The sequence below is a fragment of the Bos grunniens genome, chromosome 13 (genome assembly GCF_055505025.1).
Source record: "Bos grunniens cultivar Pamir isolate PY7600 chromosome 13, Bosgru_T2T1.0, whole genome shotgun sequence".
In the NCBI taxonomy this organism is placed as follows: Eukaryota; Metazoa; Chordata; class Mammalia; order Artiodactyla; family Bovidae; genus Bos; species Bos grunniens.
The window spans coordinates 46,503,633-46,575,721 of record NC_141177.1 but is presented as its reverse complement, the minus strand read 5'-3'; the positions used below and the strand labels follow the sequence as shown (position 1 = coordinate 46,575,721).

The following is a 72,089-nucleotide window of genomic DNA, read 5'->3' as shown; positions in this document are numbered from 1 at the left end:
TCATCATCTGTGAGTACCTCCCTGATCTTACCCCTTCCTACAATCTTGAATTTGGGGTTTCGCCTGCCCTTACTTTTCTTTGCCCCTCATCACACTTGCACACAACATGAAGTCATGCCATTCCATAGTAAGTACATAACTTCAAACTAGTCTAGCTGAAATAACATGAAAATAACCTTTTGAGTTTTGCATCTATATGGATCCAAGCAGGTGTCATTCATAAATGTCTATTACTGATTATAAGAATAGACCACAGTTATTTTTAATCTATCTTTTGCAGGAAAACACTTGTTTCTGGACAAACTATCGCCAATTGTCTTTTTAAAAAACAGGTATAGCATCTATGGGGGGCTTCTCTGGTGGCTCAGGGGTAAAAAAAAAATCTGCCTGCCAATGCAGGATACGCAGATTCAATTCCTGGGTTGGGAAGATCACTTGGAGAAAGAAATGCAACCCACTCCAAATTCTTGCCTGGGACATCCCATGGTGGGTTACAGTCCATGGGGTCACAAAAGAGTCAGACATGACTTAGTGACTAAACAATAACAATAAAAACTTCCTTGGCATTTTTGTGCATACGTCCTGGCTCACATGTGTCAGATTTTCTCAAAGGTAGAAACCTAAGAGTGTAATTATGGGGTCAGTGAATATGCACATCTTTAGCTTTACAGAAGGGCAGAAAAATCTTTACTGAAAGTTTTAGTTTTGATTTCTAGCTTAATATATAGTGGTCAGAAAACATGGTCTGTATAATATTCTTAGATTTTGTGTGTATGTTGACTTTATAACCTAGCAAAAAATCAGTTTTATTAAGTGTTTTGCATGTTCCACACATGTCCATCAGATAAAGATTTTTTATTGTGCTGTTCAAATGTTCTCTGTCCTTACTAATTTTTTTGTTGCTCTATCTAACCTTAGAATCAAAGTTTCTTGAAGGTAAGGATTTTTGCTTATTTTATCCACTATTGTATTCTCAGTGCTAGTACATAGTGCGTGCTCAGTCGCTCAGTCATGTCCGATGCTTTGCAACCCCATGGACTGCAGCCTCCCAGGCTCCTCTGCCAGAACATTCAGGCCAGAACACTGGAGTGGGTTGCCATTTCATCCTCCAGGGCTGGTACATAGTAGGTGCTCAATAAATATTTGCTGAAAGAATAAAGACATTTATTGTGAAATATTGAGAAATAAGTGCTCTAATCTCCCACTATGATGCTGGGTTCATACTTCTCAATATATGCTTCACTTATTTTGAGGCTATGGTAATAAGGGCATAGAAGCATAGAGAGTGTCCTATTTCTTAGTTAACCGAATCTTTTAATGTTATGCAGGAACCCTCTTTATTATCAGTAATGAGTTTTGCATTAAAATATTTTGTATCTGGTATAAATATAGCAACACCAGTTTTATCTTAGTGAGTATACCATTTTTTATCTTGAACTTCTAATTTTTCTGAGTTCTTATGCTTTAGGTATATCTTTAAAAATTGAATACAGCTGAATTTTTTTAAAAGTCTCATCTTTCTTTTTTCTAGATAGTACATAGTATCTTTACATTTATTGTTTAAATATATAGCATTTATAGCTATTCCTCCTGTATTATTTTATACATTCCCTTCTCCAGCCTTTTCCATGATTTTCTACCTCTGGTCTTGTCTTTTGGAATGAAACAGTTCTCCTCTCCACTCAGTTAATGTTTATTTTTTTAATCAATCTTTATAGGTTTCTCTAGATATTTTAATAAGCATATTTAACAACTCATTAATATCCTTCCTCTCTTCCTGAGTAATATAAGAACACTGAAACATTACTTTGATCATCTTTTTCTTTCAATTTTGATACTACTTTATTTTTAACACTCAACTTAGACATTATTATTAATGTTCACATTGACTAATGTTTGCTTCTTTACCACCAATTTTTCTGTTTATTTTTTCTTATATTTTAGATCACCCACCTTGGATCATTTTCATTTTTCCTGAAAAACAGGCATTAGAATTTCTTATAGTGGGGGCCCCTCTACTGTTACCCAACAGTTTTATGTTGGTTTGACTGAAAATTCTTTTTTGACCCTTATTTCAAAGATAATTTTTGTAGGTATACAATTCTTAGGTTTTTTTTTTTTTTCTTATTGCATTAAATATATCTTACCACTGCCTTTGGCTTTCGATGTAGCTATTAGGAAGTAGGAAGTCAACTGACAGTTAAGTTGCATTTATTGGTGTTCAGTATGTTATTTCTCTCTGTGTATATTGACCAAGACAGTGGTACTGGAAACAAACAAACAAACCACTAGAACAGATTAAAGTGTCCAGAAATAAATCCGTAGAAACACCAACAACCAATTTTCAATAAAGATGCAGACACAGAGGCTTCCCTGGCAGTCCAGTTGTTAAGACTCCATGCTTCCACTGCAAGGGACCTGGGTTCAATCCCTCGTCAAGGAACTAAGATACCATATGCCATGCAGCGTGGCCAAAAAATAAAAAGATACAGATGCAATTTAGTGGTAAAGGACAGTTCTCAGCAAATGGTGCTAGAACAGTTGGATCCCACATGCAATAGACAAAATCGGCTTTCACCCATGCCTTGAACAATATACAAAAATTAACTCAAAATGGGTCAAAGACCTAAATTTAAAGCCTAAAATGATCAAACTTTTAGAAAAACTACATGAGGAAAGGTACGTGGCCTTAGGATAGGCAGACGTTTCTTAAATATGACACCCAAAACACAGCTGCATAAGTACAAAATGATAAATGGGACTTCATAAAAATTGAAAATACCTGCTCTTCAAAATACACTCTTAGCAAAAAATCACATACTACAGACTGGGAGAAAATATTTGCAGTTTATATATCTGATGAAAAACTTATACCTAGAATACTTAAAGAACTATAAAAACTCAATAATTAAAAAAAAAAAAACCTTGACTGAAAAACATGACATAAGATTTTAATAGACCCCTCAACAAAGACAATATATAGATGGCAAAGATACATGGAAAGATGCTCACTCTCATTAGTTATTAGGCAACTGCCAATTAAAACTACAAGACAACAGTATTCACCTACAAAAATGACTAAAATTAAAAAGATGAATGGGTAAAGGAACTGTGGTAGAACTATACAGTTGAATGCTATCTGCCAATAAAAAGAAATCATGCATGATTCTCTAAACAATTATTCTGAATGCAAGAAGCCAGCCAACAGAAGTCCGTGGTATGATTCCATGCATACAGAACTCCAGAAAACAGAAACAAATCTCTTGGAATAGGAAGCAGAATGGTGGCTTAGGGCGATGGTTAGAATCAAAAGGGAAGGGTCACAAACTTTTATGGATTATAGCTGTGTTAGTTAGCTTGATTGTGGTGATGGTTTCATGGGTGTATAAATATATTGAAACATCAAATTATTTATTTTATACATGTGCAGTTAATTGTATAACCGTTATACCTTAGTGCATTGCTTCCAAAAATTGTATAACAATTATACCTTAGTAAAGCCATTCAAAATACAATAGAAAGCAGTTTACTCTGAATTTTATGAATTAAAATATATCAAATTATTTGCCAGCTGCCTCAGCACCTGCAAATGGATGCATGCCACAGAGGGGGGTTGTCTCAAATGTTTTGCTAGTGAAACTCAGGTGAACACAACTGAATAAATAAAGATTCATGCATTGTCTTTTATTTATTTTATTTCTTTGCTTATGCATTTATCATAATGTTATGAGGAGTCACAAGTGTCTGGTCAGCCGCAGGACTATAACTCTGATCATCTTTCTACCCATTTCTTCCCCTGGCCTTTCAACCCTGCTTCAAATTACCAACCACTCTGAACTTTCTATTTAGCATCCTCTTGATATCTTATAATATTTTTATCTAACATGACTTAAAAAAAAAGATGTTTATTCTAAGTGTGTTTTTGAACTTCAAAAAAGAAAGAGTATTATGCTTATAGCAGTACTATTCACAATAGCCAAGAGGTGAAGTGAAGTGAAGAAAAAGTCAGTCGTGTCCAACTCTTTGTGACTCCATGGACTATATAGTCCATGGAATTCTCCAGGCCAGAATACTGGCATGGGTAGCCTTTCCCTTCTCCAGATCTTCCCAACCCAGTGATCAAACCCAGGTCTCCCACATTGCAGGCAGATTCTTTACCAGCTGAGCCACCAGGGAAGCCCAAGAACCAGGAGAGACTTACCCAAATTCGTCTGCACTCCTCGAGGAGGCAGATGGGCGCAAGGGGCCGCTGCTGGTACCTAAGCTCCAGTTCCTTGTGGAGTCCAGTCGAAGGAAGGAAGTCCACTCTGGGTTGCTTCGTTGGTCACCGTAACTGTTGACTAAAAAAAGATGTACAACTTGAGAGTTGTGAGCCAAGAGGCGAAAGCAGTCCAAGTGTCCACTGATGGGAACGAACCAGCAAAATGTGATACGTAACGCACGTGTGTGCACTCTCAGTCACTTCAGTCATGTCCAACTCTTTGTGCTTCCTTACCATTTGAGCCACCAGGGAAGCCCTTCCAGAGGCTAGAAGTCTGAAAGCAAGGTGCTGGCAGGGCCCTGCCCTCTCCCGGGACTCGGTGGGAGAAAATCAGTTGCCTCTCTCCTGCCTCTGGCGATTGCCAATAAGCCTTAAAGTTCCTGTTTGCAGCTACAACACTCCCATCTGTGCCTCGTTTTCACATGGCCTTCCCCACTGCGTGTTTGCGTCTTTCTGCACCCAAATGTTTCCTTTCTCTCTGTTTATTTTATTTTTATTGTTGTTTTCTAATTTTGCCATACTGCGGGGCTTGGAGGATCTTACTTCCCAGACCAGGCATTGAACCCGGGCCTTTGGCCAGGAAAGTGCAGCATCCTAACCACTGGACCACTAGGAAATTTCCCAAATGTTTTCTTCATAATAAGGACACGAGATACTGGGGCCCATCTGGGGCCCATCCTAATCTAGTGTGATGCTCATCTTAACTGGAGCACACCTGCAAAGACCCTATTTCTGAATAAGGTCACATTCACAGGTAATGTGAATGAGGACTTGAACCACCTTTCTGGGGACAAACTCAGCCCACGACATTCTCCTTCCAAGGTTAGAACTTTGTATATGTATGGCTGAGTCTCTTCACTGTTCACCTGAAACGACCTCAAATTGTTAATTGGCTATACCCCAATACAAAATACAAAGTTTAAAAACTCAAAAAATAATAAATAAATACACACATTTTCAAGTTCCTTCCTTTCCCTACCTGCCTCGTCACCTGGGTCTTGTGATATTTCCTAAAATTTAAATTCTCAGTTGTGATATACACAATTTCTCCCTCATTTCATTTATGTTCACTTTTATTCTGTTTTAATGTATTGTGTTATCTGCATAGTTATTTGATCCTTCTAACTTTCCATATTATTTGTAGCATCTCCTAGATTCATTCCTCCTCATATTTGAAGACTTTCCTGAAGAATGTTTGTGATCTTTGTGTAATGATCCTTTTGAAGTCTTGTATGTCTGAGATTGTTTCATTAAGCTCTGACACCACAAATGGAGATTAGGAAACGAATCCATTTTAGACTTCTAGCACCAGAACAATAAAAGAATAAATTTGTGTTGTTTTAAGCCACCTTCAGTTCAGTTCAGTTCAGTTCAGTAGCTCAGTCGTGTCCGACTCATTGAGACCCCATGGACTGCAGTATTCCAGGATTCCCTGTCCATCACCAACTCCTGGAGCTTGCTCAAACTCATATCCATCGAGTCAGTGATGCCATCCAACCATCTCATCCTCTGTCGTCCCCTTCTCCTCCCACCTTCAGTCTTTCCCAGCATCAGCGTCTTTTCAGATGGGTCAGCTCTTCATATCAGGTGGCCAAAGGATTGGAGTTTCAGCTTCAGTCACCTGGTTTACGGCAGTTTGTTATAGCAGCAATAGGAAACTAATACATCTCAGCTTTCCCTTTTCATGTCAGTGATTCCTGTACACTTGTTATGAGAAGCAGACATCAATTTTTGCAATTATAAAATAAAAAAATAAAAAAGGATTATTTCTGATTACTAAAATGAACTTTGCATCCTGTGAATTAACATGTATATGTATTATATGTTCAAAACTAAAATATTTACATTAAAAATAAGTAGAAGGATGCAGGTTTATGTTGTTATCCATGCCTACATAACAGTCTGACATATACTATGGAGGATTGTGAGTGTCATGGGCCCAGGAACTTTGTCTTCGGCAACTTCATTTCTGTTTTTTTTTTTATATTATTGTTAGTTTATTTGTTTGGTTTCCTTGAACCATGTTCCTGGTGGAAGTATAGCAACTGAGAGGTGCATAAATGGCTTATCAGGGAGACAGGGCTGGGATTTCAGTGTGTCTTTCTGCAGCAGTGTTAACCAGCCATATTGCCAAGAACTTTAATGACGACAAAAAAACAAACAAAAACACCCAAGAAACCTTAGTGAGCATCAGCTTTCTGTGTGATGAGGGTATTCATAGCTTCTCTTCCCTTTCCTAGTTTTGGTACAAAGCTGTGGAAATATCCCCAGATAAATTTGACCCAGTTCCTTCTTTGTTCTTCTTTTTTTTTTTTTATCTTGACAACTCAGCCCCTGAAGACTAGGATATTGCCATTGCTTCAGATCCAGCCCTTACAATGTTGTCCCCCCAATCCCAACCACACCACTGCTTCCAGAATGTCCTTTTTCACTTCCAGAAACACACTACTGCTTTCTCAGAAAAGGAAGAGACCTTTTTTGTGACACTCCCTTCCAAGTGACACTCCCTTCACCTGGTCCAAACTGTAATTTATGCAGCAGGAATTCCACGATTTTTGTACAGGTAGTTGGCATTTTCCTAAATTCAATATTTATCTACTCTTACCGCCCCCCAAACTTTGTTTCTTTAGTCTTTTTTTGAGAGTGGTTTTTGGGTCAAGAATGGGAATCAGTAATATGTAAGTTCACTCTTATATGTTCATATTCCCTGGCTATCTAAATTTTCTAATTTTCCTAAAATGACCTTATATTGTTTGCATAATTAAAAAATAAATTTCATGTAGATTCATTTTAAATGAATGTCATTAAGTTTTATCCTAGTGTTTTCTAACCAATCAATTAATCTTGAAACAAATATTTGAGCTTACAAAATGTTTTAGGATGACATCTGCTAAGTTGAAATTGTTTAAATAGAACCATTTTTGTTCCTGTTACTATTAGTATGACAATTATATGAGCAGATCAGAGTGCACCTCTACTCAGGAGAACATAGGCAAAGATGATACAATTAATGTTTTAATTTTCTTCTGAAGCATTCTTTTTGAGTTTCAATCCTAAACTCTTGTAAACAGGATAAAAACATCAGCATTTAGATTAATAACAGGATTGTTTAAAACATTTCCTTAATTATAATGTATTTACTTTTTTTCTTTTTGCTGTTTAAGGGATTTTTGTTGTTATTGGTTTCCAGAGAAAATCCCTTACTTGTGTTTCTTAAATGATGATTTTGTGTTTTGGGATTCAGAGCTGAAAAATATGGTGGCAGTTATTCTGAAAGAGTTTTTATTTTGCTTTATTAAAAATCTGTACTCAAGCAATAGTTATCTCTTAGGACTAGGTCTTCAAAAATTTAAATCTCTGTGAATCATGAAGAAATAGAAGTTCACAAAACTGGAGGAAAGTCAGTGACTCTTGGAGGAAAAGTTTCAAAAGATAAAAGCAAGTAAATACTGCTAGTTTACTTCCCCTTGAAATGTAGAAAGACCGAAGTCACTTAAGAGCTACATGAACCTAAGATGCTAGTTTTTTCTCACTTTTCTGCTTTTTGAGAGACTGGAGGCACAGCCGTCCTGTCACCATAGCAAGATATCTCAGAAAGCCAAGGTGGAGCTTCATCATTTCAAAAACCATCAATTTTTATCTTAAGATCCCATACATGACTCAGACCAAAAACCTTCAAACTCTTAGAGACTCAAAAAATATCGTGGAATTAGTCCTGTTCTGATAAAAATAATAGCAGCAGTGGCAGGAGAAATTAACCACAGTATCAAGATATGATACCAATAATTAAATTCACATAATATAAATGAAGAAAAGGAAGTGGAAAAAAGGAGCTAGTCACTATGTACTAAAACTGGGCATCCTGGAAAGTTGAGACAGTCATATTTGCAATAACATGTTCACGAGGTGGTTCTGTAGCAAGGTAATAGAAACATTTCTCAGAAAGTGTTTTGAAACTGAGATTATCTTAGATTTTAGAGGTGGAAAGAAGAGAGGAACAACAACATCAAAAACACAAAACTCAAAGCAGTGATGGTGCAAGTAGAAAACAAATCACCAAATGGTAGATATGTGTACAACTGTTTCAATAACTGTTTAATAAGTAAGTGAATGAAAGTTGCTCAGTTGTGTCTGACTCTTGGCGAACCCATTGACTGTGGCCCGCCAGGCTTCTCTGTTCATGGAATTCTCCAGGCAAGAACCCTGGACTGAGTTCCCTTCACCAGGGGATCTTCCCAACCTAGGGATCGAGGATTGGACCTGGGTCACCTGCATTGCAGGCAGATTCTTCACCATCTGAGCCATGAGGGAAGCCCTATACAACATATTCTAACTAAAACTACAGAGATCGTTAGATTTTTTAAAAAAGCCAAATCCAATTATACGCTGCCTACAAGAGAGGCACTTAAATTTGAAGACACTGATAGACTGAAAGTAAAAGGATCAAAACAGTGTTTCATGCTGTAAAAAGCTGCTGTGTCTATGGTATCAATGTAGACTTCAAGAAAAAGAGAATTTTATCATTTTATAGTGATAAAAGAGCTGATTAATTAGGAAGGCAAAATTCTAAGTGTGCATGGACTTAATTTCAAAATAAACATTAATAATTTTATCTCCCTAATTAATCAAAGCAAAAGTTGAGAGAACTGAATGGAGAAATAGAGAAACTCACAATTGAAATTGGGGAAATTAACTGCAGTCTCAGTGACTGAGAGAACAACTAAACAAAAAATCTTAACTAAACTACGCTATTAATCACTTTTACCTCAATAGATATTTACAGAGTTCAATTTCCAATACATGGAATGTTTGCTAAAATAGATCATATGTGCTTGTACATAAAAATGTTCAATAAATTCCAAAGGACTGAAATTTTACACAAAATATTCTGTTCGCAATAGAATTAAATTAGAAATTAATTACAAAAATATATCTAAAATGTCTCCAGATATTTGAAAATTAATAAACATCTGAATAATATATGGAATGTATAAGCACCCTTTTCTCCTCTGTCTGATTGTCACATGGTTCTTCTTTTATGAGATAAGCACTGTTGCCAATTTCTCACATATTCTTCTGGAGACTGTATTTTCAAATAAAATATATATATGTTCTTCATTACACAAATGGCAGCCAGCATACACTACGTTGCGATGTGTTTCCTTCATTTAACAAATGAAGTCTTTCTAAAATGAGGATATTTAAAGATGTCTTTCTATAATTTGTATATTTAAAGATGTCTTATTTGTCGCAATGTATGGTTGAACCATATTTTATTTAAAGAGACTCACAGATTTATAGGGAACAGACTGAGACAGGTCTGGGACCCGGGACCTTTTGCTGCAATGAGGCAAAGCTTGCACCTGGACACATCTCTCCTCCAGCTACAAAATACAAAGGAACTGCATGAGACTAAAAATAACTGTACACGCACAATTGGGGCAAATTCTGGACCAAAAGATACAAAGCCAAAAAAAACCACCACCCAACTGCCGGATTTCTGAAGAGCCGGAAGCAAAAGCAGGATTAAGCCCCCTGCACTCAACGCCACAAAGGGTGAGCAAACCACCTAAGCCACCCCTCCAGCCTGACCCCTGGACACATCCCTACACCACATTTAATGAACAAGCTCCTGTTCCCTCAGAGAGTGGGCAAGGGAGCCTGTTACTTGTTCTTGCTGCCTCCTGCAGCAGGCATAGGAGCCCCAGTAAAGCCTTCTCTGAATTTCTTGTCTGGCCGCTAGTCAGTTTCTGTTGCTTGGGGAAGACCAAGAATTCTGGTCGGTATCAAAACTAGTGGTTACCAGTGAGGAGAGAGGGGGAAGGTCAATACAGGGTTAAGGGATTAAGAGACACAAATTAAAGAAGCTACAAGAACATATTGTATAACAGGGGACATAACCAACACTTTATAATAACTATAAATGGAATATAACCTTTAAAAATTATGAGTCACTGTAATGTACACCTGTAACATATAATATGGTACAGCAACTATACTTTAGGATATGTGAGTATATATCTGTTTTCAAATATGTGGACTCCTGGAAGAGCATCAAAGGAAGAATGTCTCAAAATTCTTCTTTGGAACCCAGGTGATGGAGTAGGTGAACAAGAACAATCAGTGTGTGAAATAAACTAATTTAAAAATTCTACCGCAGATACTTCTAGCCACTTCATCTTTGCAGAATGACTCAGAGCTGTTCCTCTGATGAGTTAATACAGGGATAAGGGAGGACATGGACCTTTCAGCCCAAGATCCTCATCTCTAGACATGGTACCCACCCTGCTTCTACCACTGAATTTGAGCATAAACTCTGTGTTTCTGCCTGAAAGCCCAGGATAGTTAATCCCTTGGTAATGCGACCAGATGTGCATATCTTTTAAACTAATATTCCCTTTTAGCTTGTGAAGAAAATCCCAAATTAAACTCAGCCTTCATCACTGATGGGATGAAAAATTGAGAGCAAGATTGCAGAGTCCTGCTCTTGTTCCTGGGATGCCACACTCATATCTAGAGAAATATTCTGTCAACAAAGGGAGCCAACTCCTGGGTGTGTAAAATAGTGCTCAGTTTGATCTCAAAGGAAATACTGTGGAGTGTCTTTTGCTACTGGAATCAAAACTACTGTAATCAACGGTTAGCATTTTTTGGAAGGAACGTTAGGACACTAGGGCTTCCCTGGTGGCTCTGATGGTAAAGAATTTGCAGCCAATGCAGGAGACCTGGGTTCAGTTCCTGAGTTGGGAAGATCTGCTGGAGGAAGGCATGGCAACCCACTCCAGTATTCTTGCCTGGAGAATCCCATGGACTGAGGAGCCTGGCAGATTTCAGTCCATAGGATTGCAAAGAGTCAGATATGACTGAGCATAGCACACACACTGTACCTTCTATTAAAAAAAAAAAATCTAAAGTCAACAAGCTGTGCATACATATATGCTTAGTCATGGCCGACTCTCTTATGACCCATGGACTGTAGCCTGTCAGGCTCCTCTGTCCATGGGATTTCCCAGGCAAGAATACCAAAATGGGCTGCCAGTTCCTCATCTATGGGATCTTCGTGACCCAGGGATTGAACCTTTGACTCTTTCATCTGCAGCTTTATAGGTGGATTCTTTACTACTGTGCCACCTGGGAAGCCCCAGCAAAGCACACATTAATATTTGCTAAATCTGGTTCTTAAACACATAGATGTTTTGCCGTTGATTTTCTGTTAGAAGTATTTTGTAATTAAAAAAATATTATTTTATAAAATAAAACATTTCATTTTAATCAAGAGCATTGCATTTTAACCAAATATGATTGTGAAATTATGTTTATTTTATTAAATTGTTTATCACACACTGTCTTCTTCAATATGATGAAATTAAAATTTAGCTGGCTGCCATCCAAAATATGTGGCAAATGAGCTAGCTGGGACCTGACACTACTTCCTACCTCTCTGTTCTTTATTGGTCTTTGGCTTGTCTGCCCCTTCTTGGGAGCACAGTGCTGTGGAAAAAACACTGGCCAGATCAACAGGGAAAACACAGTAACAAAGAAACCTGAATAACAAATAACAGTCTGTTTCCAATGCAAAGGAAGAATGGCAACCCCAACGAGTAAGTGTTTGACTCTATCAACAGCTCAGGTTAAAATATATTAACTACAGGCTCTATCCTCAGATTTCACTGGGTCAGAGAGATGCATGTGCTCCACGCACAGAAAAGCAAGCCATCCATTACACATGAAGCCTACACAGGAATCAGTGTGCTGGGGCGGGCCTGCCCCACTCTACAGCCGACCGCAGAGCTCTGCCATGTGGTTCTCATCAAAGCCCTCAAAAGTGCATTTCACATCGTAATCTAAAGAGACGACGCTAGATTAAATGCAGGCCTGACACACATACATTTCAGGGCTTGGTAGAGGTATTTCGATGGTATAACATATGTAGTCATTTCTGGTACATAAATTGGATTTTTACAGGCCCTTACAGAATCCATAAAGAACCCTCCTACATTTTATATTCTGACAATACTCTGTGTAAATCGTTGACATTTATCCTTTGGCTTGTGTTAATTGGGTGGTATGGCTTCTGTGTCCTTGTAGGATGACTTTGAGATTTTAGTGTTGAGGAGCAAGAAGGGGAGAGGAAAGGAATAAGTGGGCTCCATGGGGGCAGTGAAGCAATAGCAGGGTGGGTGAGGGGGGAGTGGGGAAACTGACAGGGAAAGGGCAGAGGCACAATCAGAGGATCCACCCAAACCTAGGAGGCCTCCTCCTCACCTGCTTCAGAGACCATCCCCTGCTCTGCATCAACAGCCTATCTCTATAGGCGCCGAGGATACAGAATGATGGTTCCCCAAAGATGTCCACATTCTAACTCCCAGAACCAGTGAATATGTTCTCTTCTATGGCAAAGAGACTTTGCAGAACCGACTTACTTAAGGATGTTGGGACTGGGAGGTTAGCCTATCACCTGAAGGGGCCCAGTGTAATCACATGGGTCCTTATAGGAGAAACGGAGAAGGATCCAACTCACTGAAGGAGATGTGGTGAGGAAAACAGAGATCAGAGGAAGATTCAGAGACAAACAGGCAGATCAAAGATCCTGGTTCTGAAGATGGAGGAGGGGCCATGAGCCAAGGAGTGGAGGTGCCTCTAAGAGGCCAAGAGCAAAGCCAGGGAATGGATTCTCCCCTACAACCTCCAGAAGGAATCAGGCCCTGTCGACATGGATTTTAAGACTTCTGACTTTTAGTGCTGCGAGATAATGCAACTGTTGTTTAAGCCACCAAATCTGTGACAAGTTGTTGAAGCAACAGTAGGAAACTAGTATGTCTCTCCACTCACCGAAGAGTTGGATAGCTCCACTCTTCCAAATCTTGATCGCCTCTCCAGGCTTCAAAGTTTGTGTCATTACTGACTATGAGGAAAACCTGTTGTGTTTTAATATGCTGCACATACTTTCCTCTAAACAAATTATGAACCTAATGTGAAAGACTCTCACTGGGGCCACAGAAACGGGTACTATTCCACTTATATGTCAACTGACAAGAAACGTGGGAGCCCCATACCCACAGGACAAGGTAGCTACTGGCAGTAAGAAAAACCCACCAGCATGAACATCCGCCTTGTCTTTCTGACACAATCTTGGGAATATTACCTTCCAGGAAAACAAAAGTTCTCAATTTGCTGAAGGAATACTTTTCAGCTAAAAGCACTGAAACAAAAATCTCTCCCCATAAACATAAGGATATTTCCAAGAACCACAGATGCCTGAGAAAACATGAAAAAAGAGCTGACACTTAAGGAAACATGATTTTCATAGTAGACCAGAGGAAAATAGTCATTAGTATCCTTAGAGAGATGAGAGGTTATCCCAACAAGAAAAATAAGGGTATCACAAAGGTGATCAGAGTAGTTGGAAAATAGAAACAATCATTATTCCCCAACTCCACAAACAAATTTCACTACGTGAGACTCATTTGAAAAGATCTGATGCTGGGAAAGATTGAGGGCAGGAGGAGAAGGGGACGACAGAGGATGAGATGGTTGGATGGCATCACCGACTCAGTGGACATGGGTTTGGGTGAACTCCGGGAGTTGGTAATGGACAGGGAGGCCTGGCATGCTGCAGTTCATGGGGTCGCAAAGAGTCAGACACGACTGAGTGACTGAACTGAACTGAAGCTGAATTACATAATGGAAATGTGAAGATTAAATTGAACCTGAAAACAAGGGCTGAGGGATTCTTCAGGAATAGAGTGAAAAATAAACAGTAATGAATTATAAGGAAAAAGAGGCAAGGAAAAATAGGTAAACAGTCCACTGAAAGTCTAGCATGACTTGTTGGGGGAAAGTCATATCAGATACATCTAATTGAAATTCTTGGTAAGGATAGAGTGATTTAGGTGCCAAGGAAGAAAGGAAGGAAGAAAGGGGGAGAAGGAGGGAAGAAATGAGGAATGAAACAAGGAAGAAATGGAGAGAGGGAAGAAACAAAGGAAGGGAGGGAGGGAGGGGACAGGGCAAAGTGCGAAACAGGTTACCTACAAGTTTTTAAGTAGACTAGCATATGGCTCCACATCTGCAAGAAGTGCATAGAGCAATATGTTATATCCATAGCAAAATAATTTTAAGCTTGGGACTCAAATACAGAACCAAAACTTCATATAATTTTAAAGGCAGAAAAAGAAAAGATATTTTCAAATAGGAAGATTCTATAGAAAGTTGACCTCTCCTGGAACCTATTCCTATGGAATTACTAGATGGCGTACTTCACAAAATAACAATAAAGTTGGGGAAAAGCCATCATGAAGTTCAACAAATAATGCAAAGTAATGAAACCAGTAAAATCATGACATTTTTATTCTATATGGCTTTGACGCACAATACAACTTAAGAAACCATTACTTGAAAAGTAGAGGAATCAAGGTCTTAAAATAAAAAAAATCTGCAAATATCAATTCCACATGCTTTTCAGAAAGTCAGTCCAATGGGTAGACAAAAAGAGGGATTGAAGTGCCAAATTGCTGACTGTTCAGCTGTTGAGAGAAGACAGTAAAGAAGATGTTTTTTATAGAAAAACATAAGGTTACCAATTTGGAGAATAATAATAAGATGTATAACTTTCAAACCACAAAAATATTGAAAAAGGAAGGACAGAAGGGATGAAAGGATGAGGGAGAAGGAGGAAAGGAAACAGGAAAAGAAATAAGAACACATTAGTTTAAAATGAAAGTAAAATAAATGGGAAATATAAACCAAGGTAGGAAGTATAATGCTAAATATTTCAATTAATGTAGTAAAAATAAATGGGTTAAATCCAGTGTGTCTGGGAGGGCAGGGGGATTCTTAGACGGAACCCAAATAGAAAGCATAAACAACTTAAGAACACACACATAAATCACTGTCTACAGAATACACACATAAACCAAAATGCTACAAAAGTGGAAAATAATGGGATAGAAATAGATAAACTAAGTAAATGTTAGCACTTTGGCACTATTAACGTCAGCCAAAACATAACCAAAGCAGAAAACATATTTTGTTAAAAAGACACAAATAAGAGAAGTACCTTTCGTGGAACAGGAAGAAAGAGGAATGTAAGAATGGTTAAAAAAGCAAAATTTGATCAATATAATACATACAGCACAGTTACAGAATGAAGGATGAAACCAGTACATTATCTCAATTGATACTGAAAAAGTATTTAATAAAGTTCAACACCCTTTCATGATTAAAAAAACAAAAAAACCAAACACAACATTCAACAGAGTAGGAATAGAGGGAAACTATCTCAACATAATAAAAGCCATATGTGAAAAACTCAGAGTGAACATTATACTCAGTGATAAGACTGAAAGCTCTTCCTCTACAATCAGCAACAAGACAAGAATGTCCATTTTCATCATTTCTATTCTACATAGTAGTAAGTTCTAGCCAGAGAAATTAGGCAAAAATAAATAAATAAAATGCATCCAAACTGGAAAAGAAGAAGTAAAATTATCTCTGTCTGCCGGAGAAGGCAATGGCACCCCACTCCAGTACTCTTGCCTGGAAAATCCCAGGGACGGGAGAGCCTGGTAAGCTGCAGTCCATGGGGTCGCTAAGAGTCGGACACGACTGAGCGTCTTCACTTTCACTTTTCACTTTCATGCATTGGAGAAGGAAATGGCAACCCACTCCAGTGTTCTTGCCTGGAGAATCCCAGGGATGGAGAGCCCGGTGGGCTGCTGTCTATGGGGTCGCACAGATTTGGACATAACTGAAGCGACTTAGCAGCAGCAGCAGCAGCCTATGATATGATCTTCTATGTAGAAAAACATAAAGCTCACACACACACATGCACACACACACACACACACACACTGCTAGAACTAATCAATGAATTGAGCAAGCAGCAGGATATAAAGTCAATACACAAAAATTGGCTGCATTTCAATACACTAGCAATAAACTGAAAAGGAAATTACAAAAACTATTCCATTTACAACAGCATCAAAAAAAAAATAAAATACTTGGAAATTAAGTTAACTAGGAAGGTAAAAGACTTGTACAATGAAAACTAAAAAAAAAATTAGTGAAAGAAATTAAACAAGATATAGTAAATGGAAACACATCCCATATTTATTGACTGAAAACTCAGTATAAGATGACAGTACTCAAAGCAATCTACAGTTTCAACCCAATCCTTATCAAAATCCCAACATCATTGTTTGCAGAAATAGAAAAATTCATTCTAAAATTTCTATACAAAAAAGATCTTCACGACCCAGATAATCACAATGGTGTGATCACTCACCTAGACCTAGACATCCTGGAATGCGAAGTCAAGGGGCCTTAGGAAGCATCATTACAAACAAAAAAAGCTAGTGGAAGTGATGGAATTCCAGCTGAGCTATTTCAAATCTTAAAAGATGATGCTGTGAAAGTGCTGCACTCAATATGCCAGCAAATTTGGAAAATTCAGCAGTGGCCACAGGACTGGAAAAGGTCAGTTTTTATTCCAATCCCAAAGAAAGGCAATGCCAAAGAATGCTCAAATTACCACACAACTGCACTCATCTCACACGCTAGTAAAGTAATGCTCAAAATTCTCCAAGCCAGCCTTCAACAGTACGTGAACAATGAACTTCCAGATGTTCAAGCTGGATTTAGAAAAGGCAGAGGAACCACAGATCAAATTGCCAACATCCGTTGAATCACTGAAAAAGCAAGAGAGTTCCAGAAAAACATCTATTTCTGCTTTATTGACTACACCAAAGCCTTTGACTGTGTGGATCACAATAAACTGTGGAAAATTCTTTAAAAGATGAGAATACCAGACCACCTGACCTGCCTCTTTAGAAATCTATACGCAGTTCAGGAAGCAACAGTTAGAACTGGACATGGAACAACAGACTGGTTCCAAGAAAAGGAGTATGTCAAGGCTGTATATTGTCACCCTGCTTATTTAACTTACATGCAGAGTACATCATGAGAAACGCTGGGCTGGATGAAGCACAAGCTGGAATCAAGATTGCTGGGAAAAATATCAATAACCTCAGATATGCAGATGACACCACCCTTATGGCAGAAAGTGAAGAAGAACTAAAAAGCCTCTTGATGAAAGTGAAAGAGGAGAGTGAAAAAGTTGTTTTAAAACTCAACATTCAGAAAACTAAGATCATGGTATCTAGTCCCATCACTTCATGGGAAATAGATAGGGAAACAGTGGAAACAGTGACAGACTTTATTTTTGGGGGCTCCAAAATCATTGCAGATGGTGACTGAAACCATGAAATTAAAACATGCTTGCTCCTTGAAAGAACAGTTATGAGCAACCTAGACACCATATTCAAAAGCAGAGACACTACTTTGCCAACAAAGGTCCATCTAGTCAAGGCTATGGTTTTTCCAGTAGTCATGTATGAATGTGAGAGTTGGACTTGGAGAAGACTTTGAGAGTCCTTTGGACAGCAAGGAGATCCAATCAGTCCATCCTAAAGGAAATCAGTCCTGAATATTCATTGAAAGGACTGGATGCTGAAGCTGAAACTCCAATACCTTGGCCACCTGATGCAAAAAACTGATTCATTGGAAAAGACCCTGATGCTGGGAAAGATTGAAGGCAGGAGAAGGGGATGTCAGAGGATGAGATGGTTGGATGGTATCACCAACTCTATGGACATGGGTTTGGGTGGACTCCAGGAGTTGGTAATGGACAGGGAGGCCTGGCGTGCTACAGTCCATGGGGTCTCAAAGAGTCATAACTGAGCGACTAAACTGAATTGAACTGAAAGTTTCTATGGAATCTCAAGTAACCTTGTACAGCCAAAACAATTTTTTATAGGAAGAACAATCCTGATTTCAAAACTTACTACAAAGTTACAGTAATCAAAACTCAAAACAGTGTGTTACTGCCACAAGACATAGACAAAGGGAATAGAATAGAGAGCACAGAAATAAACCCTTGTATAAATGATCAAATTATTTTTGACATGGCTGCCTAGACCATTCAATAGGGAAAGGATCAGTTCAGTTCAGTTCAGTTCAGTTGCTCAGTCATGTCCAACTCTTTGCGACCCCATGAATGGCAGCATGCCAGGCCTCCCTGTCCATCACCAACTCCCAGAGTTCACTCAGACTCACGCCCATCAAGTCCGTGATGCCATCCAGCCATCTCATCCTCTGTTGTCCCCTTCTCCTCCTGCCTCTAATCCCTCCCAGCATCAGAGTCTTTTCCAATGAGTCAACTCTTCGCATCGGGTGGCCAAAGTATTGGAGTTTCAGCTTTAGCATCATTCCTTCCAAAGAACACCTAGGACTGATCTCCTTTAGAATGGACTGGTTGGATCTCCTTGCAGTGCAAGGAACTCTCAAGAGTCTTCTCCAACACCACAGTTCAAAAGCATCAGTTCTTTGGCGCTCAGCTTTCTTCACAGTCCAACTCTCACATCCATACATGACCACTGGAAAAACCATATCCTTGACTAGATGGACCTTTGTAGGCAATGTAATGTCTCTGCTTTTGAATGTGCTATCTAGGTTGGTGATAACTTTCCTTCCAAGGAGTAAGCATGTTTTAATTTCATGGCTGCAATCACCATCTGCAGTGATTTTGGAGTCCAGAAAAATATAGTCAGCCACTATTTCCACTGTTTCCCCATCTATTTCCCATAAAGTGATGGGACCGGATGCCACGATCTTAGTTTTCTGAATGTTGAGTTTTAAAACAACTTTTTCACTCTCCTCTTTCACTTTCATTAAGAGGCTTTTTAGTTCTTCTTCACTTTCTGCCATAAGGGTGGTGTCATCTGCATATCTGAGGTTATTGATATTTCTCCCAGCAATCTTGATTCCAGCTTGTGCTTCATCCAGCCCAGCATTTCTCATAATGTACTCTGCATATAAGTTAAATAGCAGTGTGACGATATACAGCCTTGACATACTCCTTTCCCTATTTGGAACCAGTCTGTTGTTCCATGTCCAGTTCTAACTATTGCTTCCTGACCTGCATATAGGTTTCTCAAGAGGCAAGTCAGGTGGTCTGGTATTCCCATCTCTTTCAGAATTTTCCACAGTTTATTGTGATCCACACAGTCAAAGGCTTCAATTCAGTCACTAGATGGGGAAAGGATAGTCTTACCAATAAATTGTGCTGGGAAGACTGGATATCCACATGCAAAAGAATGAAGATAGATCCTTACCTAACAACATATACAAAAATAAAACCTAAATGTAAGATGTAATACTATAAAACTCTTAGGAAAAGGCACAGAACAAAAGTTTCACAAACTAGATTCTGGCATTGATTTCTATGGAATGACATCAATATGATTTCTTGGATATGACATCAAAAGCACAGGCAATAGAATAAAAAATTTTAATTGGATTTTATGAGAAATTAAAAATTTTGTACATCAAAAGACAATCTCAACAGAGTAGAAAGGTAACCCACAGAAAGGAAGTATTTGCAAATCATATATCTGATAAGGGAGTAAAACCCAAAATATAGAGAACAACAGCATAAATTTAAACAGTGTAAAAACAATCTCTTTCAAAACTGGGCAAAGGACTTAGAAGAGACATTTCTCCAAAGATATACAAATGGTCAATAAAAACATGAAAATATGATCAATATCACTCATCATTAGGAAAATGAAATATCAATACTAAAACGAGATACCATTTCACACCCATTTCAAATCAAAAAGTCCAGAAAATAAGAAGTGTTGGCAAGGGAACACTTGTGCATTGTTGGTGGGAACGTCAAGTCATAAAGCTACTGTGAAAAGCATTATGGCAGCTCCTCAAAAATTAAAAATAATATTGCCACATTTTCAGCAATTTGTTCCTGGTATACACACAAAATAATTGAAAGCATGGTCTTGAAGAGGTATTTGCACAGCTCAGTAGCAACATTATTCACAACAACTGAAACTTGGCTTCAACCCAAGTGTCCATCAATGAATGAATGGGGATGTACAATGTGGTATAACCATGAAACATCATGCAGCCTTAAAAAGGGAGGAAATTCTGCAACATGCTCTAATATGGATGAACCCCATGGACATTATGCTAAGTGAAATAATCTCGTCACAAAAAAACAAGAAATACTGAAGAGAGTCAAAATCATAGAGACAGAAGTTAAAATTATGGTTGCCAGGAACTGGCAGGAAATAAATGGAGAGTCACTGTTTAGTGGGTATAGGATTCCAGTCTTACAAGATGAAAAGAGTTATGGAGACGGACAGTTGCACAACATTAAGAATATATATATAATATCACTAAGTTGTATACTTTAAAATGATTAAGATGGTGAATTTTATGTCTATTTTGCCACAATGAAAAAAATTATAAAAAAAGAGATGAACTTCCTTTATAATTAATTAATTAAAAATTAAAACAATAAAAAAGGTAGAGATCAAAAACGCTGCAACAGAAATGAATAATGTCTTGAACGTGCTAGTTAGTAGACTGTATATGGCTGAGAGAAGAATCACTGAGCTTGAGGAGACGTCAATAGAAACTTTCAAGAGAAAAAAGAATAAAAAAATGTAACAGACTGTCCAAAACCTGTGAAACAAATACAAAAGGTATAACATACACATAACAGAAATACCAGAAGGAAAAGAGAGATAGAAAATACAAAATATTTCAATCGATAATGACTAAGGGGACTTCCCTGGTGGTGCAGTGTTTAAGAATCACACCACAGCTACTGAGCCCACACTCCAGAGCCTGCAAGTCACAAGTTCTGAAGCCCATGCTCTGCAACTAGAGTCCAAGTGCTTCAACAAAAGATCCCAGATGATGCTCAGGAAAGATCCCCCATGTTGCAATTAAGACCCAATGCAGCCAAATAAATAATAAATAAACTTAAAAAAATGACTGAGAATTTTCCCCAAATTAAAGTCCAACACCAAACCACAGACCAGGAAGCTCAGAAACACCAAGCAGAATAAATGCAATAAAACAAAGCCCCCCAAACTCTACACCTGGGCATATCATTTTCAAAGTGCACAAAGTCAAAGATAAAGAAAAAATATTAAGGAAGTCTTCAGGGAAAAAAAAAACTTACCTATTAAGAAAGAAAGATATGAATTATATCAAAAAGCTCCTCAGAAACCATGCAAGCAAGAAGAAAGTGGAGTGAAATATTTTAAATATTGAGAGAAAAAAAAAAAAGCGAATACTTTAGAATTCTGTATTCTGCAAAATTATCCTTCAAAAGTGAGAGATAAAGACTTTTTCAGGCAAACAAAAATTGAGGGAATTTATTGCTAGTAGGGGCTTTCCAGGTGGTGCTAGTGGTAAAGAACCCACCTGCCAATCCAGGAGACACAAGAGATGTGGGTTCGATCCCTGGGGAGGCAGATCCCCTGGAAGAGGGCACAGCAACCCAGCCCAGTATTCTTGCCTGGAGAGTCCCATGGACAGAGGAGCCTGGTGGGCTAGAGTCCATAGCATTGCAGAGTCAGACATGACTGAAGTGACTTAGCATGCACACACGTGCATATGTAGGGCAAGGGGTATATGGAAACTCTGCTTTTTGCTCAGTTTTTACTGTGAACTACTATTAAAAAAAATAAAGTCTGTTTCCTTAAGTAGAGGGAAGAATTAATCAAAATTGAAACATTACCAGTAAAAGTATAGACATTATCAATAAAACCAACAGTTTAAAAGTGGCAAGGGTGATCAAGAACATTAACTGAAAAAAGACTTCTGAACCTTCTAAAAATGACTAACATTATAAACATATATTTATACCAAGCATGTCTGCCATTACTCAGTCCAGAAACAGTGCCATTTAAGCAAAGTAAGCAGAGAAAGAGAGGTCCTGCCAGATTCTGATGAAGAATACAATGACAGAATTGTCTTATAATTCAAAACATTTGTAGAAAAATAGCCTATGAGAATTAAGTGCATTCAGTATACTGGAGTCAAAATCATCGAACAATTTAGTTTTAAAAGTTTGGTGGAAAATGAAGTGCAATTTTAAATCCTTTAACTGAGTGTTTCCAGAAAAGTTCTCGGTCCCCACTTTTTGAAGCCTAATATAATCTCCTCTCTGAGCTCTAAAATGATTTAAAATAAAAAAAGTCAATAATTTTAAAGCCTTAAATGAATGCAGTTTCACAGAATATTTGTGGCATCCTCATCTTATCTGGAAAGTCTCTATTCAATCCCCCAAAACTTCTCTTTAAAAAGATATAAAGGCACACGAGAGGAAGGAAGCAGTCCTCTTCCAAAACACTAGTCAATTATGCTTCCATTTTCTCCACCTCCAGCCAAGACAACCGTAAGGACTGTTATAAAGTCTATCCGTTGACTTTGGTATAAGTAGGTCATTTCAGAACAGAAAGCTTCAGGTCTAATAAAAAGGTGATCTGTGCCTGAACTTTGCCAGAAAGGAAAAAGAAAAGAAACAAAAACAAGAGATAGTGACAGCGAGAAAGAGAGAGAAGGCAGGAGACAGGGAGGAGGAAGATGGCAAGGCAAGACAAAACAAATCAAAACAAAGGAAACAAAAACAACCCCACAGGCTGTAAAAATTCTCAAAAATATTGGACAGTGTCACGGCTTTGATTGTGACCGTCACTGCCGGAAATCTCAGATAACTGAAGTGCTGCTGCCCCCTCATGGTAAACTGAAAGATCTCATTTAGAAGCACTGATTCTGCACTCACACATTTATTAATACATCCTGACTTCTCTTTTTCGGGACTTTTTTTTTTTCCCCTAAAGAGCCACAAACATTTTCTATAGAAAACACCCACTATTCTTGACATATAATTAAAAATAACTGATTTAATTTTTGATGACTGTGGTATTATATAGCACATGCATAGTAAAGGAATAAAATATAGAAATTCACCGTAAGTTTTTACTTGGATTAAGATGTTAAACTCTTTTTTCCCAAGCATGACTGTGGGGAGAACAGTCTGATGTTATGTGTTACAATTCTTCCCTGAACACACACTCTACAAATCTAACAGTGAGATTGCAAAGTTTAGCAACTTAGCAGCAGGAGCAGCAGCAGAGAATAGTAAAGTTGAAAGTGATGTTATGGCCTCATATCCACCTTTCCTGAAACCACCTGACTGAAAAATCAAAAATCTTTCCTTCTTGTCTTATGTATTGTCTTTCCAATTTCATGTCTTATGTCAAGCCCTGTGATCCTAGCAATAGAAATGGGCAAGCTCAATAAATTCACTTGCAAGAAATTTTCATATCTTATAGCAAAGCAAAGCTGCATGCCTTTTTCTTTTTCAGGGGAGAATAGTATTCTGTAGTGTGAATTTTGATCCAGGCAAAAAGTGACCTCAAAATCTAATCTTTTAATTGCCTGTCTCATCCTACTAGAATATAAATTCCAGGAAAATAGGGAACTTGTCTATCTCGTTCTAGGTCATAGGCAATTTAAAACACTTCCGTGTCAATGCAAAAATTAACGTTGGTGTTTACACAATGACAATCATCACTTTTTTTCCCACTAGCACCTGTATCTTGGCTGCATTTCTAAGTTTTTTCAAAGCACCTGATGTCATATGGACAGAAATCTATCCACAAAACTAGGTAAGTTTTCTCTTAAGTTAAAATTAAAACAGGAGCCGGCCCCTCGTGCCCATGACACGTGCGGAAGTGACAAAGGTGGGTCTTGTTCAGGGACATCTCGCCAGTCCTGAAGGTCCCCAACTCTTTCCGAGCCTCCATCAGCCTCCTGGTGAATCACCTGAAAAAGGCCCACAGTGGCAGGATCGACTACACCGCCGGGCCTAGACTCCCGCGGATTTCCTTGTTTGGTCTGTCCCTGGCCCAGGAGCTGGGCTCGGACTACGTTCTCATCCAAAAGCAAGGGAAGCTGCCGCCCACCACCGTGCATGCCTCATATGCGCTGGAATACGGGAAGGCTGAACTGGAAATCCAGAGAGATGCCCTGGGATCAGCTGAAGGTGGTGGTTGTGGACTGTTCTGCTCGCCACTGGTGGAACCATGCACGCCGCCTGTGAGCTGCAGGGCCACTTGCGGGCTGAGGTTGCTGGAGTGTGTAAGCCTGGTGGAGCTGAGCTCAATGAAGGGCAGGGAGAAGATGGGGGGGCTGTGCCCTTCTCCCTCCTGCAGTATAAGTGACCCTAGCCCCAAGCCACCTGGAAGAGAGGACCAGCATGGGCAGCTGCAGCAACCCCCACTGGCCAGCAGGGGGCACTGGCTGCCCGCCTGGACTTGCTCTGTGTATGGCTGAGTGACTTTTCTTCAGAATGGGGCTGCCCCTCGGGCCCTTGCTAGGGCTCTGAAAGTCCCATGACAGGAGGCTGCCGGCTGGTTGATAGTGGAATGAAAATAAACAACTGTCTAGGAAAAAAAAATTCAAAGAGGATGAACTTTGAGAAACTACTGAATTTACTTCGATCTCTATTTTCAAATACTAACCTAATGCTTATGCTTTGTAAGTCAAGACTCATTCTTGAAAAAAAGAAAAGCTCCTTGTATCCAGCTTTACTGGAAGCATAATAAATACTGTAGGATATTTAAAGTGCATATCATGATGATTTGATATAAATATGGATATAAATATAAATATGGGGGAAAGCATTCCCCCATCTAGTTAATTGATGCATCTAAGATGCAATTTATACAAATTATATTCATCACTGGAGCTTGAAATGGGGTTCCCAATAGCTGCATCTTAATTCTTAGAAACCAAGTGAGTTTTGGTATTTCCATATCTTCTTTGAATGCTTCAATAAGGACCTCTTCTCCATCAAATCTGTGTAAAAACTAAGACTTTTATAACTTTGTTCACCTACTTTTGACCCTACTTCAGCCCTATTATAACTGTTTTGAGCTCCCACTTAGATATTAACATGATTTGAGAACAAATCTGGATTCCTGTATTTTGAACATTCTTCAAATTTTTCCAAAGTTGGAAGAGAAAATCTAAAGGTAAAAGTCTATTTTTAATTTTATTACCAAGTCTGATTTGTATAGAAATTGAATAAATTTCCCAAAATAAGTTTTATACAGACACATTCACAGCAGGACCTCAATGGGTGTTCATCATATTATTCTTAATAACATATCTACATTATCCATATTCTCTTATAAAGATGAAAAAATTAATGAAATAAAAACAAAATACATGGTTGTTATATTATTAAACAAAATTAAAAATGCAAATAGATTTAACAAGAGGGAGTTTATGTAATGATAAAAGATACAATCATAAAGAATATATATGTTCTGTTTCTTTATGGACTAAATAACATAAAGCTAAATCTTACAGCTCTATAGGAACTTGATAAAATCATCTATCATGCTAATACCCATTAATACAACTCTTTCAGAATTTGATGGCTCAAATACACAAAATAACAATGTATAAAACTTTATTCTCTATAATGATATATATTAAACCTCTGATATCCATGAAACATTTTTTTTAATGAATCAGAATTTCAACTCTATTGGCTGTGTGACCTTGAAAAAGTTACTTAATTTTTCTATTTCCTTTTCTGTAAAATAAAAATTGTCACACCTGCACTTCCCTGGTGGCCCAGTGGTAAAGAATTTGCCTGCCAATGCAGGGGACACAGGTTTGATCCCTCATCCAGGAAGATCCCACATGCCACAGGGCCACTAAGCCAGTGAGCCACAACTGCTGAGCCCACATGCCCTAGAGTGCAGGCTCCACAAAAAGAGAAGCCACTGAAATGAGAAGCCCGCACATGGAAACAAAAAGTAGCCCTTGCTCGCCACAGCTAGAGAAAGCCCAAACACAGCGATGAAGACCCAGCGCAGCCAAAAATTAATAAATAAACCTAAAAAAAATAAAAAAGATTATTATGAACCCAGAAAGTAAAAAACACTAAAGAGATTAGTATTAACAAATTTCAGTAGGATTATAAGAAACATATAAGCTAAATTACAGAGAAAAATAAAAAACACAGTGAGAGTAACAATAAAATGCCTAGGACTACATTATGCTGCGCTGAGCTTAGTTGCTCAGTCATGTCTGACTCTTTGCAATCTCATGGACTATAGCCTGCCAGGCTTCTCTATGGGATTCTCCAGGCAAGAATACTGGAGGGGTTGCCCTGCCCTCCTCCAGGGGATCTTCACAACCCAGGAATTGAACTGGGGTCTCCTGTATTGCAGGTGGATTCTTTACTGTCTGAGCCACCAGGGAAGCCCAGGAATACATTATAGGGGGTGTGTATCAAGAAGATTCTGAAATTTTATTGGAAGACATAAAATAAGAACTCAAGAAATGGAAAGATATGCCATGTTTCTGGATGAAAAGATTTCTTAAAATGTCAGCTTATAAATTAATACACAAATGTAATGAGGCTCCTGTCAGAATTTCAAAGAACTTTATTTTCTAATTGGATAAAATGACTGCCAAGATAAGTTGTTAAAAAAAAAAAAAAGTAGTGACCGGGGGGGGAAAGCTTGCTTTATAAACACACTACAAATCATGGTTCGGCCCAGGATACATTTGCTGAACAGGACAGAATTGAGAACTTATTTAATTGCCTATCTATTGATTGAAAAAACATCCAGGACCAGTTTGGTCCCTTCACTTCCAAATTTTACCCATGTCAGGAATCACACGTTTATAATCATGATTTACTCCCAGAATCTCATTATCAAGCATCTCTCCACTATTGCCTGTCGTTCCAGCTCACTAGCTTTAATATATTGATTCTGAAATATTTGGCCTAAGGGGAACACTCATTTTTCGATTCTACCATTTTCCCCCAATCAATTTCCTATTGACCCCACTAGTTAACAATGACTGTTCACTTATGTGTGGAATTTAATCATACAACTAGTGAATATAACAAAAAAGAAGCAGACTCACAGATACACGGAAGAAACTGGTGGTTACCCTTGGGGCAAGAAACGGGGAGAGGAGCAGTACAGTGGCAGGGGATTACAAAATGCATGCTATACGACTGAGTGACTGAGAATGCATGCACAAGATGTACTTGACAATACAGGGAACATAGCCATTATTTAATAATAACTGTGAGTGCAGTAAAACTTTTTAAAATTGTGATTTATTGTATTGTATAACTGTGTTGTTGTTCAGTCACTAAGTTGTGTCCAACTCTTTGCAACCCCATGAACTGCAAGATGCCAGGCTTCACTGTCCTTCACTATCTCCCAGAGCTTGCTCAAACTCATGTCCATTGAGTCAGTGATGCCTCCAACCATTTCATCCTCTGTGGTCCCCTTCTCCTTCAGCCTTCGATCTTTCCCAGCATCAATGTCTTTTCCAATGAGTCGGCTCTTTTTATTAGGTGGCCAAAGTATTGGAACTTCAGTATCAGTCCTTCCAATGAATATCCAGGGTTGATTTCCTTCTAGGATTGACTGGTTTGATCGCCCTCCTGTCCAAGGGACCCTCAAGACAACTGTAATTATGTAAAAATTGTACAGCAACTATAGTGTGGATAACACATGCATGCTCAGTGGTGTCTGACTCTTTTGCAGCCCCATGAACCATAGCCCACCAGGCTCTTCTGTCCAGTGGATTTCCCTGGCAAGAATATTGGAGTGGATTGCCATTTCCTATTCCAGGGGATCTTTCTGACCCTGGGATTGAACCCAGGTCTCCTCTTCCTGAACTGGCAGGAAGATTCTTGCAACTATGTTGCTGTTCTTAGTCACTAAGTCATGTCCAACTGTTTGGGACCCCAGGGACTGTAGACTGCCAGGCTTCTCTGTAAATAGGATTTCCCAGGCAAGGATACTGCAGTGAATTGCCATTTCCTTCTTAAGGGGATCTTCCCCACCCAGGGATCGAAACTGCGTCTCCTGCTTGGCAAGCAGATTCTTTACCACAGCCAAAATTGAATATAAGCAGGAACAAATGAACTAAGTAATTTGAACAACTTGATGGTATATCCATGGTGAGATAAACACCTTAAGGTCAAAAAAGAATGTAAGTGAATCTTGACATTTTCTTAGCAGGTTCGTGCTTGGTAGTTCCCTTGGTATTACAACTCTGAAGTCATTCTGTAAGAATCGTTTATTTGTACTTCTATTAATGAACAGTGAAATGTGCAAGAGGTACATGTTCAGATCAGATCAGTCGCTCAGTCGTGTCCGACTCTTTGCGACCCCATGAATCACAGCACGCCAGGCCTCCCTGTCCAACACCAATTCCCGGAGTTCACTGAGACTCACATCCATCGAGTCAGTGATGCCATCCAGCCATCTCACCCTCTGTCGTCCCCTTCTCCTCCTGCCCCCAATCCCTCCCAGCATCAGAGTCTTTTCCAATGAGTCAACTCTTTGCATGAGGTGGCCAAAGTACTGGAGTTTCAGCTTTAGCATCATTCCTTCCAAAGGAATCCCAGGGCTGATGTCCTTCAGAATGGACTGGTTACAGGCATGTTTATTAATGTACATGGTTATCGTCTCTACCCAGCACTGCAAGATTTAGTAGTGTTGTTTTAGAGAAAACTTACATGTTGCTTGTGTTTTCTAACTTAAAAAAAGAGGTGGTATGAGTGTGACACACAGGAATATTTAAGTAGCTTAAAATTCCTAGTGAAGAAAATATGGCTGAAGATACATGAATCTCAAAAGGACAACTGCCTCATGGCCAGGAGTCTAGACCACTTCCTGATGTGGTGGCAGGTCTGAATTTCAGAGGCTGGGACACACGAGATGCCTTAGAGCCTGATGTGAGGTTGGCTGACAACATCTGGGACTTCACAATGCAGGGAACCTGGCAGCATTTTCAACAGATCCCTCATTTGCACTTAATGGCTCTCCTTGGAAATCACTCTATCATTCACTTTCAGTTCACTGTTCTACACTACCTTTCCGCTTGTTAAAAAGACCACGGAGAAAAAGCACTTGCTGAAGAAAAAAGGAAAATATACATATACATGTGTGGAATGAGAAACTATAATCTTTTACAAAACTAATTTTCAAATGAGTATATCCACTTTTGTTCCAGAAAAATTTTAAACCTCCAAAGGAAAAATAAAACCAAACAACTTTGTTTCCTCTACATTAACTATAAAAACGGACTCAGGAATAGAAAAACTGAGAAGACCAATAACCACGATATGTTATCATTCAGTTCAGTCACTCAGTTGTGTCTGACTCTGTGATCCCAAGGACTGTAGCACACCAGGCTTCCCTGTCCATCACCAACCATGCTATTATTAATAACAGCTAAACGTACTGTTGTTCAGCTGGTAAAGAATCTGCCTGCAATGTGAGAGACCTGGGTTCGATCCCTGGGTTGGAACGATCCCCTGGAGAAGGGAAAGGCTACCCACTCCAATATTCTGGCCTGGAGAATTCCATGGACTGTATTGGGTCGCAAAGACTCAGACACGACTGAGCGACTTTCACCTTCACGAACATACTGAAGTGTACTGTCGAGCTTTATACTGTCTTAATTCATTTAGTGCTCAGAACAACCCTAGAAAGTGTTGAGACTATTATTATCTCATTTTCAATTTGAACAAACTGAGACCCAAGTCTAGGATACGTACAATAACAACGACCCTATATGCAAGACAGCAAAAGAGACACAGATGTATACAACAGTCTTTTGGACTCTGTGGGAGAAGGCAAGGGTGGGATGATTTGAGAGAATAGCATTGAAACATGTGTATTATCATATGTGAAACAGATTGCTAGTCCAGGTTTGATGCATGAGACAGGGTGCTCAGGGCTGGTGCACTGGGATGACCCAGAGGGATGGGATGGGGAGGGAGGTGGGAGAGGGGTTCAGGATGGGGAACACATGTACACCATGGCTGATTCATGTTGATGTATGGCAAAAACCACTACAATATTGTAAAGTAATTAGCCTCCAATTAAAATAATTTAAAAAAATAGGCAATACCCATTTTTAAAATTAAGTATTCCAGCATGTAGAAAAAGAATCCTCAAGTTTATGAATCTTGCAAGACATGAAGCTAGCATCAATAGAAATGACAGCCCAGTCTATGATTGCATATGTAAAAAGCAGAAAATGGTGGCCCTGAGAGCTTGGCCTGCCTAAGAGCCCTGGCCTGGGAGGGGTCTGGGAGGGCTTACTGAGGAACTGAATGGAAGGTTGCAGACCTTAGCAGCATTTGTGAAACGGGAGGTTTCCTCCACTTTGTCAGAAAACAAATTCAAAATGGTATTAGAAATGAAACAGATGGCTGTAATTTCCTCTAAATAAACATATATGTACATTAAAATTACAATTTTAAGGCAATTTTGAAGGCAAAAGGAGAAGAGAATGGCAGAGGATGAGATGGTTAGAGAGCATCACCAACTCAATGGACATGAACTTGAGCAAACTCCAGGAGATAGTGGAGGGCAGGGAAGCCTGGTGTGCTGCAGTCCATGGGGTTGGAAAGAGTCAGACATGGCTTAGCGACTGAACGATGACAAAATTACAATTACATTTTCTCTCTTTTACCTAGAAAACGAAAGAAATCTTATTTTAAAACAAAGTACCAAATTGATTAGTCAGCTGGATAGAATAGCTTTTCCTTATTAGCATCAACTACATAGATTCCAAAATTAGAAGACCAAATCTATTCACACTAAAAAAAAGTTTTTAGGAATAGTTTTTAAAAAGAAGGTTCAGAACCTATGTAAACAAAAGTATAAATATAAAAATAGCATAAACTCTGAATAGAAAGATATCTTGTTTCCTAATGGCAAGTCTTACCATTAGATTATCAGTTTTCTCACAATTAACACAGAAATATTTATCAAGTGATTTCAATAAGCATTCTAGTTTTTATAATTAAATTTTTACTGAAAATTTTTTTTAACTTTGCACTTTTCAAACAAATTCAAAAGACAAACTGCTATTTTGAGACCAGCAATATACATTAGTGACAAAAGACTAGTACTCATATCACATTTTATAAAGAACTCCTGTGTTAAAAAAAAGAGACCACGAAAAGGAAAAATGGGCAAAGGATAATAAAATGAAGGATCATATGTAAAAAAACAAATTGAAAAAGAATGGGAAAGAACTTGCCTTATCAGTCACGAACATATTATAGAGCCACTACCATGAAAACCTTGGTTTTGTCGGGCCTCTGGAGTTGTCTGATGAAACCTGCAAAGCCCTTCTTAGAATGCTTTTAAAGCATAAATCAAACACACAGGATTAAAGAAATCTAGACACACTAAAATCCATAACCTTCCATGGTGAAGAGACACTAAAATAAAAATAGAAGGCCAGAGTAGACTCCACTACTTACAGGAATTTTATCAAGGGCAAAATGATTACTTCGGCTCAGTGGGCAAGTGCTGGCTCCCATATGAGAAAGAAGATGGTTCCCTACCTTGTGTCATAAACAAAAGTGAACTCTAAGTTATTAAGGGTTTAAAAAGAAAAAACTAAAACAACAGTCTCAGAAGAGGTTAAGGAGATTTGCACATATAGTCTAAGAGCTGAGGAACCCGAAAGTGAAAGTGAAGTCGCTCAGTCGTGTCCAACTCTTTGCGACCCCATGGACTGTAGCCTACCAGGTTCCACCATCCATGGGATTTTCCAGGCAAGAATACTGGAGTGGGTTGCCATTTCCTTCTCCAGGAGATCTTCCTGACCCAGGGATTGAACCTGGGTCTCCCACATGGTAGGCATTGTAGGCAGACGCATTACCGTCTGAGCCACCAGGTATAATAAAATATTTTTTAAAGTTGTAAGAAAAAATACAGCATAAACAAACTGAAAAGCAAACACTGGGGTAGAAACAAATGCTCAAAACTTAAATATATGGGTTAGTATCTGTACTAGGGCTTCCCTGTGGCTCAGAGGTTAAAGCGTCTGCCTCCAATGTGGGAGACCAGGGTTCAATCCCTGGGTGGGAAGATCCCCTGGAGAAAGAAATGGTAACCCACTCCAGTATTCTTGCCTGGAGAATCCCATCTGTACTATATAGAGAGCTCATATAACATCATGAAATCAGAAAAAAAAAAAACTGAATAGAAAAATTGGCAAAGGATGTGAATAATCATTCCAAAAAAGAGCAACTGCAAATAGCCTACAAACATGAAAAAATGCTCTACAGAAAATGCAAACTAACGTAAGCGAACATCTTAGAAATACCGAAGTGGCAAAATTTAAAACTTGAGGACACCTCCTGCTCCTGATGGTGAATGCAGGTGGGGATATCTTTACATACTGCTAGTAGAAATGTAAATTGTTACAGATTTTTGGAAAGCAATTTACAAGACACATCAAAATGAAAAAATAAATTTTCTTTGGCCGATAGATGCAACTCTTTGAAGTTGGATCCCACAGAAACAAAAAGGTATACATACAGGGCTATTTATTGCAGCACCATCTGCAAAGGCAAAAATGGAAACACCATAAATGCCCAATAGTAGAGGAATGGTTAAGTAAACTGTGATAAGCCACAGCATCGAATATTAGTATTGTGAAATCATTGAAACAGATGCTGTGTATGCTCAATTGTGTCTCTTTGCAGCCCCATGGACTGTAGTTCACCAGGCTCCTCTGTCCATGGAATTTCTCAGGCAAGAATATTAGAGTGGATTGTCATGCACTCCTCCAGAGTATCTTTCCAACCCAGGGATCAAACCATGAATCTCTTTGTGTCTCCTGCATTGGCAGATTCTTTACCACTAGTGCTACCTGGGGAGCCAAAATAGATGCTGCTGCTGCTAAGTCGCTTCAGTTGTGTCTGACTGTGCAACCCCATAGATGGCAGCCCACCAGGCTCCACCATTCCTGGGATTCTCCAGGCAAGAACACTGGAATGGGTTGCCATTTCCTTCTCCAATGCATGAAAGTGAAAGTGAAAGTGAAGTCCCTCAGTCGTGTCCAACTCTTAGCGACCCCATGGATTGCAGCCTACCAGGCTCCTCCATCCATGGGATTTTCCAGGCAAGAGTACTGGAGTGGGGTGCCATTGCCTTCTCTGGAAATAGATGCTAGATGCATCCAAATTGGCTTGAAGGGATTTTCAGAATCTACTGTTAGGTAAGAACACCAATATGCAGAGAAGAATATACAGATAATCTCATTTTTGTAAAATAGCAAGAGTAAAATAATGCATATATATAGCAGAAAGGATACACGTGCCAGATTGTAACAATGATTATCTCAGGGAGGAAAGGGGGACAGTGAGTGTTAGGATGACAGAAGAAATTAAACCAAAAAAAAAAAAAACACGAGACCCTATGAAGCAAGCCCTCAAAATTATATTGCTGTTGTTCAGCTGCTGAGTTGTGTCCGACTCTTTGTGATCCCACGGACTGCAGCAAGCCAGGCTTTCCTGTCTTCCACTATCTCCTGGAGTTTGTTCAAGTTCATGTCCATTGAGTCGGTCATGCTCTCTAATCATCTCATCCTCTGCCACCCTCTTCTCCTTTGCCTTAAATAGATACTTGTATATACCCACAAAAAAATATATGAAAGTAACCCCACTAAAATATCAAGTTATTTAAGAATAATGGCTTTTCAAGTGATAGTGATCAATACACTGAACTCCATGTAGGAAGAGTCCCCACGAAGACCACATACACCACAGCAAAGCTTTGATTACAAGAAAAAAAATACAACTCAAACTGGCTTAAACAAAAAGAGAATTTATTGGCTCACGTGAGTGAGAAGTCCAGAAGTAACGCTAACTTCAGGTGCAGTTTGATCCAGACGCTCCAGACTTCATCAAAGCTCCAACTCCGACTCCCTTTCCTTTTCTTAGTACAGCCCTCAAGCTGGCTCCTTTAAATCAGAAAAACTGGCTACAAAAAATTCAGAGTTATCACACCACGTTATCTCCAACGAAGTGTCACCTTCTGCAGTTCCCGAGGGAGGCTTAGCAAACATGCTGTAACTAAGTGGCCTGATCCGGGTCTGTCACCCATCCCTGAACCATGTCCTGGGGGGAGGGGGCCAGTGGCACTGGTTTAAGAGAACCAGGTCAGCTCTGGAGCTGACGGTGTGACAGTCTCATTCAAACTGCGTGTGTGATGGGCCGCCACTATCCAAAGAAAAGGAGGATGGTATTCTGAGAAGGAGGTGGATAGGCGAACACAACATAACATGAAAAAGGAATAAAAGAAAATAATACAAATATCCGATGAAATACTAGAAGTGCTCAACCACACAAGTAATCCAAGAAATATAATAAAACTGCATACTTTTGTTATTTATCAGGTTAGTGAAAGAAAAAGACACTGCTGTGTGTGAGAGAGATGGTGAGGAAGCAGGCCCCACGAAAACTAAAAGCTCAACCACTACTGGAAATGTCTGTGACAAAACAGCTCTAACTCCAAGAGGCAATGAAACGAGCTTATACCATCCCTAGAAACACTACTGATTCATAAATATGAAACAAAAGGCTAGCAACAAATAGGAAAACTTAAAGGCCAGAATGTAACAGAACTTGAGTCATGTTTCCTTTCCTCCAACCTGACAGATGTTACTATTAAAAACAAACAACAACAAAAAAACCCCAGAGATTTCTGGGTAAACCTATATTCCTTATCTCCAAATCTTGACTTGGCTTATTCTTTCCGTTCTGTTCCTTCAACATTTCTAGACAAAATCCAAGATGAAATCTATAGTTGATTACCGTCAGCATAGCTGGGGTCAGAACTAGTATAAAATCATCTAAAACTGATTAAATTATCTTATTCCCATCTCTAACTTGGGAAAATAAATGAAGGACATAAAAATCTCCTAAGTATGACTGGTGAAATGAACCTCAAAATATAGAAGCATAAGGATTGAATACTGCAAAGATCTACAACCTATAGGATCAAGAGGATTATCCCACTTCATTTGAAAATCAGAAAAAAGACACATTAAATTGTATTTAAATATATTATAGATATGAGGTAGGTCTGTGCTATTCCACACTTGGAACAGAATCATGTAATCATGTGTATTTGAGTACACGAGTCACAATGAATCAAAATCAAGACCAATCCCACTGTGTTCAATTAGAAAGCCAAGTGTGAATTTGAACATGGCAGCTGAGTACCTGAAATGAAAACATCCCCTGGATTTTAATTTTGAGCAAAAGGCCATTCCCAGATTTAATAACTTTTCTCATGTCCAATTATAAACAGGAAATTAAGGTGCCATAAGTTCTGACTTTTCTAGGTCAAAGATTTTCATTCCACCATGAGGAGGTAAAAGAACTAGGAGACCACCTACTCTTCTACCTTAACTTTTAGGTAAAATGACTTACACAGTTGGTTTACATCAATGGGATTTACTCTATAACCAAAAAATCTGAAATACACCTATTACACATAACAAAAGAATGATAACCCTGCTATTTTAAAACAGAAAGCTAGTGACTAGCCATAGCAAAGGGAGCAGTGGTTAAGAGCATGGACTCAGGAGTGAAGATGCCTTGACTGGAATCCAACTCTCACTGATTTGCTTTGTGATCTTTGGGAAGTTCCTTAAAATATTTGTATTTTATTATTTTCACCTTTAAAATGGGCCTAATAGCAGTACCAACCAATCTCTCAAGGTTGCTGTGAGGTTTAATGAGATAAACCAGCACTTAGAACAGGGCTTGACATCAAGGAAGCTTCAATAAATGTTAACTATCCCTCTTAATATAAACCGAATTTGTTTGTTTAGCTCTATATGAATATTCCCAGAACTCAGAATGAAGTGAAGTGAAAGCTGCTCAGTCATGTCCAACTCTTTGAAACCTCATGGACTATATATAGTCCATGGAATTCTCCAGGCCAGAATACTGGAGTGGGTAGTCTTTCCCTTCTCCAGGGGATCTTCCCAACCCAGGGATCAAACCCCGGTCTCCCGTATTGCAGGCAGATTCTTTACCAGCTGAATCACAAGGGAAGCCCAAGAATACTGGAGTGGTAGCCTAACTTCTAATCGTTCTAATTTGCTCCATCTGCAAAAGGCACTCAACTTCAAATGATTTCAGAAATGAAGAACTGACAAAATCTTGTTATTTAAGTGACAATTTTTAGCTATTACAACTACTTCATTTAGAAAACCTACACTATGAAACAAGAAGCTTGCAACAAGAATAACTCTTGCAACAAGAGTTATATATATATAATATATATTCTATATTCCTACAGAATATAGGAAGTAGTGTAACATTCAGGACTTCCTCAGCTTATGAGAGCAACAAGGAAATGTATAATACTTCCTGCACAAATGCATCTAGGGAAAGCAGGCTAGATTTATTAAAAAACTATAAAAGGTTACAATATAAATCAAACAAAATTAGTTGTTAAAAGTTAAGTGACTCATATGTATCCAAATTCTGACCAAATAAAGACAATCCAATGCATAGGAAGAATATTCTATGGCTCAAGGAGCAAATAGCAATAAACAGAAATGTCAATACAGAAACCACATATACAAATCTACAGTTTTAATGTAACAACAAATCATAAGTACATGTGTTAGCTATCTTTCTCTAACATTAAAGTAGTAGTATATGTTTCATTTTCTGTAAAAACATACGTAATGCATAAAACCTTTAATCCCATGTAATATAGTCTAAGAAGTGTGAACCATGTAGTATGTTAAGGTTTTCTTATGTGAAGATATACATTTCAGTCTATTATCACAAGCATTGTAAAGGTGACCCACAAAAATGTTTATCGTTTGCAACTGTATATAGAGAACAAACCGCCCAGAAATTAGTATTTCTTATTAATCTTACTGAGTGGTATTAAAGTGGCCTGCCTGAAAGGGCAAATCACTTATCTGCAAGCTTAAAATAGCAGAGATCAATGTATATTAAATAATACATGAGTGAAAAAAATATACAATGTACAATAGCAGGAGGTTACAAAACTGAATACTGTGTAAAAGATTTATTAGTCTGTACAAGTTTGTACCAAGATTTTCACTGCAACAGTATTTTTCCATACACATCGAAATCTGGAAGCAATATGCCTTTTTCAAATTATAGTTTAGTGTTTTTTCCCCCAACCCTCAAAACACAGAAATATGTTTTTGAATATCAACTAGTCATTTATGGAAGTCATAAGATACAGATATTCATTAACATTACACAAGCTATAATTGAAGTACCAGAACAAACACCACCAACATTTATGGGAAAAGGTGTTGGTTTTAAAGGTGATAAGTGCTACATGAGTTACACAAACATACTACTCCTGTCCTTCTGAAACCAAAATGGGGGAATCTTATTGCGATTCTGTCAAATACCACACAACCCAAAACGCTGCACAGAGGCTGATGAAGCCATGTACACATCACAGAATTAAAACTCCAGCTAAGCAATGAGCTGCTCCTCAAGTCAAGGAAGACCAAACTTCTTTAACATATTAATGCTACTTCTGAAGTATCGTCAGAACAAACGGGGATTTAATTATAAATTGGCCTCGACCACATCCTGCAAAGAGGATTTTGCTTAGTACTAAAGAGAATCCGTCAGCGAACATCCTAGGAAAGCTGTGGAATCATGCTCTTTGTTATTCCTGAAGGGAAATCTGCCAGGTTTGATGACATCTGTTTATCTCCCAGTAGTCCTGGGAGTTCTACGATACCAATTAATTCAGTAATTGATAAGTATTTAAGCGAAAAAGAGACCAAAACCAGACCTTGTATCAACATATACTAGAGAGGTGGATTTTTAAAAAATCACATGATGAATGTAAATCATAAAATCAAATGTACTTATAAAGGTACACCTATTTTATGTTACATAAAAAACTGCAGATTGCAAACTTTGCATGCTTACGTTTTACCTGGAAAAGTCAATGAGTGGGCTTTCTCACAGATATTTACTGCCATGATACAAAACAAATATGTGCAAACTGCAAGGTCCCTAAAATAGCAGTTAAGAGAGTTTATATACAGAAAGATGACATTATCTGATCAAATACGCAAGAGATGGCGTTTCCCAGAGTTTATAACACAGAACAGTAACCACCACACGCTCCGCCTCCTTGGCCTTCTTCCCTGTGTGTCAGCTTGACTCCTTTATTCTGGTTCTCACTTTCCCACAGTCCAGGGGTCTGAATGATCTTTTCAACAAGTTCCTCAAAAGCACACTGTACACCATCACAGGTTTTTGCACTTGCCTCTGAAATTCAAGGAAAAACGTCAAGAAGTATATTCTCTTCTAGTCATAGTTCTATGTTTTCCTGGAAAACTATTATAGCAGAAATATCAGCGGACAATATATTTTTATATATATGATTTCTCCCCACAGGTTTAATATAAGTGAATCTCCTGCAACTCTGAAAGTTGAGCTGTTTAAATTCTATCCATAAGACTAGTGGTATGTAAGCTCAACATCTCGTGGTAGAATTGTACATTTTAACGCCCTACTCAAATATCCGTACGTGTGCCAAAGTTCTTAACTTTTTGGTTACTTGTTAAATTAGCCTCTGAAGCAGACATCATTCCCATTTTAGAATAAGGAAATTTAAACTCCAAGTTAAACAATAAATCAGGTTGTTCTGTGCCTGCAATGAACAGCCATAGGTGGCTGGATAAGTGATGTACAAACTGTGAACACTAGTTCCATTTTCAATTTATGCTCAGGAGACCCATGTGGATACGCAGGACTGCTCTCTCATCTTGTGTTTCCCCACTGACTTTTTCCCAGTCTGATGACTATTTTATGTCTTCATCTTAAAGCTCCTCTACCTCAACTGATGATCCAGCTCCACCCTGGGAAAAGCAGAAACAATCTGGCAAGAACTACTGATCACCCCACTAATAGATTGACTAACCCACCTGCATTGTCTTTAGGCTTTGCCTTCACTCCTGTTACAATGGGGGAACCCTCCTGGCTGCCGGCTGGGGCCATCCTTTTGTCTACTTCCCGGGATCCCAACCCTCCTCATTCACTGAAGGACCGTGTACCCGCTCTACTGGATTATACACCAACCAGCTTGAAAGCCCACCAAAATTACTGTCCATCTTATTAATCACTTACCCCCCGACTAACCAACCTGCCCTCCAGCCGACTTATCCTCTAGTAGCCCCCTACTTTCCCCACTCTCTTCCAAAACAAAATGGTGATAAAGAGATATCTATATAAGTTGTTACCACTTTATCTCCAATTTTTCTTCAAACTAATCTGATTCCACCACTCCATGGAAACTGTTCTTTTAAAGGTGACCAACACCCGCTAGCTTGTCAAATCCAATATCCTTTTCTTATTTGACATCTTGCAGCATTTGATACAGCTGGTCACTTTTCTCCTTTAAATACTTTGTCCACTTGACTTCCAAGACAGCTGAACACTCCTGGTGCTCCTCTCTCACTGGCACACCGTTCACAACCTTACTCCCTGGCACCTCCTCTTTCTGCTGACTTCTAACTGTCGGAGTACCTCAGGGTTCAATCTTCGTCCTTTTCTATCCAGCTTTTCTTATAGTGACTGTTCCAATCTCATGACTGTCAATGCCACCTAAATGTCAATGACCATGATGTTTACTCACCGTCTCAAAGACAGTTCATTCTTATGTCTAAGCAGAAACCTTGGGTCCCTGCTCCTCTGCATAAACCTGTTCTTGTCTCGACCTTCCACATCTTACTTACGGCACCACCATTCACCTAGCTGCTCACGGTAAGACTTGAACCCACCCTTGATTGCTCTTTCCTTACCCTGCACACCCCACCTATCCACCTGACAGCTTTACCTTTGAAGTGTCTCCTGGATCTACCAACTTTCCCCCACTACTACTGCCACACTTTTTCTTCTGCTTCTTATGGCCAAATGAATCTTAAAAGAATATCACCACAGCACTACTCCCATGCTTTCTACCACACTTAAAATACAATTCATTTCTTTACCATATCCCAGAAGTCCAACACTAACTTCCATCATCACCAACCTTTCCTCCGACACTCTGTTCCAGCCCACAAGCTTTCTCCTGTTTCTTGGACACAGTACACTGATTCCTGCCTCAGGAATAAGATGCTCTCTATCTAGATCTTCATACCATGAATTCTTGCTCAAATGGTGCTCTCTCAAAGAACTTTTCCTTATTTCCTCCCACCCTCATCATTCTCTCTCCCCTTACAACATTTTATTTCACGCAGAGCACTAGTTATGAATTTGAGTCTGCTTCCCATACTGGAATTGTAAGCTCCCTGAGGGCAGAGAGTTGGACCATTTTGTTCATTGTTCTATTCTGTGTTCAATAAATGTTAATTGAACAAACTAATATATGGAAATGGAAGACACCTAGCAAGTAAGCAGCAGCAGTGCTACTCAAGCCCATTCTAAAATTTCCTATACTTTCCATTTGTACCACCCCACTTCTATCCATATATGATGTTCTCCCATTTCCATTTCCTGATTCCTACTAGGTTCATACAGTAGGGAACAGTGAAAACTGATTCCTAAAGCTGGCCTGACATCACAACCAGCTAGGGTGTTTCTTATAAACTGCTTTCAAGGCTCTGTTTCAGACTTGTCGTAAGTAAAGCCCAGAGAGTTGTAATTTTTTAAAGCTCCCCAAGTGATACTGCCAGTCCACTCTGCCAGACAAAGGGTCAATCAACTTTCTGTGTGAGAGTAAATATTTTGGGTGGTGATGCCATATTGTTTCCATGTAATGACTGAACTCTGGCATGAAGCACAAGGGCAGCCACAGACAATAATGCAGATGGCAGGGCACGGGCACGGTGTGCTTCCTTACAAATGGCGGGGCCAGATCTGGTCCAGGCTGTAGCTTGCTAACCCTTGCTCTACAGTGCTTCTCAAATATTAGCATGATACAAATCACATCTTGTTAGAATGCAGATTTTAATTCAGAACCTATGGCTTGGGCCTCAAATGAAGCATTTCTGACAACGGTGGTGCTGCTCGACACGGCCCAGCAGGCATGCACGCCTACAGCACTGGGTCACGGGAGGAGAGAACGGTGTGCTGCGCTCCATACGGCCTCACAGTGATCCTGTTCTTTTTTACAGTGCGAAAAATAAGGAACCTACTTCTACAGTTAGCTAGTTTTACCGCGCAAACTAAATACATATTTTTTATGGTTCATAAAGAGAAGAATGTAATAGAAACTCCATTTAAAAACTCTTCATTAATAATGAAAAGATAAATATTCACACACTTACCTATAAATAACATGGAATGCTTTCGTGCAAATTTCAGGCCTTCATTTCTATCAACTTCACGATTTTCCTAAAAGATAAATGCAAAGATTAAAAAAAGCTATCAAAATATACAACCAAACTGCCAAGTGTCTGACTTCTCACCTTATCAATTTTATTTCCAACTAGCATGTTTACTATGTCATTTCTCGTGCAGTATGTTTCCAACTCATTTAACCAATTATCCAGTTTAACAAAGGTGTCTCTTCTTGTGACATCATAAACTAAAATAAAAAGAATCATTTATTAAATAAATATCAAAAGCAAGAAGCAATGACATTGTATTTCTGATATGTACTAGGAACTGACATTAATATACAGGCAAGTCTGTTTTTCTAAGCTGTTATGCTTTAAAAATCAATGTCCACTGATCCAGATAGAAGAAACAAGTGTATTTTTTTAAAAAATGCATTTATATACACACTTCAATTTAATTAACATATGCTGTTACAGAAATGAAATAGCTGCCTTCATAACAATAAAAAAAGTGAAAGTGAAAGCTGCACAGTCGTGTCCGACTCTGCAACCCATAGTCCATGGAATTCTCCAGGCCAGAATACTGGAGTGGGTAGCCTTTCCCTGTTCCAGGGGATCTTCCCAACCCAGGGATCAAACCCAGGTCTGCACTCCCACATTGCAGGTGGATTCTTTACCAGCTAAGCCACAAGGGAAGCCCAATAAGAAAAAAGGTTTGTCTAAAAGCTAAAAGGTGTTTAGACCCAAATCTGTGGCAAAATACAAAAAAGTTTTACATAAATTTAAACATTTATGAACCTGTTAACTTATTTCTTACAAGGACCAGAATTTGCAAATTTGAAAACACATGTAAAGTTAAGAGGGTGGGCAATGAGGACCTACTGTATAGCACGGGGAACTCCGCTCAATGTTACGTGGCAGCCTTGGATAGGAGGCACGTTTGGGGGAGAGTGGGTACATGTGCATGTATGGCCGAGCCTTTTGACCACCTGAAACTATTGCAACGTTGTTAACTGACTATACCTCAATACAAAATACAAAAAAAAAAAAAGGTCAGTGGGTGGAACCCTGATTATCTTCCTCTATTTACATATTCATCATTCTGCATTATAGGAAATAATTTGTTAAAGTGTTTTCTAAACTTAGGAGGTACTGAACCAAAACCGAGAGTCACTGTCAAATTAACAGAAATGAAACCAAAGCCTCACAAGTTGTGATATAAAATGAGGTCTCTCCCTACAGTTGAACAGTATTCATTTTAGACAGTTTCCCAGCAATATTAAGAACAAGCACTTTTCAACAAATTATACCGAAAATCCACACTTGGTTTTCAAGTTCTGTGCAATTATAAACCAATAGCATTAAGTGCTTTGTGCTATTTTTCAAGACTAATAAAAAAGATTCCACTAAGCAACCAACACTCCTTCCATTATAATCTGGCAGTAAATATCAGTAAGCTGCTAACTGAAGATCAGTCCCTGGTAATACTCTAAGACAGACCAATGACACAAGGACAGGTCCTCAGTTATGTACTCATCAACACGTGCTTTTAAACCAAGTAAATAATAGAGGGGTTTTAATAAAGGTAAGCAATTTTTAGGCTGTACTTTAAAAAATGTTTTCTATGTATTTTCTTTTGGGAAAATGCATTAAAACCAAACCACTTCTTATTACATGTTTCTGATCTTTATTTTTTAATTGCTAGACAAAGGGCTGAAACAAAATTTTAAAAGTTTAAATATTTCCTAATATTACATAAAGTTAATATAAAGTCACATAAAAGCAGCCGTAAAGAAAAATAAAGCAAAAAATTACTGACCTTCACAAACAGGAAAATCAGAAATTCCAGTAATATAATAACAATATATTTTACACAGTAAAGTAAAACCTTACCTAATATAACACCCTGTGCACCTCTATAATAGCTGGGAGTTAATGTTCTGAACCTTTCTTGACCAGCAGTATCCTAAAAGTGACAATCAATTATTATTAAACAAAACATTGGATAAATAACAGATCTTCAAAATATTAATTTAAGAGTAGAAAGTTAATAGCATGGTTAAAACATCAAGCTTATTTAAAACTTAAAATTTAAATGTGTTCTTTTACTGACAAATGCTACATAAAAATTAAATTAACAAGTACTGCCTCATCTCTAGGAAAAAAATGTAACAAAGTTCAGATTTTCTACCACTTGGACTCAAGATTTTTATCACATATGAAACCCATTCATAGGAAGCCATTGTTCTCAACTCTGGTGGCACAATAAAATTCCCTGGGAAATGAAAAATACAGATACTGAGGTTCAACCCACAAAGATTCTGATTTAATATGGGCATGAGAGAAGCTTTAATAAGCTTCTCAGGTGATTCTAACATAAAGTCAAAGGTTGAGAACTACTGTTAAAGAAAATTACAGGGGTGTTTTATTTCAGACAAGCAGTGTTTAGGTTGTACTTTAAAAAATATTTTCTAGGTCTCTTCTTCCAGAAAAACGCATGAAAACCAAACCACTCCTTATTATGTTTCTGACTCATACCTGGGGTATAATATAAGATGTACCCTAGCTAGGAAATGTAAATTTCATATGGAAGGGAATTTTTCTGCTCAATGACCAGTTTAATCCCAGAGCCTGAGAAATTCTTGCCATAGGACAGTTGCTCAAATTTTGTTGGAAAAAAAAAAAAAGAAAGAAAACTAGTAACAAGTCTCTTCTGGGCCTGGTTCCTTCTGTCTTCCTTCTACCATCCTTGGACTGTGGCTTCAAGTCTACCTAAGATTATGCAAATATGCAGTCTGCAAACTGCTGCCTTAGCCCACCACCTGTTTCATTACATAAGCTTTTATTAAATAAAGTCTGACTGGAACAAGGCCAGGCCCATTCACTTGTGTACTGCCATATGGACTGCCGTATGGTCCACCTTGGGGCTGGACTAAACATTTACTATCTTGCCTTCAAAGAAAAAATTTGCAGTCTGCTAATGTAAAATGACCTGAAGAAAAATAAAGACACATCAAACATCAACAACTACCAGTCCTCTGATTTTGAGTGTGGGTTTAGCTATGGGGCAAGCATAGGCTCAGCTGGGTCAGGACTTATGTCAGAACCATACAATAAATAGTCAGAAGTTAGATCATTGCTTGCCTTCAAAACAGGAATTCGTAGTAAGAGTATAACATCTTTGTAAGATAAAAGAAGCAAAGTTTATTATCTGTGGTTTTATTTTCTGATGGGAGAAGACAGAAGGGATATTAAAGACAGAAATGGACAGAGGAAATGGACAAAGCTGGAAAGGCTAAATAACAGAAACTGGGGAGCGGAAGGGCAGGAGGATTCAGAGAAGGTGGGTACCGCGTAGGTCCTGATGAACACGCTACACCACCAGGGGAGGAGGAGCAGGGTGAGGCCCAGCTATTCTACTTGAGTAATCCCAGGACGTGCATCCAACAGGGAGAGGAATTGATTTTATTTATATATGAATAAAACCACAGAAAAATGAGAGGCAACAACAGATTCATATATTTCTAATACTGACTGAGAAGGCCCTCCTATATACGACATGACACCCAGAAGCATGAAGAAAATGACTAATTCAATCATGTAAAGATTAAAACCTTGGTATGACCTAAGAATCTCTCCCCAACACCACACTCACCCCCCTTTTGCCCCCGACACTCATCCTCAACAAGATTTGAAGGTAAATCACAAACTAGGGGGAAAAAATCTGCAGCATATAACAGAGTGTTACACATACAAGAACATTAACAAATACTCATCTCAAGGTTTTGAAGACAAATGACAGAGTGGAAAAAACGTGGCGTATGACAAAAAGCTAGAAATTTTATTGTATAAAGACTTTAATCATGAAGAAAATGAGCACAATATAAAAAGGCAAAGCATATTAACAAAAATTCATTAAAATACAATCATATATAAGAAAAAAATCTCACTAATCAAAAGAAATGCACATATAAGTGAAAAACTATTAGAGAGAGGCAAAAATGAGAAAGATTAACAATATATAGTACAGAAGACCTTCTTCCTAAATCTTAATGTTAAATCTTCACATTCTTTCAGCCAATAATTCACTTTCTAAGTATACATCATAAAGTAACTGGACAAGTGCACAAAGATGTAAAAATCAGGAGGCTCACCAAGGCACTGATGATCTTTGTGAAAAACTATTAACACTGTAAATATCTTTCACTGAGGGTTGACTAAATTATAGTCATAAGATAATTGGTCATTATACAAATGGTCATTTAAACTGATGGACTTCTGTACTGACACAGAACAATGTATACAATGTGTGCGTGGTGGGGGGGGGGCGGTGGGAGGGACAGCAGGTGAAAGGATTAAAATACAATCCTTTCTTTTGGAAAATTGCATATGAACACATGTGACAATGTGCATGCGTTCAACATATTTTATAGAATGTTCACTAAAATACACACGTTGACTAAAAATGAACTTTCTTCTCTATTATCCTTTGGTTATCCTTTTTTATCAATAGAATGAGACTATTTTTTTATCCTCACAGTCAGGAGAAGCCTCTCATTTAAAAAACAGGGATAAGCTTATGATAAAGATGTCACTACAATAATACTTGCCAGCTAGTATTTTTATTGAGCAGGAACTAGAAAGTAAATTAAAAACAAACAAAAAACCTCCTGTATCAAAGTAAGATCTCACAGCAACCATCAAACCTCAGATCCCACCCTAAACTATTTCTCAAAGCAGGAGCAAGGGCAGAAGAGTTTATAAATCAAGCAAGAAAAACATGGAAAATCAGGTTCCACTTCAGGACAGAAAGAAGGCAGCAATCCTCAACATATATTTTACTATGGTCTAGTCCAACATTTTCCAAATTATTTTCTATTAGGCATTACTGTACTGATTGATAGTATTTATTTAGGGGAATGGTCAAACAAGATACAATCATGTAAAGTATTGTATCTTAGAAAGAAATTAATGGGGGGAAAAAAAAAGCCGTAAGACACACAGTCATTTGGAATAAAATGCGTGTTGGAAATAGAGTGCCATTCAGAGAATGCCATTAACATGAATGACATCATACAATGCATGAACACTTGCTGGTTCAATCTGTAACTGACACCCAGCCAGCATTTACTCTTTAACCATCATGATGAAGTATAATTCAACTTGACTGCAGACCAGTTCTAATGTGATTATCATGTTATAAAAATATACTGAGATATTTAACTATAGCAGATGTGGGGATTTGATGAGTGTATTTTTATACATTTTATATGTAACACATTTACTATATAAGCAATCACATTTAGATTGAGAGACAGGAAGGCCGGAGACAGGAAGGAGCAAACAGATACAGACTGGGCGTCCTGGGGGTTCTGACAGCGAGTGCTGCCACACTCAGCACTGCCATGGAGGGGTCGACTTAGCAGAGAATGTGGACCAGAACAGCTGGGTTCACAGGCAAATGAAAAGAAGCCAGTAAGGAAAAACACTGGACATCAGTATTCAAAAAATCCAAAGTTGGCAAACTCAAGTATTATAGATATTTACACTAACAAACATGAAAAATCATGTTTTCTAAGTATTACTTCATTCCCTTCTCCGCAACAACCGCCTTCAGCACTAGTTCAGGGTAACTTGTCTTTTTTAAAACTTCAAAGAAACACATTCAATAACAATGATTCTCTGCGGCAGATGACTTTTTAAAAAAATACTGCTTTCAAATATTCTGAAGAGACTACATATTTTAAAAATCTGAGCAGGTGAAACAGGTCTCTGCCTAATTACAGAATTATAAAACATAACTACTTATTGTCTATCCAGTAACCAGCATCAAATCTCCCAAGTTATTTAATACAAATTGCTCATTCTCCTGTAGGACACTATACACATCAATCTTTGCGTCTTCAAAAAGTACAAGTTTAATATTTACACAAAATACATTTTAAAAATTCTTACCCATATTGCAAGTTTTGCCTTATTTCCGTCCACTGAAATTGTTTTCACCTTAAAATCAACACCTTGAAAAAATGAAAAATTTTATAAGAATTCCAATAAACTTTAAAAATCAATTATCAAGAAAACCAAGAAAGAAAAAAGCCACTTTATTAAACGCCCAAATTCACATCCAAATTCTTAGTTATGGATGTGAAGATGAAAGGAAAAGTGTCACTAAAGTTTAGCAGCTTAGGATTTAATCAGGGAAATGAAAACCAAATGCTTGTAGAATTCATTCATCCACCAGTACTTCTTGAAAAACTTAAAAAAAAAAAAAAAAAAGAAATTCAGTGTAAGGTGGTGACTGCGCATTAAAAGTCAAGAGCTAGAATTCACAGTGCTAATGCAGAGAAGATCTCTGGATGAGGGCACTTTACCAGAGGTGCTCTAAGCTATCATTAAAGAGTGTTGTCCATAGCTGGCCAACACCCTAAATCAGATTCTGACTGTGGGCATCTTGGAAGATTGGTAAAATTACAAAAGAGCCACTCTCTCCTTGCCTTATGAATTCTTTGTCTTTCTTTTTGTCCTAAAGAAAAGTATTCGCTTTACGTAACTTTATCAATAATCACTTGCTACTGTATGACTGCAAAAAGAGAATTTACACACAAAAACATTTATGCCCAATCCTTCAAGAATATTCGTAAGTGAAGAGGAGTGCTCAAGGAGCAGTGAGACTCTATAAGCACTGATTTATGTAAAGAGAAGACGAATTCCATAAGAAGTCATAAGGGTTTACTACAGCAGCCCTGCAAAACCTCTCCCTTTCCAGAAAAAGGAGCTGACACATGCCATCTGGCTTAAATGAGCAGTGACTGCCCAGTGTCTTAACAGTATCAAAAATAATAAGCAGTCTCTCTCACTGGCCAGAGAAAACATTAACTCCAGACACTTGGAAAGAAACTTGCAAAAGATTTTAGCTTGTTGCAATTAATTCAGGACAGCCACAACTAACATGATATATATACATGCTCATATACTAAATGCTTCCTAGAACATCTATCATCAATATGGAAATATATTAGCAATTCTTGGATGACTTCTGGTAATCCATTATATACACAAATAAGGTAATACAATGCATTTCAAAACATGCATTACACCAGGTCTTTCTGTATGCCAAGGATTTTAAAACAACAGTTTGTGGTGTTTTGGGCTAAGGTGATAAGGAAGTTCATAAAGACATGTTTAGAATGTCAGGCAACCATGAGTTAAAGGACAGTGCTGACTGCAAAAGTCCAAGGATGTAGCCTAAATGTAGTTTCTTGGTAGCCAAACAAAAAAAATTTTATGTTAAAAAATCTTGTGTCCACCAGGCCTATATAAAGAAATATGCCACACCAACTATATTAAAAATATGGAATTTTTACATTCTACTTATATTTGCTTAAAAAAAAAAACTTGAAAAATGCAAATGAGAATGGTTTTGACTTGGTCAAGGTACTAAATGAAGGCAATTGGTAGACATTTCATAGAGACAGCCTGTCATATATACTCTATAGTTAAATTCTCAAGGTTCTTCAGAGAAAATACAAAGAACTTATTTTCCCTTAAACACCTAAGACAACATGCCCAAGGGCAGACTGGCCCTGCTAGCCTCCAGCTACACAGTCTACCCAGGAAAAGAAACTCTATGTTCCAGTGTGCTTTTGTTCTCCTCCCTTCCCACTTCCTCTTTCCCTTTTATACTTTCTTGCGTTTATTTCTTGGCAGTCTAATGACTGTCTCTGAATAACTGTCTCTAAATTACTCTTCTGACAGATTTGAAACCTACAGAAAACACCCTCAGGAAACACTCCCCTTGGAGTCCCACTATCCAAGTTAAGAGACAAGCAGCCTGAAAAGGTACTTCATCTACACTCAGAACCTTCAGTTTCCATTTATCCTCCCTTGGTTCCTCCGCTGAATCTCGTGTGCATTGACCCCTTTAGCTCTTACATGCTCAATCTGCTTCTTCTCCATGTCTGGATCTTCTATTTTGCAAGTGGCTATTAATTTGCCTTTATTGGTGGCAGCAGTGGGAATCTTTCTGATAAATTTGATTTTGCCAACTTCTCACTGTATTTGATTAAACTATCTTTTCAACCTCATGTGGATGACAAACAAGGAGGTCATAAAAGAAGCAGACTATTTAGAAAAAATACCCCTTCCTGTCTCTCCTCCTCTACAGCACTGAACACACTAATAACCAATTCTTTGACTTTCCGGGGACACCAGATGTGTGTCCCACAGTTCAGTTCAGTTCTGACATCATCTTCCTGACATTAAAAGGTAGATCCCACAAGATAAAAGTGCAGTCCCACAAGACTGCCACACCCCACGTCAGATTTCAGTCTCATGTCCAGGTTATTACCTGTGCTTCTGACCAACTGGCTATACACTAGAGGTTCCCACTTAATTTGAGATAGTGGCTCAAAGAACCTAGGAAAACAGTCTACTGACTTACTAGATAATCATTCTATTAGAAAAGGGCACAACCCAGGAACAGCCAGATGGCAGAGATGCACAGGGCACCGTGTGGGGAACTGGCAGAGCTCTCACGCCCTCTCCACGCATGTCATCCTCCCAGTATCTCCATGTGTTCTCCAACACAGAGCTCTCTGAATCCATGGGCTTTCTTATGGAGGCTTAGCTGGTTAAATCTTTTGCCTTTGATGATTAAACAAACAAAATCTCCAGCTCCTTTCCCCACCCTGGGAGTAAGGAAGATAAACTAGAGCTAAAGTTCCAATGCTTTAATCACATGGTTGGTTCTCCTCCAGGCTTAGAGGCTTTCTAGAAGTCACATTAGTAATCTAAATTCAGGTGTAGTTGAAAAAAGCCTGAAAATACAAAAAACATCCTGGGAATTCCCTAGCAGTGCAGAGATTAGGATGCGGTGCTTTCACTACCGGGGCCTGGGTTCACTTCCTGGTTGGGGAACTAAGATCCTATAAGCTGTGCGGTGCAGCCAAAAAAAGGAAAGAAAGAACAGATAAACAAAAGACATCTTTAATGATTCTTATTACTTAAGAAAATCCAAGGGTATAGCAGAAAGCAACACAACATTGTGAATTAATTATTCTCCAATTCGAAATAGATTTAAATTGTAAAAAATGATAATAAAAAAGAAAATCCAGTAGTTTAGGAGTTCTGTGGCAAGAATCAAACATATATTTCTTAACATAAACTATAAAATCACAGAACTGTTGCTTCAGCTTTTCTTTAATTGTTCATTTGGGCTTGCATTTTTGATACAATATTCAATTCTGTTCCTTTGCAGGAATCTTTCCTTAGGCACAGGCCTATTTTATGAAGGTTAAATTGGCTAAAATTAGGTAATATAATCAACAAAGCCTTTGAAATAAGCAACAAGTGAGACATGAAAATTTACCAAAGGCATTATTAACTGCACCATAAAGAAATACCAATGAATGGGAAACCAGGACACAACAATGGAAGCATGTGCCTTATCAAAGATGAAAAAGCGATCAAGAGAAGCTGACTCAGAACTAGCAGAGATGTGAGAACTAGCAAATATTAAAAACAATTCTAGCCATATACCACATGTTCAGAAAGTTAAGCAGACATGAGCTAGATTAAAAAAATCCAAAACAAACATCTAGAGACAAAAATGACAACATCTGAGATTAAAAAGAGAATACACAGGATAAGATTAACAGCAGATTAAGACATGCAGAAAAAAACACAACTGAATATATAAGAAAACCCCATAGCTAACATCATACTCATTGATAAAGAACTGAAAGCTTTCCCTCTCAGATCAGAACAAGATAAGAATGTCTACTCTTACCACTTCTATTATCAAGAGTACTGGAAGTCCTAGCCAGAGCAATCAGGCAAGAAAAGGAAATAAAAGGTATCCAAATTGGGAACGAAGAAGTAAAATTATCTCTGTTCACAGACCACATGTAGACAACATTTCTTATATGTAGAAAATCCTAATGACTCTATTCCACACACATACAAAAATACTGTTAGAACTATTAAGTGAATTTAGCAAAGTTACAGGATATAAAACCAACATGCAAAAATCTACTGCATTTCTATATCCTGCTGCTACTGCTAAGTCACTTCAGTCGTGTCCGACTCTGTGCGACCCCAGAGATGGCAGCCCAACAGGCTCCCCCATCCCTGGGATTCTCCAGGCAAGAACACTGGAGTGGGTTGCCATTTCCTTCCCCAATGCATGAAGTGAAAAGTGAAAGTGAAATCGCTCAGTCGTGTCCGACTCCCAGCGACCCCATGGACTGAAGCCTGCCAGGCTCCTCTGTTTATGGGATTTTCCAGGCAAGAGTACTGGAGTGGGGTGCCACTGCCTTCTCCTTCCGCTAAGTCACTTCAGTCATGTCCAACTCTGTGCGACCCCATAGACAGCAGCCCACCAGGCTCCCCTGTCCCTGGGATTCTCCAGGCAAGAACACTGGAGTGGGTTGCCATTTCCTTCTCCAATGCATGAACGTGAAAAGTGAAAGTGAAGTCACTCAGTCGTATCCAACTCTTTGCAACCCCACAGATTGCAGCCCACCAGGCTCCTCCGCCCATGGGATTTTCCAGGCAAGAGTACTGGAGTGGGGTGCCATTGCCTTCTCGCCTTCTCCTTCTATATCCTAGTAATAAACAATCCAAAAATAAAATTAAAAAAAAATCATTTCATTTACAATAGCATCAAAAAAATAAAATATTTTAAAAATAGATGATGACAATACTACTACTCAGGAATAAACCTAACCAAGGAGCTTAAATATTTATACACTGAAAACTTCCAAACACTGATGAAAGAAATTAAAGAAGACACAAGTAAGTGAAAGACATGTTCTGTTCATGAGTTGGAAGGCTTAATATTGTTAAGATAACAATATTACCCAAAGTAATCTACAGATCCAATGCAATCCAATAAAAATTCTAACAGCATTTTTGCAGAATGGAAAAGCTGACATTCAAATTCATACACAATTACAAGAGGCATTAAATAACATAACAGTACTGAAAAAAATTGAGGACTCGAACTTTACAACTTCAAAACTGACTCAAAACTGCAATAACTAAAATGAACAGTGCCAGCATAAAGGACATTTAAACCAATGGCAGAGGCCAGAAATAAACCATCACATATACAGCCAACTGACTTTGTAAACAAGGAACCCAAGAACATGCAGTAGGGAAAGGACAGTTTTTTCTATAAATGGTGCTCAGAAAATTAGATGTTCACAAACAGAAGAATGAAGTTGGACCCTTACCTTACACCATATACAATTAGCACAAAATGTATCAGACTTAAATGTAACACCTAGATCTTAAAAACTCTTAGAAAACATAGAAAAAACATTTTCATGACATGGGATTTGGTGATGATTTTTTTGGCTATTACACCAGGAACACAGGCAACAAAAGAAAAGTAGATAAACTGGATTTCATCAAAATTAAAAACTTACGTGCATTGAAGGACAACATCAAAGGGGTATGAAAAAAAAATCTCACAAAATGGGAGCGGCCACAACTGGAGAGCCTGTGCTGCAACTCAAGAAGCCAGCGCACCACAACACTGAGCCTGCATCCTCAGAGCCCGTGCTCCACAACAAGAGAGGCCCACACGACGCAACGAAGACCCAGTGCAGCCAAAAATTAAAAAAAGAGAGAGAGAAAAAATATTTGAAAGCTTTCTAATATGAAGAATGACTATAACTCAACAACAGAAAACATGATTTAAAAACGGGTAAAGGATCTGAATAGACAATCCTTCAAATAATAAACACAAATGGCCAACAAGCACATAAGATGCTCAACATCATTATCCATTAAGGAAATGCAAATTAAAACCACACTGAGACACTATCATAATGGATTAAAAACTATTATTAAAGAAAAAACAAAAAATAACAAGCATTGACAAGGACATAATTAGAATGCTTGTGCATTGCTGGTAGGAATGTAAAATGGTTCAGCCACTGTAAAAAATAGCTTGGTGGGTCCTCAGGAAGCTAAAAATATAATTACCATATAACACAGCAATTCTACTCTTAGGTACAGACCCAAAGAACTGACAATAGGAACTCAACAGATACTTGTACAATGTTCACAGCAGTTGTTATTCACAAAAGGCAAAAAGTGGAAGCAATTCAAGTATCCACGGAGAGATGAAAGGATAAACAAAATGTGGTATGTACATACGATGTAATATTATTAGTCATAAAATGAAATGAAATTCTGATATACACAGCTATGAAATGGAATGAAATTCTGATATATGCTACAACACACATGAAATTTAAACACACTATGCTAAGTGAAATAAGCCAATTACAAAAGGACAAATATTGTATGAGTCTACAAATATTGACAAATACTGTATGAGTCTACAAAAATATTATATGAGTCTAATACAAGGATTCTATAGACTAGGCAAGTTCATAGAGACAGAAGGCAGGAAAGGTTCATAGAGACAGAAGGTAGAAATAGCAAACTACAAATAGAAGGACATTTCCTCAACCTTATAAAGATGCTACCAGAAAACTACTAGAGATCATCAGTGAATTCAGTAAAATTCCAGGATACGTACACAGAAATTGCTAGCATTCCTATACACTAACAATGAAAGATAAGAAGGACAGATTGAAGAAACAATCCCATTTACCACCAAAACAAAAAGAAAATAACCTAGGAATAAACCTCCCCAACAAAGGTCTGTCTAGTCAAGGCTATGGTTTCTCCAGTAGTCATGTATGGATGTGAGAGTTGGACTATAAAGAAAGCTGAGTGCCAAAGAATTGATGCTTTTGAACTGTGGTGTTGGAGAAGACTCTTGAGAGTCCCTTGGAGTGCAAGGAGATCCAACCAGTTCATCCAAAAGGAGACCAGTCCTGGGTGTTCACTGGAAGGACTGATGTTAAAGATGAAACTCCAATACTTTGGTCACCTCATGCGAAGAGTTGACTCATTTGAGAAGACCTGATGCTGGGAAAGATTGAGGGCAGGAGGAGAAGGAGACGACAGAGGATGAGATGGTTGGATGGCATCACCAACTCAATGGACATGAGTTTGGGTGAACTCCAGGAGTTGGTGATGGACCGGGAGGCCTGGCGTGCTGCAGTTCATGGGGTCGCAAAGAGTCGGACACGACTGAGTGACTGAACTGAACTGAAACCTCCCCAAGGAGGCAAAAGACCTGCACACAGAAAACTGTAGAAACTGGATGAAAGAAATCAAAGGTGACACAAGTGCAGAGACATACCATGTTCGTGGACTGGGAGAATCAGTGCTGGGGAAATGACTACACCACCCAAAGCAACATACCAAATCCAGAAATACATCAAACAAAGCAAGTAAAGACTTAACTAGGAAAGCAAGGACGTTTCAGTATAAAAAGGTCTATCAACCTTAAGTTGGAGCTGAAAAGCACATGGGAAAAAAAAATCACAACCTTTCCTAATAAAGCCTCTAAGTAGACTGGAAAAAAGAAACAATTTATATATGATGAAGACCATTTGACATTATTTGAAATAATGAAATGTCAGAGCCGTATTTATTGCTTTACTCCATTTAAAATGTTTACCTAAATTAAATTATATGAAATAGAATAGTTCTTTTTTTCTTTAGGTTATATTACATTTCCAAGTATTTTAACAAGTTTATGTTATGACATTAAACAAGATGTATTAGCTGCTTTCTATTTTCATTAAGTCATCTTTCTGTTACGTAAGCTCAAACGATAAAGTAACATGTGGATGGAGATCTTATATCTGCCCTTAGAAGCCAAAATGTGAAAGGGAAGTCGCTCAGTCATGTTGGACTCTTTGCGACCCCATGGACTGTAGCCTACCAGGCTCCTTTGTCCATGGGGTTTTCCAGGCAAGAATACTGCAGTGGGTTGCCATCTCCTTCTCCAGGACATCTTCCCGACCTAGGGATTGAACCTGGGTCTCCCGCATTTAGGCAGACGCTTTACTGAGAAGCCAAAATGGGTATTTTTAAAAACCTACTAAGGAGGTAATAAGAATCACTGACCTAAGTCAACCAACAACAACCAGAATTCGTGTAACTTTAGCTGAAATGCATCAACCCTCACAAAATAATTTAGCATTTGTAACAACTTTAAGTCTTACAAATTAAGAAGTAGTTTGTGAACCTGTCTTAAGTAGAGAACGCGTTCTAAATTTTCTCTTTATTTGAAAGGTTTTATTTAAAGCACTTTTTGTATTCAAAGGTTTCTTTAGGAAGGGTAAATTAAAAAAACAAACAGAATACATAAAGAAAATTGTGGCTACTTACTCAGACTAGATCTAACATCCACGCTTAAATTCAACCAACTGTATCTAATGCAGCTGATTAAGTACTTCAGATAAAGACATGATTAAGCATCATCTTATGGCCTGGCCATGGAAAAAAGAAAAATCTAATGTTTTTTTCCCCCCAAAACATTCCCATGTAACAAAAGCCTGGTCAAATATTCTTACAGTTTTGTCTGTGTGTGTGTTTATTTTTATGTCAGAAATGTTACCTTGGATTATATCATTGAATATTGGCTGTTTCATTATGTTTCTTCTTTAAGATGAAAACAGACTATATAACAATCTTCTTTTGTGATTCCCATGTTTTCTCACTCTAATTTAACATTCTTATTCATTTGGGTAAATTCTACCACTCATCCATTTCTAGCTTATTGTTCTTTACTGTGTTTTCCACAGTCTCTACTGTCCCTTGTGAGCCCTCCAATTTCATCTTCACTTCAGCCATAGTTTTATTTTATCTTATTTTTCTTTCCACTCAGTCAGCTTACACTGCACTTTCTCATGTGGTCACATTGTCTCTTCCCTGACCTCATACCACTGTTTTGTGTTCTCACTGATAAATATTTCCATTAAGGGTCTTAAATTCATGGAAGATGTTGGATCATTATTTTCATCTTCTTTACAGAAATATTTTCCTCTGATGAATATTCTTCACCTGTCCTTTGTTTTTCCATTCCTTTCTCCTTTTTCAATTCTTGAATGGCAGTAGCGGCCTTGAGCTGGATTCTTTCTGCCAACTCATCACTGAAAGTGATGAGGTTTTCCTAGACAAGCTGTCTACAGGAAGCTAATACAGAAGGCCATAGTGGGATGAGTTCTGTACCAGCAAAATTTTGTTTTGATTCAGGGTTTTACATGAGAATCAGTTAGCTATTTACTTCTCAACATCCAGAGCAGACGGAAGGCCTTAACATTAGTCAAAGGCATCACCTCCCCTTGTCTGTGTGACGCCTTGTTTGGTTTCATTTCCCAACTTCTCAAAATCAAACCAGAGACAGGGAAACTCCTGCCGTTGGCTTGAGAAGCCATTCTGCTTTTACAAAGGCTAACAGGTTTTGCACCTCAAGGTGGGCCTCTCAAACTCATGAAGCATCTCCTGCTGGCTCCAAGCTCTGCAGCCATGGCATCGTCCACTTTCTCTCATAGGTGGCCTGCCTGGTCTCCACTGCTTCAGGCAGCCATTCCAGTTTTGTGGCTTAGCAGACCATGTGCTTTGTATTTTAGTTTTTCCCTCTTTGTTGTTAATAGCCAATTCCCAGAAAGCAGAAGAAAATGCCAACTTAATAGTACCATCTTCAAACCCAAAGTCCAACAATTAACCTTAGTATTTTATACATGATAGAAACTTGAATGTCTCACTACATTACTGAAAGATAAAGGTATGCTTTACTTACTATTACATTGTGAGGTAAAATACTAACTTTCCACAAAATACTATTTTTCATATGGCCATTAACAACTAAGATAATTATTTTTATTTCAAAACCTCATGTGTATATTGGTTATAACCTAGAGCAGAAAACTATCTGATGCCAAAATGTTAAAGATTCTTTTCAAGACCCAGGGTCGACTGGGGGAACAAATTATGCATGTTCTTTCAGTATGCTAATCTTAGTATTTGTTTTTAAAGCAGAACCTTTTTAGTAATAAAGACAACAAATCATCTGTCAATCTTTAAGAACCCAATGACATTTGGGTTTGAAACGAAGACAATTTATACTATGGGCTTCCCTGGCAGCGATAAAAAATCTGCCTGCCAATGCAGGAATTGAGGATTCGATCCCTGGAACAGGAACAATCTCTGGAGAAAGAATGGCAACCCACTCCAGTATTCTTGCCTGGGAAATCCCAAGCAGAGGACAGGCTATCGTCCATGGGGTCTCAGAGTCAGACAAGACTTAGAGCTTAAAGAACAAGTTTATATTATATATAGGATCATTCCCTTAGTATTTAACTCTGAAAGTGAAAGTGAAGTTGCTCAGTTGTGTCCGACTCTTTGCGACCCCATGGACTGTAGCCTACCAGGCTCCTCTGTCCATGCGATTTTCCAGGCAATAGTACTGGAGTGGATTGCCATTTCCTTCTCCAGGGGATCTTCCCGACCCAGGGATTGAACCCGGGTCTCCTGCATTGTAGACAGACACTTTACTGTCTGAGCCACCAGGGAAGCCAGTATTTAACTCTAGGTACATTTTTTTCCCTGCCAGTTACTATTCTTCTACTCTTTGCTTATCCAATACCAGGGATGTTCTGAGTAAAATCAAGTTTTACTAATAGCTCATTTTTTAAAGAAGCAAATAATATACCAAAACCAAATTAAACAGATTTTGAACTAGTAGTGTTTTAAATGATTCCATTTTCATACATAACGGTAAATCTGTCAATGCTAATATGTCATACAAAAGAGAAGTAATGCCTGATATAATTTATTAAATTCAGAGGCACCATGAGATCATGTTGATAGAAACGAAGAAGAGCCTTTCCTCTGCTGTTGTTGTTTAGTCACTAAGTCCTGTCCGACTCTTTGTGACCTCGAGGACTGTAGCCCGTCAGGCTTCTCTGTCCTCCACCATCTCTTGGAGTTTGCTCAGACTCACATCCAAAGCTCTTCCTTACAGAATTCTAAGTAAGAAATGTAAATGGAAAGATAGGATTTGAAAAACCACAGTTCAACAACCACCGGAGCTGGAATGACAGTGGACATGAAGAGACATGGTGCACTTCATCCAAGTAACGGAGGCCAGTCACCACTAACGGCACCGATACACGGCACGCTCTGAGAAGCTCCGCTGAGAATTCCTGCCCAAAATGCACAACCTGAATCTAACCATGAGGACACATGGACAGCTGCAGTGGAAGGATATTCTACAGAATGACTGGCCTGCACATGCTCTTCAAAAATGCCAAGGCCACAGAGACAGAGAAAGAATGAAGAACTGTTCAGATTAAAAGAGACTAAGGAAAAATGACAGCAAAGTTCAATGTAGGATCCTGGACTGGACTCTGGACCAGAAACAATTCTTTCCTTTGGTATATACGATATTAGCGGGACAACTGATAAAAATCTATCTGTATACAGGAGAACTGTATCCATGCTCATCAAGGACATATACGTTAAAGTACTTAGAGTTAAAGACACTGAAGATACTGAATGCAATTTTCTCTCAAACAATTCGAAAAAACCAAGAATACTGTGCATGTGTATGTGGAGAGAATGCTAAAGCATATGTTATAAATGTGAACATTTCAGGAATCTGATAAAGACACTTTCCCTAATTGTAATACAAGATCAGATCTTTACTACATTCTACTCATCAGATCATCAAATTTTAGAGCTGGAAGAAAAATGTATTCTCTCGCCCAAATTACTTCCAACTTACAGATGAGGACAAGGAAGTTAATGACTCCCTCAAGATGACAACGTTTGAGGCAGAGCCAAGATGATCATACTGCTCTGACTCAGCTCTTTCTACTACTACAAGTTGTCTCTTGAACCTTTACATTGTCATCTATTCCCTAAACATGTGATACCAAATTATCTAGCTCTATCTTCTCATATATTCTAATAAGCTGGTATGGCAAACCACTTTCAGGCAATCTAAACTTCAGTTTTTAAAAGGTATTTATGCACACAAGTCTTTAATAACTAATATCAATAAATATGTTGCCAGAAACATGTTGGATACTATATGAAATGCTAAAAATACAAAACCAACACACTCTACTGTGAGTGACACTGCTAGGTCCATTATGACAGACACCACGTTTGTATTATTGATGACCATAACCCACCTCTTAGGACAGTGCCTGGCATACAATAAACATTCAAATGACTGTATGCTGCTAAATAAAAGACGTCCCACAGCACAAGAATGTGTATAAAGATAATCATAACATCCTCAGTGTTAACAAAGAACCATAAGACAACAGCAATGGAAGTTACATTTTTGCTTGATTAGATCTACAAAGACTTTGGAAACTGAATGACTACCAAAGGTAACACTAGAAAGACAAGTAAGATTTTGACAGACATGGAAGCAGTGGGGTAGTGAGAGGATGGGTAGGGGGAGTTAGATAAAACAGCCTGAAGGCAACAAAGTATTTGGCATTTCTACTAAAATTTTAAACATGGGCTTACCTATTGTTGCTGCAAGTTCTGGATCAAAAGTATCATCTGTGAACCTCAAGAGCAGGCTAAAAGAGATGTCAAAAAGACAGATTAGTAATTCAACTTTTCTTTCTCAACATTTGATAAATCTTCCTGACTGCTGTATTTTGTCACAAGTTAGACACAACTTCAAAGAGCTAATGTAGTCAGCTTCCAGAAACATGGCCTCATTGCAGGTATATTCAGAGGAATTAAATTATTGGAAAGGCAATTAAAGAATCCCCAAAGCAAAGTAGTTTACTAGAAAACTTATTTCCCATGCTCCATTTCCTAAGTGTGAAAAGAGGTTTTTGTTTTTTTTTTATATAACTACTGGTATGCTCTTCTGAGAAAATGGTATTAGCAAACATGTAATGCTTTAACCGACATGGACAAAAGGGGAAGAGGAAGTCTCTTGGAATGCAACAAATTAAAATTTTAAGAAATCTAATGCTTCATCCACTCCGAATTCAGGTAAAAACAGAAAGGTGTGAAATCGAGCATTTTGAAACAAGTAGTCTGACTATTACCAAGTGGGAAGAAGAGATACAATAAAAGTAAAGGCTGAAGGTCACATGCTGGCTAGAGTAGGTTTCCTCTGGCAATGCTGGGTAAGGCACATGAAAGCAAGTCGGCAATATGCAGCTACCAAAGGCTGTCAAAGAAAGGAATGGCAGGAACTGCTCTATATTTTGAAAAGTTAATGCCAGCAAAAAAAAAAAAAAAACCCTAAGAAAATCAACAGAAGACAACTGCCATGATTATAGTAAGGGATAATGAAGGAGTACACCTAGGAAATGGTAAAGAAAGAAAGGAAGGCATGAAATGAAAGGAAAAGATAATCACAAAAGTATTCCAAGATTTTATCTTCCAGAATTATTTTATTTAATATAAGGCAGAAATGTCAGTTATTAGAAGTTCTTCAAAACTAAAACCTAAGTTTTTATTAAAGCCCTTTCAGTTCAGTTGCTCAGTCGTGTCCGACTCTTTACAACCCCATGAACCGCAGCACGCCAGGCCTCCCTGTCCATCACCAACTCCCAGAGTTCACCCAAACTCACGTCCATCAAATTGGTGATGCCATCCAGCCATCTCATCCTCTGTCGTCCCCTTCTCCTCCTGCCCCCAATCCCTCCCAGCATCAGGGTCTTTTCCAATGAGTCAACTCTTCGCATGTGGTGGCCAAAGTATTGGAGTTTCAGCTTTAGCAACAGTCCTTTCAAAGAACACCCAGGACTGATCTCCTTTAGGATGGACTGGTTTGATCTCCTTGCTTTTAGATTTATAAAATTAATAAATCTCCCCTCACATTATCCCTAAGTAGGATGACACCATTCTATTGACTTAATTGTATTAATAAAATCAAGACAATAACTATCTTATGTCTGAATTTCAGGGGACAAAAAAATGTATGACTATTTCTATAGACTGTAATTACTGCTGCTAAAGATTTTTTTTTTTTTTGTCCACAGGGTATATTGCAAAACATAATGGCCTCTTGGCACTTTCCAAACCCAGTGTCATTAATTCAATTTGAAGGACTAACTCTCCCTTTCCCAGTTTTGCTTTCTGGTGATCACAAAACCAGCACGACAAAAGCAAAGTAAGACAAAAGAATCAAACTGGAGCTTTTTCTACTTAACACTGAACTATAATTTTATTTAATTCCAACATGAATTAGGTGACAGCACTACTAAGAATCTTAAAAGACTACTCATAAAAATTTTCTTCTCTCCCCAACATTAAACTTCAAATTAGGGAAGCCAAAAAATTTCAGTTACTCATAATTTAACAATAGAAAAGTTGTGTATTTATACTCATGTCACCAAAGAAAATATTACAAAAATGTAGACCCTTACCTAGCACTAGTGGTAATGATACCATAACAATAACATAATTGATAAGAACAGTATGGGCTATTATTCATTGAACTTGGACAACGAGCCAGATACTGAGCCAGGGGGTTTTCTTATATAATTACTAATCCTTAAAACATCACTTGTCATTAACGGTATTTTGTCAGGAAAGGCAAGGAGGTAAAACAACAAATTTTAATATAGGCTCTGAGGATAAGGGAGCAGATCTTAGCCATGGCTACACTGTCAGATGAAAATGTATCCTAAATTCTACATGTGCATTTTTCTAGGTAGGGAGTCTACTTCTCTCCTAGATTTTGAAAGGAATCCACAACCCGAAAATGATTAAGCAACACCGTTCTAAAGCATGTATGGTTAAGCCTTCATTTTCAACGGTTAAGGAGCAAAATACTGAGCTGTAGATGGAAGGAATAACTTCTGCCATTCCACTTGGAGGAGACCAAATCTATAATTAATCAGTGTGATTATCACTAAGGTGCATTTCTCAGTTTACAAATGAAACTGGTCAAAAAGGACAGGGATGTAAGAGACACAGAAGGGACAGCAAAGTAAATAACAGCAGGTCTCTATAATCCCTTCCAGTTCTGAAACACCTTGCTACTTCTTTACTTCACTATGCGCTAGCCACGGAATCAAAGAATACTACACATCTAACACTAGATAGGTTTGAGAGATTTCTACTCCAACCTCACTTCTGAAACAAAGAGATGAAGGCCTAGAGTGTCTGAGTGTCACACACAAGGTCACACAAGTGGCAGCACCAGTTTCATCATTCTGATCTCCCGGCTGCTCTCACATGTTTTATTAACTCTAAGTATAAAATAAACTGGAAAAATAACCCACTAGTTTGAATGAGTTAAGATCTCCTTTGTTGTGCAATGATTTCTCAACAACATACGTGATGCCTCACTTTCATTAATTCTAGATTTACAGAGAAATAGAAACTATTGGTTAGAACAATCCTGTAGGATTGTATTGATGTCAAATGTTTTTGTACTAACTCACCTTAAAAAGCATGCTACACTAAATGGCTTCAGTCATGTCCAACTCTTTGCAACCCTATGGACTGTAGCCCACCAGGCTCCTCTGTCCACGGAATTCTTCAGGCAAGAATACTGGAGTAGGGATCTTCCTGACCCAGTGATGGAACCCAAGTCTCCTGTGTCTCCTGCTCTGGCAGGCAGGTTTCTTTACCACTTGCACTACCTGGGAGGCCCCTTAAAAAGCATAGGCTTCTAAGTAGTAGTTCAGTTGCTAAGTCACGTCCGACTCTTGGCGACCCCATGGACTGTAGCCCGCCAGGCTCCCCTGTCTATGGGATTCTCCAGGCAAGAATACTGGAGTGGGTTGCCATTTCCTTCTCCAGGGGATCTTCCTAACCCAGGAATCGAACCTGCGTCTCCTGCGTTGCATGCAGATTCTTTACTGACTGATCTATGAGGGAAGCCCAGGCTTCTAAAGTCACTTATTCTCATTTTATCTAGGAAGATAAGCGTTCCAAGTTTTTTTCCAGAGCATATCATGTCCACCAGTAATGTATATCCAGCTGGAAAGATAAGGTAACTTTCTCCCTAAATGTAATCCTTTCTTCAAGAGGTAAGGGTGTTAAAATTGGAGCAGATAAGCTCCAAATAAATTTGTTTGCCAGGAGGGGACCAAGGAAACCAATAAATCCACTTAACAGATTTTACTCCAGAGAAAGAATATCAACTTTCACTGTGACTTAGCAACTACAGAACAATAACAACAATAGGAGTGTACTTTGGGCTTCCCTGGTGGCTCAGAGGCAAAGAATCCACCTGCAAAGCAGGAGACATGGGTTCAATCCCTCGGTTGGGAAGATCACCTGGAGAAGGGAAGGGCTACCCATTCGTCTTCTGGCCTGGAGAATTCCATGGACTGTATAGTCCATGGGGTTGCAAAGAGTGGGGCATGACAAAGCGAGCTTCACTCAATCATCCCTCCAATACACTTAGAATAGGCACCAACCAATCATGTTTTGGGCTGAACCACACAAAACAACATCCAACCACTCTTGACTTCAAAATCAGCAATTTCATATGCCTTAACCTAAACGGGAGTCACATCTCAAGAAGAAAAAAAGGTCACGTGGCCAGGGAATTCCTAAGACAATGTTCACATATTACTTAACTTTTTAACTCTCACATATACTAGATACTGATAATGAAAATATTACTCAGCCCTTTAAATAAGACATACACACACACATACTATTTTTTTTTAGTCTGCAGTGTTTCATTTCTTTATTCCTTGTTACATACAAATTCCTCATTCCAATACACAAAGTACATCAAAAGAGGGAAACTATGAAAATATACTGTCATGCTTTAAAAGTACATAAAGCTGCAGAACACATTACAGATTTCAAATGCTTAAATATCTTAAAAAAAATAAGATCTCACGAAGTAATTTGAAAGATAAGCTTATAAGGAGGCATAGCTAAAATATGAAATTGTTTACAGCTTCTGGAATTTGGATCTCATTTAAAGATCAAAGCAGCCTGGGACACACCCTACTCACCCTACTCATAATCGGATGACAAGGATAACATCACCTGGAGAACTTTGCTCTAAGACCTGGATGAAATCAGAGCTCTTGCCCAACACCCAGCAGGCTCCACGTCTTCCCTAATACTCAACTTTAACTACTGTCAACATTATTACCCGCCCCCCGCCCCCGGCAAAAACCGTCAAAAAGAAAAGACACATACTAACGTGTTTCGTTACCTCTATATGACGTGGCAGAGCAAGAAACAACAATTACACTGGATTCTCAAAAGTGGCCCATAGCTTAAGCTCCTGCATCTTAGACCAAAGTGAATTATTTAAGCAGTCAGAAGACTTACGAGTTCTTTCACAGCTGACTCATTAAAAAAAAAAAAAAGAATAATTGGCTACGGGGTGCACCCAAATAGGCCAGGAATGTGACCTATGGCGTCACGAAACTTCCTGTGCAGAACTTCACGTATTTAGAGAAAGCCCGACAGAAATCCCACGATGGTCAAGTCACAAGCTCTCCGCTCGCGGGGTGACAGGCAGCTCGATCCCTGGGGCTGGGAGGCCTCTTCCCTCCGCGGGACTCGGGCCCCGACCCGCCCGCCACGCCCTAGGCGCCTCTGCGGCGGCGACCCGGCCGGCCCAGCGGCGCCCTCGGAATCGCTCTTCTCCCGGTGCGACAGCAGGGGACGCGATCCAGGGAACCAGGCCGGGCCGAGGCCGCGGGGCCGCGAGCCGAGTTCGCCCCGGCCAGGCCCGGCCCGGCCCGGCCCGCCGCCGTTTACCGTTCCCGCCGGGGCCCCAAGAAACAAGCCGCCACCGAGGAGGAGAGCCCGCCACTGTCGTCACGGCTCGCAGACCCGTCTCACCTGGACTTGCCCACGCCGCTCTCGCCGATGATGAGGATCTTCAGGGTGGTCAGCACGTCCTCGTCCATCCTGACCCTGCTCCGCACCGCGAGCAGCCGGCCGCCCCTTCCGCTCCTCAGCCCTTCCCCCCCCGGCGCGTGCTGCCGCGCATGCGTCCCGCCCCGCCCGGGGCCACCTTCCTTTCACACCGGGTGTTTAGCTTTTGCAGGGGCCCGGGACGCCCCAGTTCCGCCCGGAGGTAGAGCTCTGCGTCTGCGTAAAACCCGGAGGACCGGGCTTCCTTCCGGGGAGGGACCGTCTTCCCCTGCGCAAGCGCAGAGGAAGAGAGCCTTGGTTCGGTTTCACGCAATTCTGAAGAGTATTTCTCCTGCCTCAAGTTAACGTAACCGTCCTTTCCTGGTGCTTGGAAGAGGTGTGAGTTAGGGGCGTATAGTGCTCTTTTATTTCAGTAGCTTCTCAGAACAGCTGCACTGCAGTGGGAAGTTTTGTGCGCGAAGGCATGATTATCTTAATTTTAGTTCCAACCACCGTGTATGCTGTGTGCTTAGTCGCTCAGTCGTGTCCGACTCTTTGCGACCCCGTGGACTGTAGCCCGCCAGGCTCCTCTGTCCGTGGGGATTCTCCAGGGAAGAATACTGGAGTGGGTTGTCGTGCCCTCCTCCCTCCAGCGGATCTTCCCCACCCAGGGATCGAACCCAGGTCTCCCACATTGCAGGCGGATTTTTTTTTTTTTTTTTTTTACTACACCGTCTAAACATCAGGAAATCCCAAGAATACTGAAGTGGGTAGCCTATCCCTTCTCCAGAGGATTCTTCCCACCCAGGAATCTAACCGAAGTCTCCTGCATTGCAGGCGGAGTCTTCACTGCCTGAACCATCAAGGAAGCTCATAGTCATAAGAGAACATTTTTAAGACTTGAAGTTTGGGATGACCTATGAGCAAGCCTCGGAGAAGGCAATGGCACCCCACTCCAGTACTCTTGCCTGGAAAATCGCATGGGTGGAGGAGCCTGGTAGGCTGCAGTCCATGGGGTCGCTAAGAGTGGGACACGACTGAGCAACTTCACTTTCACTTTTCACTTTCATTCATTGGAGAAGGAAATGGCAACCCACTCCAGTGTTCTTGCCTGGAGAATCCCAGGGGCAGGAGAGCCTGGTGGGCTGCCGTCTATGGGGTCACACAGAGTCGGACACGACTGAAGTGACTTAGCAGCATAGCAGCAGCATGAGCAAGCCTAGTTTGGAGGAAGGGATTGTAATTATGAAACGACTTAGAAGTGTGACGGGAGGGCGCCCTAAATCTGTGCTGTCTGCAAACATTCCCACAGCAGCAGCAGGTTCAGAAGGGGCCAGGTCAGCAAAGGGGAAAAAATGATCAAATTTGGACCATTGCCTCTTCTGCCTCTTTTTCTGTTCCTCTCAGCATCAGGGAAGAGAAGACTTAGAAATGCTGCTTGCAGAATTCACATGCTCTGAACAGGTGGCAGCATGAGCACTGTGAGTCACAGCTTGTCCAGGGGTGCTCCTACCCAAGTATGAGAGGCCTTTGTGGCTACAGCTCAGGTGCTACTGGTGAGAAAGAGTCCTACAGCATTCCTCCCCTCCTCTCCCCATAAACTCCATTGGCCCCTGGCTAAGCAGAGGTTCCAGAACAACACCCTACCTTCCGGGTATCTTCCTACCTCCATTGTTGTGCACGGGAACTTTGGTTTGCAGTGAAGGAGGAGATTGTTCCTTTGTTAGTTGTATTGATAAGGTCCTGGGGACTTGGGGGCTTCCTTGGTGGCTCAGTTGTGAGAGAATCTGCCTGCAGTGCAGAAGACTTGAGTTCGATCCCTGAGTTGGGAAGAACCCCTGGAGAAGGGAACAGCAACCCACTCCAATATTCTGGCCTGGAGAATTCCATGGACAGAGGATCCTGGTGCCCTTCAGTCCATGGAGTCGCAAAGAGTTGGACATGACTGATCAACTAACACTTGGGGTCTTGGGAGAGATGGGTGAGAGGGAGAGTCTGAGGAGTGGGGAGCTGGCCTGCCCCTTTGGCCCCTTGGATGAGATTCCAGCCCTTAGGACGAGAGGTCAGGATCAAGAGCTGGAGGAGCCAGATGAGGCTTTGTTATTTTATGCAGACAGTGCTGTTTCAAGGCCCACGGGACAGTATACCTGAGCCTGGGAAGATGGTCTTGTGTTTTAATTCTACATTTGACCCTTGTTCAGTCAGTCATGTCTGACTCTTAGCAACCCTGTGGACTGCAACATGCCAGGCTTCCCTGTCCTTCATCATCTCCCAGAGTTTGCTCAAGTTCATGTCTACTGAATAGTCGATGATACTATCCAACCATCTCATTCTCATTTGACCCTATATCTGTTACAACACACACAATATCACTTCCTACTCAGGGATTCATTCTTCAACAAAAGGTGTGCTCATGTGCACTCTTGGACTTCACCCATGTTGCCACCATAGCCCACCACCCAGAAGCAGCTGGGCTGATAAGACTGGAAGGGCCTAATGCAGGCTCCATTGTAGTGCCAGCAGGCACTATATCCTGATGGTATCTGGTGAGATTGGGGTGCTCTCTTACAGAATGCAGCCTACCAATGATGCTTCTGCTTTCCTAACAGGCTCATAGTCCACGGGGAGCATCTGACTTCCCAGGTCTGGTTACTTGTTCCTCCTATGTGGCTCCCACCATGGCCCCTGATCTGTCTGGGCTCTGGTAGCACTATTTCCTGCCTCTTCCCCTTCAGGTCTAGAGTGGGGAAGACTTCCTACTCTGTTCATCTCTGAGTTTATCCTTTGCTGGTTGCCCTCCCTTGACCACAATGCTGTAAATAGCCCCCTTAATGATAGTGTCTTGAGACATCTGAACTGGATTGTTCCTTGCTGGGACCCAGACTGATACCGCCAGTCTCTTTACATCTTCACTGTGAACTGAACACCTAATAATCCCACTTTACAATTAAAGAGACAGAGCCTCACAGGGTTGAAGTGGTTTCCCTTGGGTCAGAAGACTGGGGGCTGAGAACGGAGTGCAGCTGTCCTAATAGGCTCCATTACGCCTATTAGCATCATCGCTGTGCACACTTTAGCTGAACTGGAAGAGTTTATTTCACCCGTTCCTGATTATAGGAAGGTAAGTCCTAACTCCTCTGGTTATTTTCTAGTTTCATCCTTTAACCATCAACAATCCAGAAAGGAAGAGAATTTGACTTTGGAGAATACTGATTCAATGGGTATGAGTTCTGGGCTATGCAGATACTTGCATTATGTTCATTTTTTACCACTGACTAGAGCTTCTTAGATATTTCATGTTGATAATATTTTCAGTTCAAAATGCTGTGTGAGCTGTCTGATATGTGAACATGGGGCAGAATAGATGGACCACGATTCAAGGCAGGCAGTAGATTTTCTTGAAGTCATACTAAATGAATAGTTAAAATTCAGACTGAATAGTAAGACAACCGTGGTGCCCATGGCTAATAACTCAGAGTACAAAAAGCCAACTAAAGATAAGCTAGCAAAGTATTTCAACAGAGAATATAGTATTAGAGGTGAGTTTGTTTTTTTAATGTAAACTTAATTGTGACTTTTTAATCAATGTAATAGGAGAATCTAAAATTGAGATAAACTAGTATGGATATACCTGGAAGCAAAATTACAGAGTGGCCAAACTCTTGTCCTGTGAAGATACTTGAATTCTAGTCCTGGCTTTGCTACACATTGACTTTGTAACTACTGACAAGTCACTTAGTCTTTCTGACATGTTTCCTCATGTAAAAGTAAAGACTTGGGAAGGTGACATAATAAGAAATACATGCTTGGTCTCCACCCACAGTTCCTGATACAGAGCTCTTAAACCGCTTGTAACTTCCTGAGTGGTGAGACCAATACGAGCCTCTTACAGAGAGTCACCCAACCCTGTGGGATTTCCTAGGCAATAGGCACGTCTTTTGTTCTAATGAAGCAATACTCTGTAGGCTCCTGGATGGCTTAAGGTTGGGACTGGTCACTAGAAAGAGTATTTATAGTTTCTGATTTAAAGATTCTCAGTATCGAGCCCAGAAGTTAATCAATAAAAGGACAGTGCACATCAACGCTGTATTAGAAGAGGAGGGTTACAGCACAGCCAAAGAAATAAAAGAGAAAGTGAAGCACAAAGGCATTGAGAGGCCACATGAGTGGGTGGGAGGGAGCAGGACACTGAAATGGTGACAACCAGAGTAGATCAGAGAACTGGCATAGGTGAAGAGAAGGGCAGGTTAAGGAGGAATCTTAACCAATACTAAGGGGTTGTTTCCAGGGTCTTAAAATGGCTTACTGCCACAAGACTGTGCTTTTCAGTCCTTAAGCCTAGCCTCAAAAGAACAAGTAGCTTACAGTAAACTCTCCTACGTCCCTTCCAACTCAGCATTTTATTAATCTTGGTAACTGAGTTGAAGAGCAAAACATAACAAGCACCTACTCCTTGAAGAATCCATTGATCATGTTAGGAATATGTAAGCTGGAGTACAGGCTAAAGTGAAAGAAAGTGAAAGTTGCTCAGTTGTATCCAACTTTTATAGTCCATGGAATTCTCCAGGCCAGAATACTGGAGTGGGTAGCCTTTCCCCTCTCCAGGGGTCTTCCCAACCCAGGGATTGAACCCCAGTCTCCTGCATTGCAGGTGGATTCTTTACCAGCTGAGCCACAAGGGAAGCACAAGGATACTGGAGTGGGTAGCTTATCCCTTCTCCAGCAGATCTTCCCAACCCAGGAATCGAACCAGGGTCTCCTGCATTGCAGGCGGATTCTTTATGAACTGAGTTATCAGGGAAGCCCATAGGGAGTACAGGCTAAGCTGCTATAATAAAGAGACCTCAGAATACAGTAGTTCAGATAAGAAAGATGTTAATTTCTTTCCTACTTAATAGTTCAAAGAGACCTGGGTAATAGGGGTGTAGGGGTGGGGGCAGATGGCTGTATTCCAGATAGCAAGTCAGACCCAAGCTGTAGGGTTGATTGACCAATACCAAGTTACGGTTTCCAATTCTGGATCCATTTCTGTTGCTGTTGCTTCCTATCCAGGGAGAAGGGGAAGAAATGAAGTCCAGAGAAGGAACTCACGTTTACCTCAGTGGTGCGAGAGCTGACATATTTACTTCATGGCCCTTTGACCTGAGGTCTTCCCCAAGCCATACGCCGTGTGTGTCACGTGCTCAGTCGTGTCCGGCTCTGTGACCCTCGAACTGCAGCCCGCCAGGCTCCTCCTCTGTCAATGGGATTCTCTAGGCATGCATACTGGAGCAGGTTGCCATTTCCTACTCCACGGGATCTTCCCAACCCAGGGATCGAACCTGGGTCTCTTGCATCTCCTGCACCGACAGGTGGATTCTTTACCACTGCAGCACCTGGGAACTATTTACTTTTCAGAGTCCTCAAATAGCTGCTCCAAATATACATTCCAAGTTTTATAACTTCATTCAGTGGGAGGGAAACGGTAGAATATACTTATTCCCTCTTACCTGAAACTGGATCCCTTGACCTTTGGAGTTTGGAATCTCTGGCTCTCTATTCACAGGGCTAGCACTATTGAGTAAGAGGAGGACCACCTTTGTCAAAAGCTCAAACTTCAACAGAATGTCTTTCATAAATAGATTGAGTTTATAATATGTAATTCACATTTTTGATACACATGGAGGACATTGTCCAAACTCGTCTCACGAGAAGAAAACTTCTCAGTCCAGTTATATTGTCAAAGGAGCGTCCATTTAGGAGTAGGCTGCCAGCCCAGCACCACATCAAAACCTCTTGCCCTTTGCTTTCACTTGAGCATGCTTATGTTAGGTGTATCTACAGTTCTAGTACACCAGAGTCATTGACACACAGAGAACGTGGCAGGACTAGGCCCCAACCTGACTCTCTTTGACCTGAAAGGCCTGAGGGCTCAGGCTTTCCCTACTGTCAATGCTAGGGTGTTAGTGTCTTCTGGCTATCTAGCCAGCTGGCTGGACCTGCTTCCTGCTTCATCCCCGCCAACCCCATTTCCAGGAGACTGAGTCTGGTTGTTCTTCCTCTCTAGTTCTGAGATAATTCTGAGAACAACCTGACTCTGTATCTGTACTCCCACTGTCCTCGTGCCAAAGCAAGCTTGTATCCTTGTCCTTTAGATCAGGTTCTCCTTGTTGATAAACTGGACTGAATATATTCCCTTTTGTTAGTTTTGGTCTTTTATTGCTATAAAAATTCTCCCACCTTCTATCTATGATACTTTTTATATGTGCTTAATGCACTGAGTAGCATTTCAGAAAAAATAATGATGTGGGTTACTTTTTCTAGTTCCTCGTTTTGATAGGGGGCTTTCCTGGTGGCTCAGTGGTAAAGAATCCGCCTGCCAATGCAGGACACTCAGGTTCGATCCCTAGGTTGGAAAGATCCCCTGAAGAAGGAATTGGCAGTGCACTCCAGTATTCTTGCTTGAGAAATCCCATGGACAGAGGAGTGTGGCAGCCTACAGTCCATGTGGTCACAAACAGTTGGACACGACTTTGCAACTAAACAATTTTAATAGGACTATCTATAGAGTTTTACCTACTGTTTATCATTCACCATAGCTTATCAATGTGATGCAATAATGGATTTTGTTATATTATTCTATGCCATGGTAAATGTTAACTGATTTTGGTAAATTATTCCTCTATTTCTGTTCAATTATATTTTCTGGCACTTCATCTGTGAGTTTGCACATATAAATATATCCCTAAGTGAGACTGATTTATCTTTTCCTGTAAGTCACTTTCACTTAGAGATGAAGGAGCACGACACATTGTCCTAAGATAATCATAGATATATTAATAGCACACATACAGGCAATTTTTTGTGGCAGATTTATCGTGGTAGACATATGCTGTTTCTGACTACCCCTAAACAATTTCCCCTTCTTCTTGTTAGCACTTTCCTAATTTCCTCCAGAAAGTTGTTGTTTAGTTGCTAACTCATGTCTGACTCTTTTGCAAGCCCATGGACTATAACCTGCCAGGCTCCTCTGTCCAAGGGATTTCCCAGGCCAAGAATACTGGAGTGGGTTTCCATTTCCTTCTCCAGG

At 39.4% G+C, this 72,089-nt stretch overlaps 1 protein-coding gene, 2 long non-coding RNA genes and 1 pseudogene across 5 annotated transcripts in view; 2 read left to right on the top strand and 2 right to left on the bottom strand.

Moving 5' to 3' along the window:
* Nucleotides 1-4,339, bottom strand: part of LOC147360926 (uncharacterized) — a 5,880-nt gene extending 1,541 nt beyond the window's left edge. For all 3 annotated transcript variants that reach the window (XR_015139500.1, XR_015139501.1, XR_015139502.1), the window contains exon 1: nucleotides 4,202-4,339. This is a non-coding gene — a long non-coding RNA (uncharacterized LOC147360926). The remainder of the gene's footprint in view (nucleotides 1-4,201) is intronic.
* A 15,770-nt stretch (nucleotides 4,340-20,109) lies between these two features.
* On the top strand, nucleotides 20,110-24,360 carry LOC147360925 (adenine phosphoribosyltransferase pseudogene; annotated as a pseudogene).
* A 12,039-nt stretch (nucleotides 24,361-36,399) lies between these two features.
* On the bottom strand, nucleotides 36,400-65,137 carry RAB18 (RAB18, member RAS oncogene family). Its single transcript, XM_086333857.1, has 7 exons — nucleotides 65,006-65,137; nucleotides 59,735-59,790; nucleotides 47,270-47,331; nucleotides 43,208-43,280; nucleotides 41,444-41,562; nucleotides 41,303-41,369; nucleotides 36,400-38,300 (listed from the first exon to the last, which is right to left on the bottom strand). Exons 1-7 carry the CDS (start codon nucleotides 65,071-65,073, stop codon nucleotides 38,125-38,127), a joined length of 621 nt encoding a protein of 206 aa, XP_086189983.1. The 5' UTR covers nucleotides 65,074-65,137; the 3' UTR covers nucleotides 36,400-38,124.
* A 2,833-nt stretch (nucleotides 65,138-67,970) lies between these two features.
* On the top strand, nucleotides 67,971-71,190 carry LOC147360923 (uncharacterized). Its single transcript, XR_015139499.1, has 2 exons — nucleotides 67,971-68,141; nucleotides 70,073-71,190. It is a non-coding gene; the product is annotated as an uncharacterized LOC147360923 (long non-coding RNA).
* The last annotated feature ends 899 nt before the right edge of the window (nucleotides 71,191-72,089 follow it).

Coding starts and splice junctions, on each gene's coding strand:
- RAB18 (XM_086333857.1), bottom strand. CDS start 65,073: ATGGACGAGGACGTGCTGACCACCCTGAAGATCCTCATCATCGGCGAG. Junction 59,791..65,005: donor AGCGGCGTGGGCAAGTCCAG/GTGAGACGGGTC, acceptor CATCTCTTTTAG/CCTGCTCTTGAGGTTCACAG. Junction 43,281..47,269: donor AGGCAAAACTTGCAATATGG/GTAAGAATTTTT, acceptor TGTCACTTTTAG/GATACTGCTGGTCAAGAAAG.